The sequence below is a fragment of the Rutidosis leptorrhynchoides genome, chromosome 3 (genome assembly GCF_046630445.1).
Source record: "Rutidosis leptorrhynchoides isolate AG116_Rl617_1_P2 chromosome 3, CSIRO_AGI_Rlap_v1, whole genome shotgun sequence".
NCBI lineage: Eukaryota > Viridiplantae > Streptophyta > Magnoliopsida > Asterales > Asteraceae > Rutidosis > Rutidosis leptorrhynchoides.
The window spans coordinates 58,638,582-58,710,670 of NC_092335.1; the positions used below are offsets into that span (position 1 = coordinate 58,638,582).

General features: G+C 35.8%; 1 protein-coding gene across 3 annotated transcripts; it reads left to right on the forward strand.

Moving 5' to 3' along the window:
- Nucleotides 1-37,045: 37,045 nt before the first annotated feature.
- On the forward strand, nt 37,046-41,959 carry LOC139896173 (vacuolar fusion protein MON1 homolog). Of its 3 annotated transcripts, none has more exons than XM_071878763.1 (14): nt 37,046-37,578; nt 38,273-38,355; nt 38,452-38,523; nt 38,642-38,690; nt 38,807-38,908; nt 39,002-39,123; nt 39,273-39,405; nt 39,503-39,594; nt 39,703-39,784; nt 39,909-39,973; nt 40,061-40,360; nt 41,064-41,155; nt 41,238-41,302; nt 41,535-41,959. In XM_071878763.1, the coding sequence occupies exons 1-14, from the start codon at nt 37,183-37,185 to the stop codon at nt 41,628-41,630; spliced, it is 1,749 nt and encodes a 582-aa protein (XP_071734864.1). In that variant the 5' UTR covers nt 37,046-37,182; the 3' UTR covers nt 41,631-41,959. The 3 variants fall into 3 exon arrangements, with proteins under 3 accessions (XP_071734864.1, XP_071734866.1, XP_071734867.1); XM_071878765.1 differs by having other exon boundaries at nt 38,642-38,681; XM_071878766.1 differs by having other exon boundaries at nt 38,276-38,355; nt 38,642-38,681.
- The last annotated feature ends 30,130 nt before the right edge of the window (nt 41,960-72,089 follow it).

Genomic DNA, 72,089 nt, shown 5'->3' on the forward strand with positions numbered 1-72,089 from the left:
ATATTTGTGAATCAAATCTAGTGTTTATCATCTCCGTTACGTCTACGTACTTTCCTACAATATTGAATCTCAATATTTATACGTAAGCACTCAAATTTTATCTTTTATATATTAATTGTGTATCCATGTCTAGTGCTCGAGTATATATATATTTATATATGCTTGTATGCTAAATTTCGTCGTTAAACAGTTATAATGAATCGCGAATTAAATACATATATTACTGGTAAAAAGTATATGATATACATGTTTTTGGAAAGCTGGCGAAAAATCAATAACTTTTCATTTAGATATCGAATAATTTCGATGAACGGATTAAAGGATATGATCAACTGAATTATGATTGACGTTAATTGAAATTGCTTTTGAATCTACAATTAAGATTTAAACAACTCGTTTACGAGATTGATAATTTAGATTTTTGAATATTACCAACCGAGTAAATGAATCCTTATATAAGGTACGTCTCGTTTTGTTAAACAACTGTCAAAATTGACTTTTTGAAACGACATTGGATAACTTTTGTATGTCGATCTCGAGCATTAGGATTGTGATACACTATGACCTGACCTAGCTTGATAGACATTTATTGACCAACATATGTTCTCTAGGTTGAGATCTACGATTATTTGGTAATCCGAGTTTCGATCACATTTTGGTGAACGACTTTATATGCTGCTAAGGTGAGTTTCATTTGCTCCCTTTTTAATTGGTTTTGCAATATATATTTTTGGGCTGAGAATACATGCACTTTATTTTAAACGCAATGGATACAAGTACATACTAAATTCTATACTGAGTTTGAACCGAAAATCCCTTAGCTTTGGTAACTAGTAACTGCCAGTTATAAGAACTGGTGGGCGCGAGTAGTAGTATATGGATCCATAGGGCTTGATATCCCCGTCCGAGCTAAAGCACTAGCCTTTTAACGGATGTATGCTATTTGAGAAGCGTACACGTTGATTTGAGTGTATTATTAAGATGATTATACAAAGGGTACAAATTATATATATACGTTAAAGTTTAGTTACCAGGGTGCTCAATTTCGTAGATATTTTGATAAACGTTTCTGGATGAAACAACTAAAATCTTGTGATCCACCTTTATATACAGATTATACGAAACATTAAAACTATGAACTCACCAACCTTTGTGTTGACACTTGTTAGCATGTTTATTCTCAGGTTCCCTAGAAGTCTTCCGCTGTTTGATTATATGTTACACAAGCTATGTGCATGGATTCTTACATGGCATATTTTTTCAAGAAAACGTTGCATTCACCAAATCATCACCATGTATCTTATTTTGACTGCATTGTCAACGGAAGTACTATTGTAAACTATTATTTATGGTGATTGTCTATATATATAAATCATCAGATGTCGAAAACCTTTGATTTAAATACACTTATGGTGTGCCTTTTCAAAAGAATGCAATGTTTACAAAACGTATCATATAGAGGTCAAATGCCTCGCAATGAAATCGATGAATGACGTGTTCGTCCATATGGATTTGGAGCGATCGTCACAGAGAGTGTGGAGAGAGAAAGTGAGGTATGACGGTGGCACGTTAGGGCATAGAAATTGCGACATTGGAAGACTTCGGAATGGATTTATGGGGCTCTTTGGAAGCCGTTTAACATCCTTCATGTTCTTCAATTACCCCGAGAGCTGGAAGATGACGGATCTGTGGAAAGTTTTCAAGCCATATGGTGACTTGCGTGATATTTACATGGCCGGAAAAAGATTAAAGAGTGGCCAAAGATTCGCGTTTGCTAGGTTTCATGGTGTGAATGATGCGGACAGATTGCTAAAATCACTTGAAAATATTAAGTTTGAGGATTATTCAATCCACATATTCAGAGCTGCTGAGAGAGAACGTATGGCAAATAGAGAAAGGGCAGGTGCCCATGGGGGTACTACGCAAGAATGGAAAAATCCTGTTCATGGTAATACTGCTCAGGCTAATCAATTCAAATACAAGAAAGGTATCTTTGCTACCCAGGGTGTGACTACAGGGAGAATCTTAATAAGTCGAAGAAGGAGGATCTAAGGTACACCCTAAACATCTTGAAACAAGATCTGAGATTCCAACTCAAGAAGACAAAGGTTGTGACAAAAGATGATAATCCAATTGCAAGTGATTGTAAACGTGAGGTGTCGGTCACGAACGGCAATTATAACCACAATCTTTTTGGGTATTCCATCGTCATGGAACTCAAACATATAGACATACTCAATCAACTGGATGAGCTATGTCGTCTGGAAGGAATGGGTAATTTTTCGTTAAAATATCTTGGGGGGCTCAATGTTCTTATGATATGTGAAGACAAAAAAGCTGCTGAACAATTAATCAACTATAACAATCATGTCATTCGTAATTAGTGCAATGAGGTATATGCCTTAGATAAATACTACTGGAGTCCAGGCCGATTAGTCTGGATCAAGGTGATGGGTGTCCCTGTCACATGTTGGAATGAGGAGGTGTTCTCTGAAGTTGGTAGAAAGTGGGGTGAAGTCTTGGCTCTAGAAAACTGTAAAATCAATCCTGGAACACAGAACTTGCTTTTTGGAAACATGTTAATAAAAACAAAAGATCTTTTCCATATTGATGGAACTGTTAGTTTGTGTTGCGATAATAGTCTTATTCATGTTAATGTTAAGGAAGATCCAAATAGGGAAATCAAATTTGAAACAGTCAAGAGTACTGAAGATGTCCAGGTAGATGATCATGATCCAGCATCCATCCATGATGATGATGAAGATAATAATCATGAAAATATGGAAGAGAAGAATAATGAAAAATCTGAACCAGATGATGATGACGATGAGTTTATTGACGATACATTTGATTTCTTAGAGGAAGAAGAGGTAGATGAAGAGTTAGTTTTAGAAACCCTTCCTAAGAATGTTGTGACGCCCCGTACTAAATCATCATGTACGGACCATCATCAACAGGATCATTACAAGGTTAAGTACTATATGCGTTTTCAAAACAGAGTTTGCATTCATTAATAAAAGTGACGTCATAACAAACGTCGAATGTTTTACAATCCAAAAGTAAGCTTCACTAAGTAGAAGCATTAAATAAGTGTACGTGACCACAAAGGTCGTTACATAACATAGTTCCAAAAGTATATAAGTTTGAATGCAAGATAAGTAGTCATGCGATAACAACTCTAAGCAGCGGGTTCTACAGCACGACTAGTATGATAGCGGAAGCGACTTCAAGCACCTGAGAAATACACGCTTAAAAAGGTCAACACAAAGGTTGGTGAGCTATAGTTTAAGTTTAACAGTAATGTAAGTAGGCCACGAGATTTCGGTGCTACAACGAGCGTTTCAAAAGTATGTAAAAGTATATGCTTAACCGCGGGCACCCGGCAACTAACTTAACGTTTATGTACCCCCTGAAAGTGCACTTGGCAAGTGCGTATAACCTCGAAGTATTAAACACTCGTTAAATGCTAGCGCGACTAGCCCGAGTGGGGATGTCAAACCCTATGGATCCATATCTAAGATTCGCGTTCACGGTTCAAAAACCAATGACTAAACGTTACCGAGCTAAAGGGAATGTTTCTGCCGTTATATAACCCACACATATATAAAGTTTAAGTACTCGTGCCTATTATGTAAAACATAAAATGCGCATGTATTCTCAGTTCCCAAAATAAGTTAAAGTAAAAAGGGAAAGCTATAACTCACAATGATAAGTAGCGGTAAAATAGTAGTAATGTAGAGTCGGGAAAGTGTGCAAGTAATCGGTCCAAAAGTCCTCAACCTAAGTCAAATAGTACTAAGTCAGTAGCTTGTCTTAAAAGGTTTATAAGTATGTAAATAAGGTCATAAGGGTCATCATCAAACATCATCAAACGAAAGGTATAAGTATGTTTTGTTCATAAAGGAAGTTTTAAAACGAAGGCTGACTTCGGTCAGTCACCACGGTCTCTATACCTACTGAAATAAGGTGAGACCAGTGGCCATGGCTCCGTATATGAGTCCCTTAAGTGTGGTAAAAATCTCAGAAGCAAACTCGTCTTAGTTTGACCGTGGCGACGGTTTAAGTGCGAGTAGGTCAGAATTTTCTGCACAACGTTAGAGGACCTAGTGACGATCGGAGGGCCATAAATCCTAAACCGTAACTTGTATTAAGACGAGTCCTAAACGAAAAATTATCTACTAGAACAGAGCTAACTGAATATCACAGTTACAGTATCCCATCTGTTTAGGTCTGACTCAGAAAACAGTAAACAGAAAACAGAAACAGAAAACTAGAAAAGTAAATGGACTTAGTGACGCTCGGAGGGCCATAGACTCTAAACCGTAACTCGTATGAAGACGAGTCTTATATGAAAAGTTATCTACTCAAAAAGTTCTATCCAAAAATCAAGGTTAGATCAGCCCAGACCTACTGTTCTGTTACGGATTCAGCTGATCAGAAAGTTTGGACAGAACAGTAAGTTTAAGTGAGTTCCGGTGGTCTTGGTGCTTGATGCTCATCATGGTTCTCATCCTTGGTGCATATAGCTTCAAGTGTACAACTCATGGATGTGTTTACATCATCTTAACCAAGCCTTGACCATCATAACTCAAATGCAAGTCTATGTAAAGTCATTAAGTTAAATCATAAGTACTAGCACTTGAATCTTTACTTTAGTGAAACCATAAGTTACAAAACTTTGATTATCAACTAGTAAAGTGTAATTAGGGTGCAAGAATGAAAGTGATAAACTAAATAAACAAGTAACAAGTTCATGAGTTTCATACTTTTAAAGATTCAAGCCTAGGTCTTGATCTTTAGAAAGTAAACTTTTAAGTTTACTAACATGAATGCATGTATGATTTTTAGAACTTATGAACTTTAAATCTTTGAAACACTAATTGTAGAACCATAAACTATAGAGTTTAGATCCTTGCATGTTCTTGAATAACAAGATAATATGAAGAACAAACTAGGAAGTTTGGTTCTTACAACAAGTAAGTAAACATTAACTAAGAACATGTAGCAAAATAACAACAATGAACAAGTAACTAGTCAACAACATAAAACAAGTGATGATGATGATTATGTATGTGTGTGTGTTCAGTTTTTAGAGAGAAAAAGGAAGAAGAAAGAAGTCTTGTAACTTACCAAGTAGAGAGAAAAATGAGAGAAAGCGAAGTAGCAAAGTGAAGTGTGTGTAAGAGTGAGATAAATGCAAGTAATAAGTAATAAAGGAAAATTTGAAATGGAACCCCCACCACTACTCAAGGTGGACGGTTTTGGGGCTCCCCATGGGGTGGTCAACTTGCTTTATTCTTGTATTGGGGTGTGGTGTGAGTGTTGAATGGTAAAGGTGGAATATATGGGGGAAAGAGTTAGCATGCATGCAAGTATTTGTTTTTAGTTTAGCTAATTATTCCAAGGTTTAAATTAATAAGTTACTAGTCTAAGGTTGGGCAAATTAAGTCCATTAAGATGTAAGGTGGGCTTATAAGTCCATAACCATGAGTCTATAACATTTAACAAGCCCAAGTTCAAATAATTCACAAATTAATCCATCTAAAGCCCAAGTAATTAACTAATAACCATGGTTAATCAAAATGATTAGTAAAACTAATCATGAATGTAAATAATATTCTAAAAATATTATTCGTGTAATGTACGCGTGTCACAAAGACGTTTCGGGCATTAAAGAATCAAGTACGGTTAATCATGGAAACAAGTAAATGTAACAACATACATTCGTTTAATCACAAGTATTAATAATAAACATTATTAATTAAGGATGGAAAAACCAGGGTCGTTACATTACCCACCTGTTAAAGAAAATTTCGTCCCAAAATTTTAAGCTGAGGGAGATGGAGGAGCTGGGAAAAGGTGAGGATACTTCTGTCTCATTTGATCCTCTCGTTCCCAAGTAAACTCAGGTCCTCGCTTGGCATTCCATCGAACTCGGACAATCGGAATCCTATTGTGTTTCAACTCCTTGACTTCACGTTCCATAATTTCAACAGGCTCTTCCACAAAGTGAAGTTTGTCGTCAATAGTAAGTTCCTCCAATGGTATGATCAGTTCAGGTGGAGCAAGACACTTCTTCAAGTTTGATACGTGGAAGGTAGGATGAACTGAGCTCAATTGTGTTGGAAGGTCAAGACGATAAGCAACGGGTCCAACACGCTCCAAAATTTCAAAAGGACCAATGTACCGCGGGTTTAACTTTCCGCGCTTTCCAAAACGAATCACACCCTTCCAAGGTGCAACCTTCAACATAACGCGGTCACCAACGTTGAATTCAAAGTCTTTACGTTTACTATCAGCATAACTCTTTTGGCGATCACGAGCTACCTTGAGTCTGTTTTGAATTTGGGCAATCTTCTCTGATGTTTCGTGGACTATCTCGGGCCCGGTGAGTTGCACTTCACCTAGCTCGGCCCAACAAAGAGGAGAACGGCACTTGCGGCCATACAATGCTTCAAAAGGTGCAGCTTTAATGCTCGAGTGGTAACTGTTGTTGTAAGAGAATTCGGCGAGTGGCAAATGCCTTTCCCAGGCCTTTCCAAAATCAATAACACATGCACGTAGCATGTCCTCCAAGGTTTGAATTGTTCGTTCACTTTGCCCGTCAGTCTGAGGGTGATATGCAGTGCTCATGTCGAGACGAGTTCCCATGGCTTCTTGTAAAGAACGCCAAAATCTAGAAGCAAATCGAGGATCGCGATCGGAGATGATCGATAAGGGTATACCGTGTCGTGATACAACCTCTTTAATATAAAGTTGAGCAAGTCTCTCCATTGTATCGGTTTCTTTCATTGCTAAGAAATGTGCAGTCTTGGTAAGACGGTCAACAATAACCCAAATGGTATCGTATCCGCCCACTGTCTTTGGCAGTTTGGTGATAAAGTCCATAGTTATCATCTCCCACTTCCATTGTGGGATTTCCGGCTGTTGAAGTAACCCAGAAGGTTTTTGATGCTCGGCTTTAACCTTTGAGCAAGTCAAACACTTACTAACATAAGCTGCAACGTCTTTCTTGAGATTCGGCCACCAATATTGTTCTTTAATATCATGGTACATCTTGCCCGCTCCGGGATGAATCGAATATCTTGACTTGTGAGCTTCATCCAATATGAGGCTCCGTAAGTCTCCATAGCGTGGTACCCAAATTCTTCCGGCATAACATCGGAGTCCGGATTCTCTAACCTCGAATTTAGAGACGAGAATGTTCAAATATTCATATCGTAAGTGCTTCTCTATGAGAGCCTGTTCTTGGGCTGCTCGGATTTGGTTCTGGAGATTGGAATGAATCGTGATGTTCAATGCTCGAACGCGAAGAGGTGCCAATCTCTCCTTTCGGCTTAAGGCGTCAGCAACAACGTTGGCCTTACCCAGATGATAGCGAAGTTCACACTTGTAATCATTTAGCGTCTCAATCCACCTTCATTGTCTCATATTCAAATGTTTCTGATCGAATATATGCTGGAGACTCTTGTGATCGGTGAAGATAGTGCATTTAGTTTCATAAAGGTAGTGCCTCCACAATTTGAGCGCGAAGACCACTGCTCCAAGTTCAAGATCGTGTGTAGTATAGTTTCGTTCGTGGATCTTAAGTTGACGAGAAGCATAGGCGATGACCTTCGTGCGTTGCATAAGCACACAACCATAACCAGTTTTCGAGGCGTCGCAGTAAACAACAAAATCGTCATTACCCTCAGGAAGTGATAGGATAGGCGCGGTGGTTAACTTCCGTTTCAAGAATTGAAACACTTTCTCTTGCTCGTCTCCCCAAACAAATTTCTTTCCTTTGTGAGTGAGTGCGGTTAGCGGACGTGAAATCAGAGAGAAACCTTCGATAAACCTTCGGTAATAACCGGCAAGACCCAAAAATTGGCGGATGTGGGTCGGAGTAGTGGGGGTCTCCCACTTGCTGATAGCTTCGATCTTGGCGGGATCAACTTTGATGCCCTGGTCACTCACAACATGACCCAAAAACTGAACTTCCTTCAACCAGAATTCACACTTGGAAAACTTTGCGTAAAGTTGCTCACGTCTCAAAAGTTCAAGTACTAATCGGAGATGATGCTCGTGTTTTTCTTCGCTCTTAGAGTAGATGAGGATATCATCTATGAAGACTATAACAAATTTGTCCAAGTACGGCTTGCAAACACGATTCATAAGGTCCATAAATACAGCAGGTGCATTGGTCAGACCGAATGGCATTACAAGAAACTCATAATGTCCGTAGCGGGTTCTAAATGCAGTTTTCATCACGTCACTTTCCTTCACCCTCAACTGGTGATAGCCGGATCGTAAATCGATCTTTGAGTAAACACACGATCCTTGCAGTTGGTCAAAAAGATCGTCAATTCGTGGGAGAGGATATCGATTCTTGATTGTTAATTTGTTGAGCTCACGGTAGTCGATACACATTCGGAAGGATCCATCCTTCTTCTTTACAAACAACACAGGCGCGCCCCACGGCGAAGAACTCGGTTGAATAAACCCTCGATCAAGTAACTCTTGTAGCTGGCTTTGCAATTCTTGCATCTCGGAAGGTGCAAGTCTATAGGGTGCGCGAGCTACAGGTGCAGCTCCTGGCACTAAGTCGATTTGAAATTCTACTGCCCTCGGTGGCGGTAATCCCGGCAATTCTTCGGGAAAGACATCGGGAAATTCGTTCACAATACGCACATCTTCCACTTTCTTCTCCTCGGTTTCTACGGTTTTCACATGAGCTAGGACAGCAAGGCGTCCTTTCTTCATTACTTTCTGTGCTTTAATGCAACTGATGAGGTTCAATTGAGAGCTACATCTCTCTCCATAAATGATCAATGGCTCGCCATCTCCTTGCGGTATACGAAGAGCTTTGTCTCCACAAATAATCTCGGCTCTTATCTTAGTCAACCAATCCATGCCAACAATAACATCAAAACTTCCCAACTTAATGGGTATCAAGTCTATCTCAAAGTCTACACCGGCTATGTTGATAATAGCCCCTCGGCCAATTTGGTCAACTTTTTCAAGTTTTCCGTTGGCTACCTCGACAAGCATACTTTCCTTTAAAGGAACTAACGACCAATCTAACTTATCACAAAAATGTCTACACACATAGCTCCTATCGGCACCAGTATCAAATAGGACAGAAGCTAAAAGATGGTTGATTTCGAATATACCTGTCACCAAGTCGGGGTTGTCACGTGCGTCCCTTGCATTAACATTGAAGGCTCTAGCACGTGGTGGTCCGCCATCTTTACGCTTGTTTGGGCACTCGTTTCTGAAATGGCCCATCTTCCCGCATTCATAACACTTCTTAGGCCCATTGTGGTTGTGGTTTGGCTTCACATTCAATGTAGTAATCTTGCAATCCTTGCCAACATGCCCGGTCCGTTGGCACTTCTCGCAAACAACATTACAATACCCGGTGTGGTGCTTGTATCACCTCTTGCATTGTGGTAGGGTTCCCTTGTAGTTCGGGTTAGAGCTTGTGCCGGGGTTGGTGTTGTTGTTTTGCCTGAAACCTTCATGTCGCTTCGCCGGGTTTTGATCATAGTTTCTACCTCGGTTGTTGTTGTTGTGGTTGTTGTCCCATTTCCTCTTCTCGCCACTACCAGTTTCAAACTTAGCCTTCTCCGGCTCGTCAAGGATGATTTGATTCAAGAGAGTATGCGCCATGCGCATTGCTTCGGGAACACTTGGTGGCTTGGATGAGGTAACATTGCCCTTGATGGACTTAGGAAGTCCCGAGAAGTATTTTTCCAAGTGCTTAAATTCGGGGGTGACCATGGTCGGGCACATAAGAGCCAACTCCAAAAACCTACGATTGTAACTGTTAAGGTCGTTCCCTACGGTCATCAATTGCATAAATTCAATTTCCATCTTTTGGATTTCGGTCCTCGGACAGTATTCCTCGATCATAGCAGATTTAAATTCTTCCCAAGGAGTAGCATACGCCTCATCAATTCCTTGCGCTTGGGCCATGGTATTCCACCAGGTAAGCGCGCCATCGGAAAGCGTGCAAGATGCAAATTTCGTTTTGTTAGCCTCAGAGCAATTGCTAACCCTGAATACCGATTCTAACTTTTCGAACCATCTTGTGAGACCGACTGGTCCCTCAGTGCCACTGAAGTAGTGCGGCTTACAGCTTTGGAATTCCTTATATGTACACCCAATTTGGACGGGTGGAACAACCGGTGGTGGTGGTGGTGGAGCTTGGGGTTGCCTTTCAGCTAGAGTAGCAGCAACACGCTCGTTAATCATTTCTTCAATTTGTGCTGCGGTAGGGGTTGATCTCCCGTTGGCCATGATGTTCTAAACAAACATTTTTGACTCAAGTCAAAATCCAGTATGCAAATAATAATAATATAGTGTATAACAATCAACATGAAAACAGCACAACACATGTTGATTAAGTAACGCAAGCAGATATAAGTACCACAAACCATGATAATGTAAATAGAACACTTGTGCAAAAAGTAAACAACACAAATTTCCATTCATTAAAGATAATAAGTTCCATACATTACAATAAGTTCGTACGATACATAAGTGAAATATGAAATTCCAAAAGAGATTACAATACAGAATCTAATACAAAGTCCTACGGTGATGGTGGGTGCAAGATGTCCAAAACCTGAGCCAACTGCTCCTCAAGCTCAGTAACTCGGGCCTGAAGAATCTCAATCTCCCGCCTCAGTCCCTCATTAGAGGAAGATGGTGGGGCAGGTGGTGCTGGCGGTGCAGGTGGTGCTGGTGGTGCTGAAGTAGATGGTCCGGCTCTGGGTGGAGATGGTAATATCAATGGGTCAGCAGGGTACGGCACCAGCCGTTTACGAGCAGTAATCCTCTGACGCCGACCAAAAGCGTCAGTGATAGTACGACCCGGAATAATGCCAGCGAAGCGATACCGCTTCTTCGGCGGGGTAGAGGGTGCCTGAATCGGTCTGTCAGCGGGATCCTCCTCATCACTGGAGTCATCAGATGAGGTGTCGTCTGAAGGAGCATCGGTGGAAGACCCGTCGTCTGAATCATGTGGTGATGACACGGGTGGCTCAACTGGATATCCGAAGGCGGCCAACATCTGTCGGTGTCGGCCTGGCGTAATCACGGCTAGGTATCCGTCGGGAGTGCGTCGGCAGGGAGTGCGCCAGTGATTACGAAAAGGACCTTCCCCGAACTCCGCGGGGATCTCCATACCACCAATGCGAGCCAGTTACCTCGGGGGTCTGGAAGAAGACGCTGGGGCAGGTGCACTAGAGCTAGCTCCGGAAGTGGAAGCGCCGAGATCGCCAGTGGGTGTCGGGGCCGGAATATCGGCAGCAGCAGCAGCAGGTGTAGCAGTAGGTGGGACAACGGGGTCTGAGCCTGTACTGCCCGGAATGCCAGCAGGTGGAACGTCCGACATCTGAACAAGGAAAAATAAATTTTTCCATGTCAGTAAGTCATAAAGCACGCAAATAATTGGCCAATAGTTTAAATCATGTATAACAGTAACTAGCATGGCAATAACAGCAAATCGTATGAAAGTAGCATGCAATCGAAAGCAAATAATAGCATGCAGTAGTGAAAACATGTAGTAACATACAGCATATAGCAGTAAAGGTAAGCAGCAACATGTAGTAAACACAGCGGAAACAAGTAAACTAGCAAGTTGTAGATTAGTCCTATTAGTGAATCCTACTCGGGTCGGTCTTAGACTCACTAATGCATCCTAATTCCCTACAACCTGGCTCTGATACCAAATGTGACGCCCCGTACTAAATCATCATGTACGGACCATCATCAACAGGATCATTACAAGGTTAAGTACTATATGCGTTTTCAAAACAGAGTTTGCATTCATTAATAAAAGTGACGTCATAACAAACGTCGAATGTTTTACAATCCAAAAGTAAGCTTCACTAAGTAGAAGCATTAAATAAGTGTACGTGACCACAAAGGTCGTTACATAACATAGTTCCAAAAGTATATAAGTTTGAATGCAAGATAAGTAGTCATGCGATAACAACTCTAAGCAGCGGGTTCTACAGCACGACTAGTATGATAGCGGAAGCGACTTCAAGCACCTGAGAAATACACGCTTAAAAAGGTCAACACAAAGGTTGGTGAGCTATAGTTTAAGTTTAACAGTAATGTAAGTAGGCCACGAGATTTCGGTGCTATAACGAGCGTTTCAAAAGTATGTAAAAGTATATGCTTAACCGCGGGCACCCGGCAACTAACTTAACGTTTATGTACCCCCTGAAAGTGCACTTGGCAAGTGCGTATAACCTCGAAGTATTAAACACTCGTTAAATGCTAGCGCGACTAGCCCGAGTGGGGATGTCAAACCCTATGGATCCATATCTAAGATTCGCGTTCACGGTTCAAAAACCAATGACTAAACGTTACCGAGCTAAAGGGAATGTTTCTGCCGTTATATAACCCACACATATATAAAGTTTAAGTACTCGTGCCTATTATGTAAAACATAAAATGCGCATGTATTCTCAGTTCCCAAAATAAGTTAAAGTAAAAAGGGAAAGCTATAACTCACAATGATAAGTAGCGGTAAAATAGTAGTAATGTAGAGTCGGGAAAGTGTGCAAGTAATCGGTCCAAAAGTCCTCAACCTAAGTCAAATAGTACTAAGTCAGTAGCTTGTCTTAAAAGGTTTATAAGTATGTAAATAAGGTCATAAGGGTCATCATCAAACATCATCAAACGAAAGGTATAAGTATGTTTTGTTCATAAAGGAAGTTTTAAAACGAAGGCTGACTTCGGTCAGTCACCACGGTCTCTATACCTACTGAAATAAGGTGAGACCAGTGGCCATGGATCCATATATGAGTCCCTTAAGTGTGGTAAAAATTTCAGAAGCAAACTCTTCATAGTTTGACCGTGGCGACGGTTTAAGTGCGAGTAGGTCAGAATTTTCTGCACAACGTTAGAGGACCTAGTGACGATCGGAGGGCCATAAATCCTAAACCGTAACTCGTATTAAGATGAGTCCTAAACGAAAAATTATCTACTCGAACAGAGATAACTGAATATCACAGTTACAGTAGCCCAGCTGTTTAGGTCTGACTCAGAAAACAGTAAACAGAAACAGAAAACTAGAAAAGTAAATGGACTTAGTGACGCTCGGAGGGCCATAGACTCTAAACCGTAACTCTTATGAAGACGAGTCTTATATGAAAAGTTATCTACTCGAAAAGTTCTATCCAAAAATCAAGGTTAGATCAGCCCAGACCTACTGGTCTGTTACGGATTCAGCTGATCAGAAAGTTTGGACAGAACAGTAAGTTTAAGTGAGTTCCGGTGGTCTTGGTGCTTGATGCTCATCATGGTTCTCATCCTTGGTGCATATAGCTTCAAGTGTACAACTCATGGATGTGTTTACATCATCTTAACCAAGCCTTGACCATCATAACTCAAATGCAAGTCTATGTAAAGTCATTAAGTTAAATCATAAGTACTAGCACTTGAATCTTTACTTTAGTGAAACCATAAGTTACAAAACTTTGATTATCAACTAGTAAAGTGTAATTAGGGTGCAAGAATGAAAGTGATAAACTAAATAAACAAGTAACAAGTTCATGAGTTTCATACTTTTAAAGATTCAAGCCTAGGTCTTGATCTTTAGAAAGTAAACTTTTAAGTTTACTAACATGAATGCATGTATGATTTTTAGAACTTATGAACTTTAAATCTTTGAAACACTAATTGTAGAACCATAAACTATAGAGTTTAGATCCTTGCATGTTCTTGAATAACAAGATAATATGAAGAACAAACTAGGAAGTTTGGTTCTTACAACAAGTAAGTAAACATTAACTAAGAACATGTAGCAAAATAACAACAATGAACAAGTAACTAGTCAACAACATAAAACAAGTGATGATGATTGATGTCGAACGAGGTGTATATAAAATAGTTTATAATTTTACTAGGAAAAACTATTAAATACGATACAATTTTACACAAGATATTTATTTATTTATAGAATGGATATACTTAAACCTTGCTACAACACTTATAGGCAGTGTACCTAATCGTAGAGTAGTGTAGTTTTTAGTAAGTCTGGTTCGTTCCACAGGGAAATCTTTAAACAAAGCTCAACGCTATATTAGTTAACTTTTATAAAAATACAAATATATATATAGGTAATATTATTATTATAAAGGGGGGGTTTTTTACCGTTTAATGACCGGTTTGTCGATTTTAAAACTTTAGTCGCAGTTAAAACCTAATGTAAAATATAAAATAAATACAAGACTTTAAATTAAAGCGTAAAGTAAATAACGATAATAAAATTGCGAATAAAAATGCGATAAAATTAAATTGCGATAATTAAAAAGTACGATAATTAAAAGTGCGATAAAATGAAATAACAATAAATAAAAGTGCGATAATTAGAAGTGCAATTAAATATAAAATAAAGGAAATTAAATATGAAATAAAAGAATTATGCTTATTTAAACTTCCGTAATCATGATGTTTGACGTGTTGATTTTAGTTTTATGCCCATGGGTTAATTGTCCTTTGTCCTGGATTATTCAATATGTCCGTCTGGTTTTTGTCCATAACAGTCCATCAGTCATAAATATAAATTGCAAGTGTCCTTGTCAAATTATTATTATACCCGAAGATAAATATTCCAACTAATTGGGGATTCGAATTGTAACAAGGTTTTAATACTTTGTTTAATGAATACACCAGGTTATCGACTGCGTGTAAACCAAGGTTTTACTACTTTGTTAACAATTACACCAATTACCCTTGAATGTAATTTCACCCCTGTTTTAATTATTCTAGTGGCTATTAATCCATTCCCGTGTCCGGTTAAATGAACGATTATTCGTACATATAAATACCCCGCCCATCGTGTCCGATCGAGTGTATATGGTAATTTATAGGGACGCCCAATTGTAAATCTTTATATTAACATTAACAAACTTTCATTTAGTTAAACAAATATAAAGCCCATTAATAGCCCATAGTCTAGTTTCCACAAGTGTCGTTCTTTTGTTCAAACCCCAATTATGGTACAAAGCCCAATTACCCAATTTTAGTAATTAGCCCAACATCATGATTACTTCGTTTTAAATAAGCATAATAATAACTTAGCTACGAGACATTAATATAAAAAGGTTGAACATAACTTACAATGATTAAAAATAGCGTAGCGTTACACGGACAGAATTTCGACTTACACCCTTACAACATTTGCTAACATACCCTTATTATTAGAATTATAATTAAAATTAAAATATAAATTATAAATATAAATATATATTACTCGTATATATTGAGAGAGAGATAAAAAAAAAGATGTAAAATTCGATCAGAATTCGGTTGGCTTTATAGCCAGAAGTGAAATTTGGGGCTCCGCGACTCGCGGCAAAATGGCCTTAAAACTCCGCGAGTCGCGGAGAGGTATTTTCATTTCACACCCTTGGAGTTTCTGGCTGCCGACGGTTTTAATAATATATATATATAATATATATATAATTAATATAATTAATTATATATTATATTATATTTATATACATAGTTAACTTGTAATTTTTAGTCCGTTGCGTCGAGCGTTAAGAGTTGACTCTGGTCCCGGTTCCGGTTTTTCGAACGTCCTTGCGTACAATTTAATATCTTGTACTTTGCGTTTTGAATCTTGTACTCTTGTGATTTCGAGACGTTTCTTATCAATAATTGGAACCTTTTTGATTGTCTTTTGTTCTTTTGAGCTTTTTGGTCGTTTGCGTCTTCAAATCGTCGAATCTGTCTTTTGTCTTCACCTTTTATTATTTAAACGAATATCACTTGTAAATAGAACAATTGCAACTAAAAGCTTGTCTTTCTTGAGGAATAATGCTATGAAATATATGTTCGTTTTTAGCATTATCAAATATTCCCACACTTGAGCGTTGCTTGTCCTCAAGCAATATTGTCTTGAAATACTAGAATCACTTCTTTATTCTTCACACTTTGTATATCAGTGATTTCTATACGGCGGTATAAACAATGGTAGTAACGATATGGTTTACAGTCCCACATGACTATAAAAATTTAGATCCATTAAGGAAATTGGATCTTTATGAAAACATTTGATCTTTTGAAAATTAAATCTAGTTTTTTATCCTAGATAAGTTTTCCGGAATAACCCTTTACCGGTGTTTGCAAAATATTTTTGTGGGTTTGGTGGGTTTCAGATTTGAAAATTTTAGCTCAAAACTTGCGGTTTTGTGTCACCCACTTGCTAACCTTGTATTTGGAAAGCAACACGTCCAGTTTACTTGTTCCGTATATTACCTTTCGGCAAACTACCGTCCGGTTGTAAAGGAAAGCGTTGAACAAGCAACTGTTAAGGCAATGTCCCGTGACATGCTTTTGATTATGGTTTATAACGTGTCGGACGCAATTACTATCCTTGGTAGGAGCAATAGTAAAACTCACCCTTATAATTTTTCGGTCTGGCACAAGGTCCTGTTTTTGACCATGCTATGCAACCACCGTTCTTACGGTTGACACCTGATTTAGTTCAGGTGACCTAATGAATTCCAGGTGAATTCCTAGGATTTTACGTTCAATGGTAATGAACGTATTGAAAATAGGGTTTTCAGAAAACAAATCGGTTTGTATTTTTGATCAAAATATTTTCTCGTTCAAGCTCGAGTTTAGATATCATCGAATTCCATGAGTTTGAATTCTCAATCTTTAAGGTCAATCTCAAGGATTGAGTGATATCAGTCTTAAAAGCTGATTTTTAATCTTTAAGGAGATTATCCTTTCTGGGGATCTGATTCATTAGTCTTATCCAGCTAATTTGCATGGTGCCTCCCCATTGTACGAGATAAATCCTTCTCATGGTTAGGATAAATCTGACCACTTGGCGACCCTGTTTAATGCTGAGGTCCGTGAATTTCCTGCTGATTTTAGTGATGACTTTTCTAGATTTTTCGTCAACCTACAGCTGGTCTGAACGACAACTTCATGACCTAAATCAAGAAGCGCGTGTCTTTTTCGGAAGACTTTACTTCCTTTTAATGATGGAATTGATTCATCGTGTAGATCCATCTCTTCTTTTCTTTCATTGGGTAAAACAGTTTAGTTTAGTTCAAAGCAAAAGTATTTTCAGTTATTTGTTACAAATATATGTGGCATATGTTTAAAATAACTTGGTAAATTTTCCCACACTTGGCTTTTTATTTTTCTTTTTATCGTCCTCTATTCCATTTTAAATGAATTTTGACGTTTTAGTTTGTTTCTCAATTTATGTCCTTTTTGAGGTAACAATAATTTCGGTGTTAAAACCTAGTTTTATCGTTCATAAATATGTATAAACATGTTTTTGAATTCATTTAATTGAAAATTTTGAAAAATTTTACTAGAATTGGGTAGTCAGTATATAAGACCAGGGCTGTTCTTTATTATCAGAGAGCACTAGATTCTAATACAACTACTGCTTTACTAGTATTTTTAATGGTAACCAAGTGTTTAATATAAAAATTTTAAAATCCGAAAGAATTTAATCCCTTCCCACACTTAAGATCTTGCAATGCCCTCATTTGCAAGAAATCAGTAACAATTTAAATTATTGAGGGTGATTTGTGTGAAAATGATTAAATTTTTACCAAAGTTTCCAAATATATTGGCGTTTGTTTGCTGAATGATAAATGGTGCACGTCATTTGTTCATTCCGTCTTGTTGTTATTTCATATATATTTTGCATCATTGTCGTCAAAATTACTTGCTTTTGCTGAACTTAATGCCAGTCTTTGAAAATGCGTTGTTTTACCCTGTTGTGTACATAAGATAAACTGCAAACATATATACATATTTTTGAAGTTTGGTTTATTACCCCACATTCAAAAATTATTAAAATCTAAGAATAAAAGTTAGATAATTATAAAAATGATTACAATATTAACAAAAGTATTAAACATATCAAAAATTACATATTACAAAATAATAAAAATAAAAAGTAAACTAAGGATGATATTGGTACCAATAGGGGTTCCACGCATAACCATAAGTGCTATAGAATGCTTCGGCAGGGTCATACGTAGGATATGGTGGCTGCATCTCTATCGACCAAGGAGGGAAGACGGGCTTCGGTGTAGGAATATAGTTTCTACCTATATGTTGGCAATGCGCTATGATCTGGTTCTGATGAACTTGCCAATCTTCAAATGCTCTCTGTCTAGCATTTTCGTATTCCTGAGAAGCTATAAACCTATGCATTTCTTGCCCCCCTCCTACATTACCTTGTTCCTGGTTTCTCTCTACCTGTGGATGTCTACCATTGTATCGTACTGCGGCGTTGTTTCGCCGCTTCAAAACTTTCGCACCATGGTACACATTTAAACCTATAGTGTCGCGGGGTTCCGGCTCTTCTACTAATAATCCCCCCCGACTTATATCCACACCGAGATATTCACCAATCAAAGTAATAAAAATACCACCCCCTATTATGCTATGTGGACGCATCCCTCGAACCATAGCTGATAAATAATAACCCACACAATATGGTATACTTACAGCGCTGTGTGGGTCTCGAATACACATATGGTAAAACAAATCTTGTTCATTTACCTTTTCTTTGTTTTTACCCCTTTGTGTAATCGAGTTAGCTAAAAACCTATGTATTACTCTTAATTCGGCTCTATCTATATCCAAATAAGAGTAGTTTCCCCCTTTAAAACGGTGATGGCTTGTCATTTGACTCCACACACCGTGTGTATCAAAATTTTCATCTATTTTCCTACCGTTTAGTATCAATCCTCTACAATCGGCAGACGCTAATTCCTCAGGCGTATATATACGTAAAGCCTGAGCCATGTCCAGTAAAGACATGTGGCGCATCGAACCGCCTAACAAAAATCTAATAAAAGAACGATCGGTTAAACTGGCTACCCGATCATTCAACTCTATACTACATAACAACTCTTCACACCATACTTTATATACAGGTCTGCGTATGGTGAATAAACATATCCAGTCATTAAAAGAAGAATTACCATACCTCTGTACCAGTAATTCCCTAATTGGCCCGGCCAATTCTACAGCTTCCAAGGGTCCCCATTCTATGACCCTCGGTACCTCAACAACCTTGGAATGAAGAGTATGCAAACCCCGTTGATATTTTGGATAATCTATCCAAAGTCTGTCAAATCGCAGGTTCGGGTGCAACTGTTCCAAGTGCATATCTGAAAAGTTCATGACTGGATGAGGTACATCCTGCTTGTAGTAGTTATCTACCTCCTGTTGTTCCAAGTTCTCAGCAGGAGCATGGCGGGCTTGGGATGAAGATTCACCCCTTTCATTCTGTTTTCTTGAGTAATTCTTAGATAAGATCCTCCTCAACATGATTGTAGTGAAAAATTTGAAGATTAACGGTGAAAAATCGAGTTTTTGGGATGATTTTCGTGGGTTTTCTCGGGTTTTTTCGAGCTGTATTTGGGTGTTTATGTGTGTGTGTGAGTTATCTGATCGAGCAGCTAGTTTTATTTTTTTTTCTGTAATTTTGTCCCTCCGCGAGTCGCGGAGGTTTGCACTTAAAACTCCGCGAGTCGCGGAGTTTACCTTTTTTTTTTTTTTTTTTTTTTTTTTTTTTTTATAATCTTTAACTTCTTAAAACAATTAAGAAATTAATTTTAAAATTTTGTTTCCCTTGTTATTTAGGACGAGGTTGTTTCGGATCGATGTCCTAGTCCGTCCCTCGACAAAATTTTAAAATTTGTCTTTTTGTAGCGATTGTTTTAAAAGCTAAGATTTTTGGGTTTTTTAATGTTTTTGGCATACTTTAAATCAATAAGATTAAAAATAATGATAATAAAAGTTCTCGTCCCTCCCTCGGGTAAAGCAATTTCGGTTCAAAGACCTAGTCTTCAACTTACGACGAATTTTAAAATCATATTTTTAACTTAATGAGATAAAGTAAATTTTTGTTTTTAAATTCACACAACATAAATATAAAATTCAAAATTAATATTAAAAATTCAAAATTCACACCAAACTTAAAATTTGAAATGCATAAAATTAAAATTTCATATTTTAAAAATTAAAAATTCACACCAAACTTAATTTAAAAATTCATAAATTCATACCAAACTTATTTTAAAAATTCATAAATTCATACCAAACTTAATTTAAAAATTCATAAATTCATACCAAACTTATATTAATTTTTCAAATATTTACAATTTTAAAAATATTGTTTTTACAAAGTTTACAATATTAATTTAAGATTTAAATATTAATTTTAAAAACATGGTAAAAATAAATTAAAAATCTTTTTGTCTTTTTATTCCACTTTAATCAATCAAATATTATCAAAAATATGCGCCCCTCTTTTCGGTAAAGTAATTTCGGTTCCAAGACCTAATTTAACTCATGACGAATTTTTGAAATATTTTGGATTGATTGATTAAAGATATTTATACCTTAAGAATAAACGTTAAATTTCGCAGTGATGTAATAAATTTTTGAACGATATCAATAATTTCGGTCGCCAAACCTAATTTTATTTAATACCAATTTAATACTTTTTAGCGAACAAATTAGCGTTTATTATCAAAAGGTTAAAAATAAAAATAAAAATAAAAACTATACAGACATACCTGTGAAATAGATTTCTTAGTTATATGATCTATTATATTCATAAGATAGTCGGTTTAATTGGTTTTCCATGGCTGCATAGGCGTAACCTCGAGCATTCATTGTCTTTTCTTCTAAACATATGAACGGTCCGTCTCTGCATAAAGTAACAAATTCGGTATTTGAATAGGTTTGATTATTTGAACATTTACCTCCATGTGACCATTTTCCGCATTTGTGACATTTTTCTAGGTGTCGTGCTCTTCTTTTCGCTGCGGATTTTGATTTTCCTTTACCAAATTGTAACTTATTATCTTCGCATCTGGATCCTTTTCTAACTCCGTCCATTCTTTCTCTGATTACTGATACTAATTCACTCGGTAGTATGTCATTATTACGTTTAGTGATCAAAGCGTGTAGCATTAGACCATGGTTTAGTTCACAGGCAGTCTTCATTTTGTAAAAACCTAAAAAAAATAAAAATTCAGAATGGGGGGAGAAGACTAGTTCTTTAGGGTCTGCTAGGGAAAGACCATACGTGTTCCATTTTCGAGAATTACACGAAAACAGACAATCTAACTCTAACAGAAATATATATTATCCTTTAAAGACTTGATTCTCCCCATACTTAGTTAGCTGTGGTATTGAAATTGTGATTAACTTCGTTGTCGACTTCCATCGGACCCTGTATGTAATGTTTAACTCTGTGACCATTAACTTTAAATTCAATCCCATTTGAATTTATTAATTCTATCGTTCCGTATGGGAAAACTCTTTTGACTATGAATGGTCCAGACCATCTTGATTTCAATTTTCCAGGAAATAGCTTGAATCGTGAATTGAAAAGAAGAACTCTGTCTCCTTCTTTAAATTCTTTTGAACTTCTGATTCTTTTATCATGCCATTTCTTCGTTCTTTCTTTATAGATTAACGAATTCTCGTATGCTTCATGTCTTAATTCTTCTAATTCGTTTAGTTGACTTAATCGTAGACGTCCGGCTTCATGTAAATCAAGATTACATGTCTTCAAAGCCCAAAATGCTTTGTGTTCAATTTCTACTGGAAGATGACATGCTTTTCCATAAACAAGTCTAAAAGGTGTGGTTCCAATTGGAGTTTTGTAGGCTGTTCTAAAAGCCCAGAGTGCATCCTCCAATTTAATGGACCATTCCTTTGGATTTGATCCTACGGTTTTCTCAAGAATACGTTTTAAAGCTCGGTTTGTATTTTCAACTTGTCCACTTGTTTGTGGATGATATGCTGTGGAGATTTTATGAGTTACTCCATATCTTTTAAGAACTTTCTCAAGTTGATTATTACAGAAATGAGTACCCCGATCACTTATTAAAGCTTTCGGTGTTCCAAACCTTGCAAAAAGACGTTTTAAAAAGTTGACTACAACTCGTGCATCGTTAGTTGGCAGAGCTTGTGCTTCCGCCCATTTAGATACATAATCAATGGCTACGAGTATATATAGATTATTATGAGATTTTGGAAATGGACCCATAAAGTCAATACCCCAAATGTCAAATACTTCACATACTTGGATGACATTTTGTGGCATTTCATCACGTTGACTTATTTTTCCGGCCCTTTGACATGCATCACAGGATTTGCAAAGAAGGTGTGCGTCTTTGTAAATTGTAGGCCAATAGAATCCAGCTTCATAAACTTTTCTTGCTGTTAGTTGAGGCCCATAATGCCCTCCTGTTGGTCCTGTGTGACAATGGTTTAAAATTTTACTAGCTTCATCTCCAAATACACATCGGCGTATTATTCCATCGGGACAACTTTTAAACAAATGTGGATCTTCCCAGAAATAGTGTTTTATATCACTGAAGAATTTCTTTCGTCTTTGGTACGATAATCCTTTTTCAAGGAATCCACAAACTAAGTAGTTTGCATAGTCTGCAAACCATGGGATTTCTTTATAATCTATCTTCAATAGATATTCATCAGGAAAGTTGTCTTGTATGGCCGATTCATTCAGAACTTCTAATTCGGGATTTTCAAGACGAGAAAGATGATCAGCGGCGAGATTTTCTGCTCCTTTTTTATCTCGGATTTCAATATCAAACTCTTGTAAGAGTAAGATCCAACGGATTAATCTTGGTTTAGCATCTTGTTTTGAAAATAGGTATCTAAGAGCAGAATGGTCGGTATAGACCACCGTTTTTGCTAGAACGAGATATGATCGAAATTTGTCAAAAGCAAAGACAATAGCAAGGAGTTCTTTTTCAGTAGTTGTATAGTTCGTTTGTGCTCCTTGTAATGTCTTACTAGCATAATATATAGGTTGAAATCGTTTTTCAATCCTTTGTCCTAAAACGGCTCCCATTGCAAAATCACTTGCATCGCACATTAGTTCAAATGGTAGATTCCAATTTGGTGTTATCATGATCGGCGCATTAGTGAGTTTTTCTTTAAGTATATTAAAAGATTTGATACATTCATCTGAAAAGATGAATGGCGCATCCTTTTCTAGGAGTTTATTCATAGGAGTGGCAATTTTAGAAAAATCTTTTATGAAACGTCGGTAAAAACCGGCATGCCCTAGAAAACTCCTAACTCCTCTAACATTGGTGGGATGTGGAAGTTTAGCAATTACATCTACTTTAGCTCTATCCACTTCAATTCCTTCTTTTGAAATTTTATGTCCAAGAACGATGCCTTCTTTAACCATGAAATGGCATTTCTCCCAATTAAGTACTAGATTTGATTTTTCGCATCTAATTAGCATTCGTTCCAGATTAACTAGACATGATTTAAATGTATCACCGAAGACTGAAAAGTCATCCATGAATACTTCCATGCATTCTTCTATCATGTCGTGAAAAATCGCCATCATACACCTTTGAAAGGTTGCAGGGGCGTTACAAAGTCCAAATGGCATTCTTTTGTAAGCAAAAGTACCATAAGGGCACGTGAATGTGGTTTTCTCTTGGTCTTCGGGTGCTATTGGAATTTGAAAATATCCGGAAAATCCATCTAGAAAACAATAGTAACTATTTCCGGCTAATCTTTCCAACATTTGATCTATGAAAGGTAAGGGAAAGTGATCTTTTCTGGTGGCGTCATTTAATTTTCTATAATCAATACATACACGCCATCCTGTTACAGTCCTAGTAGGAATAAGCTCATTTTTCTCATTTGTAATGACAGTCATGCCACCCTTCTTAGGCACGCATTGAACTGGGCTTACCCATGGACTATCAGAAATTGGATAAATTAAACCTGCATCTAGCAGTTTAATAATCTCTTTCTTAACTACGTCTTGCATGTTAGGATTTAGTCTTCGTTGGCGTTGCACATACGTTTTATGACCTTCTTCCATAAGGATTTTATGTGTGCAATACGAAGGACTTATTCCTTTAATATCATGAATCTTCCATGCAATGGCTGGTTTATGAGCTTTCAACACAGAAATGAGTTGTGATTTCTCATTTTCAGTAAGAGAAGACGATATTATTACAGGTAATTCAGATTCACCATGTAAATAAGCGTATTCCAAATGGTTTGGAAGTGGCTTTAACTCTAATTTCGGAGGTTCTTCTATCGATGATTTATATCGATATCTGTCTTCTTCTTTTAGCATTTGAATTTCTTCTGTTGTTGGTTCATATCCATTAGCTATAAGTGTAGCTAACATTTCAGCTTCATCAATTGGTTCATTACCTTCTCCTAAAGAACATTCTCCTGTTCCTTGTAATTCTGGAAATTCTTTTAATAATTCTGCATGTGCATCTATAGTTTGAATATAATAACATGTATCATCTGCAGATATTGGTTGTTGCATTGCTCTATCAACTGAAAAGGTAACACTCTCATCCTTTATACTTAGGGTCAGTTTCTTACCGAACACGTCTATCATTGCTTTAGCCGTGTTTAAGAATGGTCTTCCTAATATGAGAGGAACTTGAGAATCTTCTTCCATGTCCAAAACAACAAAATCTACTGGAAATACTAAAGTACCAACTTTAACTAGCATGTTCTCCATTATCCCTCTAGGATATTTTATTGATCTATCGGCTAGTTGTATGCTTATTCTGGTTGGTTTCAATTCTCCAAGGTCTAGTTTAGCGTATAGTGAATATGGCATTAGATTTATACTAGCACCTAAGTCTGCCAATGCTTCTATTGAACTAAGGCTACCCAGAAAACATGGAATTGTGAAACTTCCTGGATCAGATAGTTTTTCTGGTATCTTATTCAACAGCACTGCTGAACAATTAGCATTCATAGTAACAGCCGAGAGTTCTTCCATTTTCTTTCTATTTGTGATTAGATCTTTCAAGAATTTAGCATACCTTGGCATTCCTGAAATCACATCAATGAAAGGAAGATTTACATTTATCTGTTTAAACATATCCAAGAATTTGGATTGCTCGGCTTCAAGTTTTTCTTTCTTCATTTTACTCGGATAAGGAAGTGGTGGTTGGTATGGTTTAACATAAGGTTTAGCCTTAACTGTGTTATCTTTATTAACCTTTTCAACTACCGGTTCTTTTTCCTTATCTTGATCAGGTTGTGGTTCTTGTGGAGTAGGAATAGTTTCATCAGAAGTTACAGGTATTTCAGGTGTTTTAAGTGTTGTACCACTTCTTGTGGTAATAGCTTTAGCTGTTTCATTCCGGGGGTTAGCGTTTGTATCACTTGGTAGACTTCCCGGTTTTCTTTCACCTATTAACCTTGCTAGGTTGCTCACTTCTTGTTCCAGATTTTGAATAGAAGCTTGTTGATTTCTAAATGCTTGAGCATTTTGTTCATTTGTTTGTTTTTGAGATGTGAAAAACTGCGTTTGAGTTTCAACTAGCTTCGTCATCATATCTTCTAAATTCGGCTTTTTATCATCGGTTTGTTGTGGTGGTTTGTTTTGAAAATTCGGTCTTTGCTGATTGTAAGTATTATTGGATACTTGTTGATTGCTAGGACCTTGTTGGTTGTTGTATGGAATATTTCGGTTATAATTCTGGTTTTGATTGTAAATCGGTCTTGGCGGTTGATAATTATTCTGATAATTATTTCCAGGCCTTTGGTTTATGTATGAAATATTCTCTCTTTGTTCCATTGTTAATTCAATACTGAGACAATCTTTTGTCAAATGTGGTCCTCCACACTGCTCACAACTAATTCGTATAGCATGAATATCTTTAGTCATCTTTTCCATTCGTCTCTCGAAAGCATCTATCTTTGCGGAAATGGAATCTAAGTCATGGCTAGAATCGGCTCTAGCTGCTTTAGATGATCTAATGATATCTTTTTCTTGGTGCCACTCATGCGAGTGGGAAGCAGTATTATCTATAATTTTGTAAGCATCAGTTTCGGTTTTCTTCATAATAGAACCACCAGCTGCTATATCTATGTCTTTTCTTGTAGTGATGTCGCATCCTTGGTAAAATATTTGTACTATTTGACAGGTGTCTAAACCATGTTGCGGACATCCTCTTAGTAACTTTCCATATCTTGTCCACGCCTCATATAGAGTTTCATTTGGTTTCTGTGTGAACGTAACAATTTCTGCTTGAAGTCTTACGGCTTTAGATGCAGGAAAGAATTGTTTAAGAAATTTGTCAATTAAAACATCCCATGTATCAATCGCCCCTTCAGGTAATGATTCCAACCAATCTTTGGCTTCTCCCTTTAAAGTCCAGGGAAATAACATGAGATATATCTGTTCATCCTCCACTTCTCGTATTTTAAATAGTGTGCAGATCCTATTAAAGGTACGTAGATGTTCATTTGGATCTTCCTTCGGCGCACCACTAAATTGGCATTGATTAGTCACCATGTGTAGAATTTGTCCTTTGATTTCATAATCTGGCGCATTAATGTCTGGATGAGTAATTGCGTGACCTTGGCCAGTGCGTTTAGCTCTCATTCGGTCTTCCATACTTAAAGGTTCCAGATTCTCCATATTTGAATTTGTTGACTCGGTATCACTAGATGGTTCTGATTTAATAGTTCGTTCCTCAACAATCTCTGTTTGAATGATTGGTGGTTCCGGAGGAAAGTTTAATGGTTCAGGATCTATGAACCGTTCCTGAATATTTTCTGGATTCTCAATTGTGAGGTTTGTTTCAAAAAATGGATTATCGGAAATTTGAACTGAAGTACTTGGTCGACTGGATGACGATTCTAAAGAAAAATCAACGGCGGTTATATTTGTTAAACGATGTCTTGATCGAGTTACAGGTGGTGAACGTACAAAAGGTGATGAACGTCTTGCTCGGTGCATTCACAGAATATCCTATTAGTTTTTAAAAGGAAAGAAAAATTATAATAAGTTATCCAATTAATAGACTTTTCTGATTTTGCCCACGTTTCGAATAGCCAAAAGATGCAGCAGAGGGGCAGGATTCGTTTGGTCTCAATATAATTGAGGACTGTTTGGCTCCAATAACCCGGTCCACGTACAAATCCAACTATTACTACGAACCAGAAAATTTTGATGTCTATCAATTTAACCACTTAAAATAAATTTTCGTAATTTTAAGAAATTTAGATAAGAAGTAGAAAAAAAAATTCTATGTCCTAAAACTAGAATAGCGAGAAATAAGAGAGAAAAAGATTGCGCGTCGAAAAATGTCGAAAAAGAAAAAATGGTTGAAAAATAAAAGGTGACGGAAAAATAAAAGAAACTTATCAAAACTTAAAAATACTTAACTAATTTAACCTTATTACTACAACTAACTTAAAATTATAATCGCAAATTGAAATTACTAATTGGAATGATAATTGATACATAGTAAAAGGTCTAAAAATATTAAAGCTTACAGGGAAAAACTAAATCCCAAATGGAAATAACTTAAAAAGAAACTAAAACTTAAAAAGACGTCGCAAAATTCTAAAGCACCTAAATCTTAATCTAAAGAAAAAGCACTTAAGGAATTCTACGGCAAAGCCTAAAAATCTAGGAGTAAAAATAACTATAGTAAAAACTAAGTTTAAAATTAAATATGAGCTAAAAAATACAAATATTACGCTACAACGATTAAAAAGGTACAAAATATAAAAATATACAAAAAGTTGTAAAAGGTACAATTTTTATAAAAATATTATTTTTATATTATTTATTTAATAAAACTACTAATTTTACAATTTTAATAAAACTAATTAAACAAAATACATAAATATAAAGTAAAAAGTAAAAATAAAACTAAAATTAATAATAATAATAATAATAATTAAGTTAAATAATAATAATAATAATTAAAACCCCGTAATCAATGCTTGATTAGGGTTTTGTCCGTGTGTCAGAAACCCTCCGCGAGTCGCGGCAATTAAAGAGGAAAACCCCGCGAGTCGCGGGGTTCAGAAAAACAGTTGACAGGTTTCACTTTTTACGCGTTTTTCTTTATTTTTTTTTTTTTTTTATTTTCTTTTTTCTGTTTTTAGTTTAAATAAACGATTTTTAATAAAATTTATATTTTTATAAATTAAAATAAAGATAAAGAAACTTATAAAACTTAAATATTTAACAAAATCCTAAAAATACTTATATTTTTGTTTTTCTTTTTATATTTTTGAATAATTAAAACGTAATTTTTTTACAAAAACGACTTTTAATAAAAGTAGATAAAAATCTTTTTTTTTTTTTTTTTTATATTAGCGTTGCGCTTCCGGCTTTTAAGAGTTGTCCCCGGCAGCGGCGCCAAAAATACTTGATGTCGAACGAGGTGTATATAAAATAGTTTATAATTTTACTAGGAAAAACTATTAAATACGATACAATTTTACACAAGATATTTATTTATTTATAGAATGGATATACTTAAACCTTGCTACAACACTTATAGGCAGTGTACCTAATCGTAGAGTAGTGTAGTTTTTAGTAAGTCCGGTTCGTTCCACAGGGAAATCTTTAAACAAAGCTCAACGCTATATTAGTTAACTTTTATAAAAATACAAATATATATATAGGTAATATTATTATTATAAAGGGGGGGTTTTTTACCGTTTAATGACCGGTTTGTCGATTTTAAAACTTTAGTCGCAGTTAAAACCTAATGTAAAATATAAAATAAATACAAGACTTTAAATTAAAGCGTAAAGTAAATAACGATAATAAAATTGCGAATAAAAATGCGATAAAATTAAATTGCGATAATTAAAAAGTACGATAATTAAAAGTGCGATAAAATGAAATAACAATAAATAAAAGTGCGATAATTAGAAGTGCAATTAAATATAAAATAAAGGAAATTAAATATGAAATAAAAGAATTATGCTTATTTAAACTTCCGTAATCATGATGTTTGACGTGTTGATTTTAGTTTTATGCCCATGGGTTAATTGTCCTTTGTCCTGGATTATTCAATATGTCCGTCTGGTTTTTGTCCATAACAGTCCATCAGTCATAAATATAAATTGCAAGTGTCCTTGTCAAATTATTATTATACCCGAAGATAAATATTCCAACTAATTGGGGATTCGAATTGTAACAAGGTTTTAATACTTTGTTTAATGAATACACCAGGTTATCGACTGCGTGTAAACCAAGGTTTTACTACTTTGTTAACAATTACACCAATTACCCTTGAATGTAATTTCACCCCTGTTTTAATTATTCTAGTGGCTATTAATCCATTCCCGTGTCCGGTTAAATGAACGATTATTCGTACATATAAATACCCCGCCCATCGTGTCCGATCGAGTGTATATGGTAATTTATAGGGACGCCCAATTGTAAATCTTTATATTAACATTAACAAACTTTCATTTAGTTAAACAAATATAAAGCCCATTAATAGCCCATAGTCTAGTTTCCACAAGTGTCGTTCTTTTGTTCAAACCCCAATTATGGTACAAAGCCCAATTACCCAATTTTAGTAATTAGCCCAACATCATGATTACTTCGTTTTAAATAAGCATAATAATAACTTAGCTACGAGACATTAATATAAAAAGGTTGAACATAACTTACAATGATTAAAAATAGCGTAGCGTTACACGGACAGAATTTCGACTTACACCCTTACAACATTTGCTAACATACCCTTATTATTAGAATTATAATTAAAATTAAAATATAAATTATAAATATAAATATATATTACTCGTATATATTGAGAGAGAGATAAAAAAAAAGATGTAAAATTCGATCAGAATTCGGTTGGCTTTATAGCCAGAAGTGAAATTTGGGGCTCCGCGACTCGCGGCAAAATGGCCTTAAAACTCCGCGAGTCGCGGAGAGGTATTTTCATTTCACACCCTTGGAGTTTCTGGCTGCCGACGGTTTTAATAATATATATATATAATATATATATAATTAATATAATTAATTATATATTATATTATATTTATATACATAGTTAACTTGTAATTTTTAGTCCGTTGCGTCGAGCGTTAAGAGTTGACTCTGGTCCCGGTTCCGGTTTTTCGAACGTCCTTGCGTACAATTTAATATCTTGTACTTTGCGTTTTGAATCTTGTACTCTTGTGATTTCGAGACGTTTCTTATCAATAATTGGAACCTTTTTGATTGTCTTTTGTTCTTTTGAGCTTTTTGGTCGTTTGCGTCTTCAAATCGTCGAATCTGTCTTTTGTCTTCACCTTTTATTATTTAAACGAATATCACTTGTAAATAGAACAATTGCAACTAAAAGCTTGTCTTTCTTGAGGAATAATGCTATGAAATATATGTTCGTTTTTAGCATTATCAATGATGATTATGTATGTGTGTGTGTTCGGTTTTTAGAGAGAAAAAGGAAGAAGAAAGAAGTCTTGTAACTTACCAAGTAGAGAGAAAAATGAGAGAAAGCGAAGTAGCAAAGTGAAGTGTGTGTAAGAGTGAGATAAATGCAAGTAATAAGTAATAAGGGAAAATTTGAAATGGAACCCCCACCACTACTCAAGGTGGACGGTTTTGGGGCTCCCCATGGGGTGGTCAACTTGCTTTATTCTTGTATTGGGGTGTGGTGTGAGTGTTGAATGGTAAAGGTGGAATATATGGGGGAAAGAGTTAGCATGCATGCAAGTATTTGTTTTTAGTTTAGCTAATTATTCCAAGGTTTAAATTAATAAGTTACTAGTCTAAGGTTGGGCAAATTAAGTCCATTAAGATGTAAGGTGGGCTTATAAGTCCATAACCATGAGTCTATAACATTTAACAAGTCCAAGTTCAAATAATTCACAAATTAATCCATCTAAAGCCCAAGTAATTAACTAATAACCATGGTTAATCAAAATGATTAGTAAAACTAATCATGAATGTAAATAATATTCTAAAAATATTATTCGTGTAATGTACGCGTGTCACAAAGACGTTTCGGGCATTAAAGAATCAAGTACGGTTAATCATGGAAACAAGTAAATGTAACAACATACATTCGTTTAATCACAAGTATTAATAATAAACATTATTAATTAAGGATGGAAAAACCAGGGTCGTTACAAATGTGGTTGAAGGTAATGGTGATTCCGGCGATGGTGAGTCAGGTGACGGTACCGAAAATACTGTCAGGAAGGAAGTTAATCTACAAGACGAAGAATCAGAATGCATTGGAATTGGGACAACGTTTGAAAAAGGTAATGATGATTCTGCTTTGAAAGATGATAATGAGGATGGTCCCAATAAAGTGATTGACTGCTTTGTAACGAATTTGTCTGCTAAATTGGGGAATGCTTTAACTTCATACGATGAAGGGTTTAAAAATCGTGTATTGAATGATCCACTTGAGGCAAATCAGGATGGTAGTGGCACACCAATAAATGTTAATTCTACCCCTAATCAGATCAAATGTAATCTGGGCCAGGAAATAAATAAATACCACAGTACATCACAAGCCCAATTAAATGTTGGATCATAATTTTCTCATGCTGACTCCATGGTTGGGCCTGAATTGGATTTACCCAATTCGAATCAAAACAGTGATATACAAGGTAAAAGGCAGAACTCAAAACAACTAAAGATAAAATCGAATAATGAGAATAAAAGGGGACGAAAGATTAGGGTTGATCGAAAAAAGAAGGGGACAAAAGATTGGTGTTTCTCGAAGATTAGAAGATGGAAAACCTCATCGAGAATCTTACACGCAAAGAATGTTTCCAGAGATCCTGAAAAATCGAATTTAAATTCAAAGTGTTCATCATGCGATGAAGGGAACAACAGGAGGAATTCGTCGAGTTCTAGTTCTGTTGACACTCACACGCAAAGTAATCTCGAAAATAGAATCAGTAACATAAAATCAAAATCAGTTGGTGATGGGAGTAACAGGAAGATTTCGAGAAAAACATCCAATAAGGACTCAGTATCGACTGATTATGCCATCTCATCAAGTACTGGTGAATGTCCTAATGTACATGAAATTGGATGTAGGCTCGGCCTGAAATGGAAGGCCAACCAGCCCTTGTAAGTAATCCCTTTGGCCTATCGTTAATTTCTGTTTATTTATGAAGATTGTGTCTCTCAATATTAGAACGTTCGGGGTGGGTAGAGATAGTAAATTTCGGGAGGTTAAAAAACTTTGTCGTGACATACAACCTAATATCATTTCTTTTCAAGAAACAAAACTTCATCGTGTTGTAGACAGTTGGGTCGCTTCTTTATGGGGGTCTGTTGATTGTAACTATTGTCAAAAGGAAATGATAGGAAAATCGGGGGGTCAATTGGTTATTTGGGATACAAATCATATTGATGTGGCCGATACTTTTAACTGTGAATTCTTTATTGGCATACGAGGGACGTGGAAAAGCTCGGGAAATAAGTTCACGTTTATCAATGTTTATGGGCCTCATAACGACATTGATAAACAAAGGATGTGGGATAGTCTTTCGGGTATGCTAACTAGAGACGAAAATGGTGCAATTGTGTTATGTGGTGATTTTAATGAAGTTCGGGATCAAAGTGAAAGATTGAATTATGAATTCGTTGCAAGCAGAGCTAATAAATTTAATGACTTTATCAATAACAATGAACTTATTGACCTTCCCTTGGGAGGCCGTAAGTTCACCCGTGTTAGTGATGATGGGGTTAAACATAGCAAATTGGATCGTTTCTTGATAACTGAAGAATTCTACCTTATGTGGAAGAATCTGTCAGTTGTAGCTTTAGAAAGAAATTTATCAGACCATGTTCCTATCCTACTCAAAGATGATGAGAAAAACTATGGCCCAAAACCAATTAAAATCTTTGATGACTGGCTAAAGGTTGAAGGCATTGATAAAATTGTTTCGGAGTCATGGAATGAAGAAATTACCTGTGGTTCTAGATTAGATTGTCACTTTCGCAAATAAATTGAAAAGGTTGAAGCTGCTTTTAAAAGAAAAATGCTCACATGAATTCTCACAGTTAGATGGTGAAATTGAAAGTTCGAAACAAATTGCACTAAGCTTAGAAGCCAAAGCTGAGGATCAAGTTTTATCAGAGAATGAAAGAGAACTTTGGAAAGTATCGAGAAAAAATTGGTTAGATAAAGAAAAAATTAAGACAAGCATGCTCAAACAAAAAGCAAGAGTTCGATGGATCCTTGAAGGCGATGAAAACTCCAAATATTTTCATTCTCTGATTCGGAAAAAATATAGTAGGAACAACATTAGAGGTCTATCGATAAACGGCATTTGAAATGAGGAGCCACAGGATATTAAAGAAGCGGCATTTCAACACTTCTCTCATATCTTTAATTGCAACAATGGGGTGAGACCGAGCATGGAAGATTTTATTTACCCAACTTTGACTCAAGAAAATGTCACTGATCTTGAAAGTCCTATCAAAGAAAAAGAAATTTTCGAAGCCATTAATGATTGTGGAAGTTCGAAGGCACCGGGTCCGGATGGTTTTAACCTACATTTTTTCAAGAAGTTTTGGGATATAATTAAATCGGACCTTATTGCGGCCATCTCTTGGTTTTGGGAAACCGGGGAAATTTCGCGGGGTTGTAATGCATCTTTCATCACGCTAGTTCCTAAAAAAGCGGATCCCTTGGGTTTAGGAGATTTTCAACCTATTAGCTTAATAAATAGCTATTACAAAATCATCGCGAAGATCCTCTCCAATAGACTAAAAAAGGTTATCCCTTATCTCGTGGGTGTGGAACAATCGGCCTTTTTGAAAGGTAGATACATATTAGATGGTGCTTTAATTGCAAATGAAACGCTCGAGTTCTTAAAATCTTCAAAAAAGAAAGGTCTAATCTTCAAGGTAGATTTTGAAAAGGCGTTCGATAGCCTAAATTGGGAATTTTTGATGGAAATAATGAGATGTATGGGGTTTAGGGAAAAATGGAGGAATTGGATTTTGGCTTGTCTCAAATCGGCTTCTATATCGGTGCTTATTAATGGTTCTCTGACTCGAGAATTCTCATTGGGAAAAAGGGGTCCGTCAAGGCGACCCCTTATCCCCCTTTCTCTTCATTCTCGCCGCGGAAGGTCTAAATATTTTAACAAAAGTTGCGGTTGAAAAGGGTATTTTCAAAGGTGTTGAAGTGGGAAATGACAAGGTTCTTATTTCACATCTTCAATATGCGGACGACACCATATTTTTTGGGGAGTGGAACAAAGCTAATGCTCTTAATCTAATCGGTATCCTCAAATGTTTTGAACTAACTTCCGGGCTTAAAGTTAATCTTGAAAAAAGTTGTTTATATGGTGTTGGTACAAATGCGGTTGAAGTAGAATCTTTTGCTACAATGATGGGATGTAAAGCCGGGAAATTTCCGTTTACATATCTTGGTCTTCCAATTGGTATTAAAATGAGTAGCTTAAATGCGTGGCAACCAATAATAGAAAAGTTTAAAAATAGGCTATCTAATTGGAGAATGCGTTCGATGTCGTTTGGTGGAAGATTGGTTCTCATAAAATCGGTTCTTAATAGTCTTCCTTTGTATTATTTCTCGCTTTTTCGTGCCCCGTCGAGTGTGATCAAAACTCTTGAGAGTTTGAGACGTTCTTTCTTTTGGGGCGGGGGTGAGTCGGGTTCCAAAATGTCTTGGGTCAAATGGGATCATATCATTTCTCCTTATTGGGCGGGGGGGGTCTTAATATTGGGAGTCTTAATTCCAAAAATCTTGCTTTATTGGGTAAATGGTGGTGGAGGTTTAAAACCGAAACCGAGTCGTTGTGGGTAAAACTAATTAAAAGCATTTATGGAATTGACGGTGGCCTAAGGTTGGGCAGTGAGTATTCTCATTTCCCGACACTAGGTGTGTGGAATAATATCGTTCGTGCAGGAAAAGTTATTGAAGACCTTCATGTCCCATTCAAAGATTCATTTGTAAAGGTTGTGGGTGAGGGCAATTATACATCGTTTTGGAAGGAGTGTTGGCTAGGAGATCGCTGTTTCAAATCAAAGTTTCCAAGGTTATTTAGGCTTGAGGCAAACCCTGATGTATTGGTCAAAGATCGTGTGCTGGGGGCTGTTTCTGTCACAATAAATGCTGTTACAGGTCATGCTGCGGATGCTGCTCAAGATGCTGTTAATGTTGCTGCTGCAGGTGCTTTTATCGGTTCAGATTATGCAAATGTGGATGCTGTTACAGGTGATGCTGCAGTTACTGCCCAAGAAGCTGTTAATGTTACTGCTACAGGTGATGTTCTCGGCTCAATGTCTGCAGCTGCTGCTTCGGCCTTCAAATGGGAGTGGACAAGGACTCCCACAGGACGTACAGATTCTGAATTGCAGGTTCTTTCAGGCCTGCTACGTTCGGTTATTTTAGTTCGTGGACGTCCAGATTCTTGGAGGTGGTCTCTTGCAAATAACGGTAAATTCTCGGTCAAGAAATTAACGGGTTTTATAAATGAAAAAATCTTCGCAGATACCAACGTTGGTAGAGATCAAACAATGCATAATTCTTTGGTTCCAAAAAAGATACATGTTTTTACTTGGCGTGCTATGCAAAAACGACTTCCGACTAGGATCGAGTTAGATAAACGTGGATTTGACTTGCATAGTGTTCGATGTCCTTTGTGTGATGACGACGTTGAATCGGTTGATCATGTCTTTATATTTTGCTCTAAAGTTCAAGAGATTTGGTCTCGTATTTTCAAATGGTGGAATTTAGGGAACTTCTCATCTTTCAACATTCGTGAGCTTCTTCGGGACAATTTGTCTCAAATTCAATCAAGTGTTGGTGCAATGATTTGGCAAGCGGTTACTTGGATTAGTACATATTATATTTGGAAAAATCTGAATCACAAGGTGTTTCGGAATAAAAGTTGGAACGCCCCGGTTGCCCTAAGTGAAATCCAAGTTGCTTCTTTTGATTGGATTTCGAGAAGAGTAAAGGGGCCAAAAATCGATTGGAATATTTAGTTGTCGAACCCAAATGTATATTTAGTTTAAATTGTGTTTAGTTGCAATCTTTGCATCTTTCTCGTGTATTTTTAGGGTACTTGCTAGCTTGAGCCTTTATGGCTGCCTAGCCTCTTTGTTACGTTTTTTTGTCTCTAATATATTGTTGCTTTTCGAAAGAAAAAAAAAACTGCATTGGACCAACCATACCCTAAGTCCAAACCAAAAATATAATACATCCATAATTTAACAAAAGATTAAAAATATCGTGACTTACATCCAAAATTAAAATTGACGTATGCAAGATTACTAGTTACTCAAAAATACAATAGATCCTAAATTATAATACATCCAAATTCCATTGCACATCGTGAGTTACCCCCAATTTTGCGTATCACGGTTGAAGAATTTTGAACCAGACCCAAGGTATCTCTAAAGATCCAAAATTTAACTTCACTCCTCAACTGCAATTGCATATCGCTGTCTCATTTGTTTCTTTCACATAAACAAAATCTAACGATTCAGATCTAGATCTAGAGAGAGAAGTGAGATGCGAGTTACATTCGTACAATACCGACACGAGAGAAGCGAAGGCAGAGATGAAGAATGAAAGTCCATTGTAGAAGGCGATAGTTTTAATGATAGTTTTAGGTCTACAGTTTTAACTTTTTACTAAGAAAGACTCATTTTATTCCTTTACATCCCATTAGTATGCCTGTATGAGTTATAAGTATAATATAAAATATAAATAATTATTAACAAAGTATTAAATTCGGATATCCGAATTATTTGAAAAGTGCTATCCGAAATCCGAATCCGAAAAATCGGATATCCGATTTTTCGGATATTTTCAGATCGGATTTTCGAATTATTCGAATTGCGGGTTCGGATTTGGATATTATGAACACCCCTAATATTGAGTGGTGTCAATCTCGTTTACAAATTGAGTTTTTATTTTAACATTTTTTTTTATTATGTTTAAAGTTCTGAGTGGTTATTTTATGGCTCATTTTATAAATTCAACGTATATATGTGGTGTGTTATGCAACTACATGTAGATGAACGCATGACTGGTTAGATTCCGCTCTTAAAAAAAAAACGTACATATGCATAAATTGTACATTATACTCTTAAATACATGTGTGGTGGGTTTAGAGAAAATTAGGTGGATTTATCATTACTCTGAAGATTTAACACCATTTTTCCAAAAATCAGTTAATTAGTTAATTATTTGGGTGGGTATGTTTACCGACCCGTTACCCGAGATCGGTGAAATCGTCTGGCCGGTCGAGTGGGTGGATGCTGATGTATTCTCCCCAATCTCCTCTTCAAAAACCCTAATTGTTCCATATTTGGAACCCTAACATCCAAATTTGGAATATAATTCATTAATTAGTCTTTCCATGACGTCAAATGCAAGCTATTCTTCATTATCTGACGAAGAAGAACAACAACAACAATCCGCAGGAGAAAAAACTGACATCGATTCAATCGACTGCTCTCTCGACGCTATCGAAACTCAATTGTCATCGATCGCATTAAACTCTGCACTTAACGACGAAGAAACGCCGTCAGTCGGTAATGAACATTACGAATCAGTTACGGAAATCGTCGATCGATCATCAGAGGAAATTGAAAGTGAAAGGCTATGCAGCAGTAGTAATGGTGGTGACGTCAGCGCTTCTGGAGCTGACGATAACCAAATTATTAGGAATGACAATCATTCCGATGGTAATGAGGGTGTCGTTTTGGATTCTCTTCAATCACAGTGGATTCCTGGTAAACGACATGTGAATGAGGTGAGTTTAAGCATGCAAAGTATCAGATAATTGGTAGTACTTATTAATATTATGTTGAATAATACATCTGGTGATCATTTCGAACACATTATAGTAGCTGAATTGAATATACCTGATGCATAAGTGAGAGGGTAGATTTCAGACTCTTCGCACGTTTAAGACCACTAAATGCTATCGTAGTATCGTGTGAATTTATTGAAGTTATTGTAGCTAAGATTTATAGTGTGACAGTGAGGATATGCATACCAGAAGTCGTAGAAGTGAAACAAATAACGTAAGGCCGCAGGATATTGTTAAATCCGGATAAACCGAAACTCGCAGATTCCTTTGTGAAGATATATATGAGTGCAATTAGTAGTCTTCCAAAAAAACTTTTTCTGATGTGTGTTTAATGGCAGAAAGATTAATTTTGTAATGGGAAAAGGAGAGCAAAGGAAGGTCAGATTTGAGTTGAAGTTTTGTATAATTTATGTTTGCTACTACATATAAAGTTTGAATGGTTTATGTGTATAGTTCTTTGGCCTTTAGGTGTAAAAAGAATGTGGTATTTATCACGTAAACAAGCAGGGCATTTGTGTGTTAAAGGCTGCGGAACTTCATAGTATATAGTTTCTTGATTTTTTTACTGTTATACATTGTTTGATGTCTTTAGTACTTTTTTACTTGTAATAAACTCTTAATTATTGATGATTAGCAGGATGATACTTCCACGTCTTGGAGAGAGAGGAAAAAACACTTTTTTATTTTGAGTCACTCTGGAAAACCAATTTTTTCAAGGTAGGTATCTGTGAACTTTTGTTTATGATGTTTATTTATCGTTCTCTTTCAAATGTGTGAATTTCTATGTAGCTCTGACTTTGGATTAACTCTCAGGTATGGGGATGAGCACAAACTAGCTGGATTTTCAGCAACTCTACAAGCCATTATCTCCTTTGTTGAAGACGGGTGAATATATTAGCATCCAGTACTCCATTACATATTTGGCTGCTTATTTGTTTACTTATGTTTTATGATGAATTGAAATAATAGTCTCCAATAGTTTGTTTTATTGATCTCTTTTCAGGGGAGATCGGATTAAATTGGTTAGGGCAGGAAAACACCAGGTCAGAAATGTCTGAACACAATACATCTCCCTCTGCAACATCTTCTAAAAATAAATTTGGATCAAATAGTCGGTTTGAGTGCCTAAACTGAATTAGTATGTCACCTTGAATCTTGTGCTCCACAGGTGGTTTTTCTTGTGAAGGAACAAATATATTTAGTTTGCATAAGCTGTACAGAAGAGCCTTATGAATCACTAAAGGGGCAACTGGAACATCTTTATGGTCAGGTACCAATGTATGTTTCTTTTCATCTCATTTTTCATTATAATTGCTTGAAATTTGATAACCGTTCTTATGATGTATTATTACATTGGACGCAGATGATGCTTATTCTTACCAAGTCTGTAAATAGATGTTTTGAGAAGAATTCTAAGTTTGACATGACACCTTTACTTGGAGGAACAGACGCTGTTTTCTCCTCTCTTTTTCACTCCTTCAGTTGGTTTGTTTTACATCACTTTTAACTACTTGTTTATTCATGTTACTAATTTATTACTACTAGCTTTTAAGACATTTCCTGAACAACAAATTGATGGTATTAAAAGTCAAAAACCAGGATAAATATGATTTTCTGCAAACCTTTTGATTCAGGAACCCTGCCACTTTTCTCCATGCATACACATGTCTTCCTCTTCCATATGCAACAAGGCAAGCTGCTTGTGCGATACTGCAGGATGTTGCTGATTCAGGTGTCCTCTTTACAATGCTGATGTGTAAATACAAGGTTTTTTCATCCGTTTACCTTAAATCCTTCTTATATGTTTTTTGTTATTCTGGTTATAAATCTCCAATCTCATTCACTAATGGAATCTAAAATGAAGGTTGTCAGTCTGGTAGGTGCTCAGAAGGTATCACTTCATGCGGATGATATGTTGCTTCTTGCTAACTTTATCATGTCATCTGAATCCTTTAGGCAAGTGCATTAAAGAATTTAAATTTGTCTTTTTTTCAAATTTTGTACGAATATAAAAGATATATGTGAAATTTGTATGCTGTGACATTTCAACATTTCTTGATGCAGGACATCTGAATCATTTTCTCCTATATGTTTGCCAAGATACAACTCCATGGCCTTTCTACATGCTTATGTTCATTACTTTGACGTGAGTAAAATACTACTTTGCAAGTGTTTGTAGTTGATTATAAGCTAAATTCCTATATGTGTAGAATTTTGTGCTACCAAGTGGTGCTGACATATTCATAATTCCTACATTGTGCATGTGTCAGGTTGATACATATCTTGTTTTGTTGACATCAAGATCAGATGCCTTTTTTTATCTAAAAGATTGCCGGTAGGTAGGATACTGCTTTTGATTACAGCTCTTCTTAACACTATTCTTAAAGGGTTTATCCGTTTATATTATTTATTATTTTGATAGGATACGTATTGAAAATGTGTTGTTGAAGTCTAATGTGCTAAGTGAAGTTCAAAGATCCTTATTGAAAGGTGGCATGCGTGTTGAGAATTTACCTGTCCACCCATCAACTCATTCTGGGTCATTATTTAATTTGAATGATTCCAAACGAGTAACTGGGACTCAAGAGAGACTAGATGAAACAGTATTGGGTATCGGTGGTCCAGCTGGACTTTGGCACTTTATATATCGCAATATGTATCTAGATCAGTATGTATCTTCCGAGTTCTCATCTCCAATCAGTGGTAACAAACAGCAAAAAAGGTAATAATACAACTTCATCATGCATAACTTATTTCTTATCTCTATGATTAACTGGTGTGGATATAAATACACACAAAGCCTTGAAAGAGTTTGGATTGACTTAGATGCAAGAAAAAATTTCGATTTGAGCTTTGTAAATTGGACTTTTGTTGATGCTTAGGTCCTGTTTGGTAGAGAGCTTTTTGGAGTTTGTAACTTTAAAATTCAAAAAATTAAGCTCCTAATTAGTAAAAGCTTTGGTTGGATGTTAAAGCTTTTAGCTGTCAAACCTTCTAAGAAGCTTCTAAATACAACTTTAGAGAAACAAGCATTTGAAAATTAGCTATGTTAAATTACTCAATTGCCCTCACATAAATATTGGGAAGTATGAATTTACTGGATTGGATCTTTACTCCTGTTTTGTTTATTCAAATAAATAAAATAATAATAATAATAATAATAATAATAGTAGTAGTAATCTTCTGTTTAGAAATACAAACTTCTGTATCTCTACTCTCGTATATAACTATGATTCCATTCATTGCAAATAGCATCTTTATAAACTTCGTAGTAACTGTTAATTGTATACAAAATTATTGTATTTGAAAAAAATCAAATCATGTCATTTGCTATTGATACCGACTTGAATAAGAGGGATATCGCCTCTTTTCATATGTATATTATAGGATATAGGATATGTCGTTAATGGATTTTTTGTTTACAGATTGTATAGGGAATATCAGAAGCTTTATGCTTCCATGCATGATAAAGAAACTGGACCGCACAAAACCCAGTTCAAAAGGAATGATAATTATGGTAAAGTTTATTAACACCGTAAAACTAATGAAAAGTTTCTTATAGGCCATTAATCAATCTTCTCTGGTTTCTTGAATTACAGTTTTATTATGCTGGGTCAATATGGATTTTGAGCTTTATGCTGCTTTTGATCCGCTTGCAGACAAGGTTAGGCTCATTATTTACTTCATTGGTGTTCTTATCATAAAAAATTAGTTACTGGCACTCGATTCATGTAACTTTGTTTTGGGTTGGACTGATTATTAAGAGAATGTCTAAATAATACATCATTTTGAATGAATAAGTAATTAGTATTTTTACTAGCATTGTTGTCTGACAATGACATTTAATAATATATGTGATAAATTGTTGATGCTTGTTAGAATCTTTAAATTTGCAGTCTCTGGCAATAAGGGTATGCAATCGTGTGTGCCAATGGGTGAAAGATGTGGAGAATGAAATATTTTTGCTAGGAGGAAGCCCTTTTGCCTGGTGATCATGTATGTTATGTTTCTTTCTGTCTTTATTTGTAAACCGCGTTATTGGCACCAAGAGCGTCACTAGTTCAACAGGTTTATGCAAACCAAGTTTAACGACTCCCCCACATAAACCAAATAAATCTTCTCTTGCGGAAGGCAAGCATGGCCCACTCACAAAAATGTATCAGGCACGTCTATTTTGATACGTACTCTAGCTTTTTCCTTACAGTCAAATCTTCCACTTCTTTATTACCTACTCTCTGTAATCTAGATGACTTGATTCTGTATACTTGTAGTAGAACCAAACATAACATTCGATTTTTTTTGCTATATAATATCTTGAATATCATCTAATGTACCTTAATTAGCAATAACTTGAGTGGCTATTGGGTCGATCATCTTCTCTCGTATAATAGAAATAGCATCCCCTATTTTCAACTGGGAACAATAGGGTTCAATGGTTCAATGTGATTGGAAGTTTGTATTTTTTTCTTCGTGTATTTAGAACCTATATTGGATCTTAGCTACTTTATTAATTACTACCATATGAATTTGATGCTGCAAACTGAAATTGTTGGCGAACATAAACATATAGCCTATGCAAAACAAGTGCTACATTTGGGTTCAGGAAATAATATATGGAGCGTTTGAGCTGATATGGAATATGGGTTATAATTCCTTATGCTCAGACTCTAATGTATGCCTAGATTTAAGTACGTATTTTTTGCCTAACGATCATTATCATTAGTCCTCAGTATAAACATAAACTAGTTACACATGCCTAGACTTAATATAAACCTTGAATTAACGAAGCTTTAAGAATCAAATGAAGATATAGAAAACCCAACTGCTGAGAATAGCTGGGTTCCTCACATTAGTTACCACCCCAAGTGTTCTTGTAATAATACGTTTTATTCTCTGTTGTCTCGTGCTTTTGTTGTGCTATTATAAGGTAACGTAATTTACTTATTTTACATGATTATTAGTCTTGTAGTCTTTTATTAAACTATTATTCTCTTTATTCTTTAACTTTGCTATTGGGTTTCAAACGAGGTAAGAAAAGATAACATCCTAACAAACACTTTTAGAACAATTTAGTGTCAGTATACCTGTTAAACACAAACATATTAGACCATGAATAACGCAACTTTTGTGCCCTTATACACGCCTATGTGGCTTGACAAACGCCCCAACAAACGCTTGTAGGGGTATTTGTCAAAAATTTTTTGGGTGTTTGTCAAAGACAAACAGAGAAAATAAGGAGCGTTTTTTGATTTTTGATTTTAATTCTTTTCCTATTATTTAACCACTTTTTAAACACAAACTCCAATTATATATTGTCACATCACCCACAACCTTCTCTACTACAACCCTCATACTTAACACGTCACATGCATATTCCATATCAACCTTCCCTACTACAACCTTATCTATACTGTTAGTGTATTCATTGTTAGATCTACTTATTTACCATGTATTTTACCCTTGAACATCATGGTTCGTACCAATTTGTATCAGTTTCAATAGATGTCATGTGCTAAACTAATGAAACTGAAATTATTCAGTTAAAAGAAGCTTTCAAAAAATTTAGGTTCACAATAGTCTTCTTATTTTACCAAATCTAAAACATCATGTTGGTTGTTGAGGTAGCAGATGCAAATTAAATGTGGCAAAGAGATGTTAATTTGGTCAAAAAGAATTGAGGCATCAGAAAGCACTTGATCGTCAATCAGATTGGGCCTAATTTGTTACAAAACTCCAAAGAGTAGTTGGCCAGTATGCATCATTGTCATTAATCATGCTTTTTCCACATCAAAACACCACCAACTCCAGAACAATACACAAGTTTTACATCACAAAATACAACTTGCCAAACATTATTGTACTACATTTTGGTTACTTGTCTTTGGTAATAAAACCCAACTCATACAAATTTGAATGAAACAAATCCATACATGAAAAGTCTCCATCTCTATCACACTGAAGTACTACTGATAAACTGACTTCTCCAGAGTATAAATGTAATACCTAAAGGTACAATACACATGCAATGGGTCCCTTTAATTAACATTGTTTTGTCGAATTGACCATTCAGACATTAAATTTCATTCAGAAAACCTGTTTCATAGTTTCACTGAAACAAGAACATGACCAACAAGTACCATGATTGAGCCTTGAGATTGCTCAATCTGGAAAATAGTTAGTTTCTAGTCATTAACTAATGCCCCTTAACTCCCTTTTGTCTCACTTTATTTACTTGCTTTGATTTATAGAATGCCATTAATAAATTTCGGTAGGTATCGTTTAGTGTTCACAAAATATACTTGTAGCACGGATGAAATATTCTAGGTAACATGTTCTTTGGTAATTTGTGATGTGAATCACCTACATTTACATATATGATCATTTGTTTCAAAGTTAAAGTACTCATTTTAGAACGAAATTAACTCGTCTTTACGATTGGTCATATCTAACTTCTTAAATGAACAGATGGCATTATGTTAATTCCATAATGTAAATGTATTGTCTAGTGATCTAGCCATGTAGGTGATACTAGATGAAGAGTGTTTTGGAGAAAAAAAGGTGATCTTTTTGTAAAAGACAGATCTTTATTGGGTACTAAAATGGTTAAAGTTGAAATGTTGTTGCTATGTAGATGGATACCTTATGCAACAAAATTTGTAGCAAAATTGACCAATGAGGTTTGGAAAAAAAGAAGATTATCCTTGTGTGAAAAGATTCCACTCAAAGATCTTGCTTCGACAACACCTCCCCAACAACCAAAAATATTAATAAAAGTGTTAGTGGCATCTTTTTAACTATTTGGAGATAAAAGCTTTATGGTGAAAAAAGAAGGGGAAAACAAGGCATGCAACAAATTGGTGGAATGAAACTTTAGAATCATGTCTAAAGTAGCCAATGGTATTATCCTTCAAATTTCAAGTGTGATATGCAAGCAAAGGTTTGAGTAAGAATAACACATAGTGTGTGTGTGTGTGTAAAAGCTAAACATACAAACATAGTAAGATTATTATGTCTTCTCTATAGTTCTTCAAAATTAATACAATGGTGTCACTATGTATACATAATGTTGGCAATAAATAAACTTGGCATCTAGAGCACCTAAACCTTTTCAAAGGGTTTTTTGTGACAACTTCTAATCAACAATTAACTTCTAATCAACAATTTTCTCTAATCAAAAATCTATACACTCCAAAATAAAAACCCTTTTAAAAGGACTTTTTAGTGGAAGCCACTAACACTAATATATTAAAATGTGAGCAAAAGCTCATTTTTGACAAACCCTTTAACAAATTAAACTTTAACTTCAATAAGATCGAGTCATTCAAAGAGTTTTATTGCCCAACATAACTTTATATTAAAGGTGTTTTGAGACAAATAACTATTCACCTGAAAGACTAGTGAGGTAACATTAACTTTTTAATTTATTTTAGTCAATAGAGATCTTAAAATTTGTTTACATATAAAATAAAAATATATAATACGGAGTAGTTATTAACTAAAAATGTAGGTTAGCCCATAATCTAAGGACCAAACTTGTACTTTCGACGTGGACAAGATAATAATTTGTGATGACAAATGTAGAAGAGATGAGATTTGTGTGGGGCTACATCTCCACTTGAATCACACCAACCCATCACAGTATCACACACAGCAAATTGCTCATGTCACCATTTTTTTTGCCAACACATATACGCAAGACGTGGGCCCGTTTTGGCCCAGTAACAGGGCCCATGAGGTCCACATGGACAGAGATTGGGAGAGGGTCCCACATACTAAAGAAGAAGTGCCAATTTATTCCCTGTACTAGGACAGAACAAGCATTACTCTTCAATCTTCAATTCCTCATCATAGAAGTGAGATAGTCACAATTAATACCTAAACTTTATACTACTCCGTAGTATTAGTTTTGTTAACAAATGGAGTACATTTTTTTTTTTTGCCGAAAAAATATAAAATTATATAAAAAGACACTTTTCATCAAAAAGAATGAAAAGGTCGAGATTACAAGAATACATGAAAGAACTAAGCAACTTGAAAGCTTGCTCGCTTGCTTGCCTACGCTAAAACTTCTAGACCAAATTGAAAGAAAAGAACAAAGCAACTAGATTGTATGAAAGCTTTCTTGTCTACACAAATGATTCTAAGCTAAATTGATATATCAGACACATATAATCAAACCACAAGAGGATGCTCATCTACAAACATCATGAAAACAAATGGAGTACATGGCAGAAAGGAAAAAAGGAAAATAAATTAGAAGGAGAGTAGAGACAAAGTGGATGGATTTTGAATCATCCCTATCAACAGTAACACTCTTTAAAGTTAAAAAGAGAAATAAATTTGTAAAAATACAAATATTAAATCCATTTTGACTTTTTTTATTTATCATCATGCCCCCATTGATTGCAATCCTTTTGTCTATTTAGAATTCACTTTTGTTTTTTTTGTTGGTCTTTTTTTCTTCTTCCTTAATTAACGATTACTATTAAAATTAAGAAATCTTTCATCAATAAATGAAAGATCCTAAGAACAGATACAAACTAACGACGTCCATTAAGGCTCGAAATGAGTAAACAAAGTAGAAACCTAAAAACATGCTAACTCAATTCGAGCCAAAACGAGAACGTCCATGGACCATAAACGCATCCAAACGCACGAGCAAACCTAACAATATCACATCACAACATAAAACTAACTAATGATCCAAACGACAACCATAGGACAACTAACTAAATGAAAACCAACTAGGAAGCAGCACCTTTACCATTCTTAATATCCGGTCGAGACGTCATCCCCTCGACTTTGTCAATATTATGACCAATAAATCATCATATTTTTATTTTCTAAAATAACAATAACGATTATTATGAAAAGAGTGAATCTTCATTGAAGAAAAACTAACTCGATCTGAATCTATCCGAAATCAAACTACCAAACTAACCAATCAAACAAAGAACATGTATCTAAACTACAAATAAAGACCTAAACCTACACAACAAATCATCGTATATGCTAAATAAATATACAATGAATCATTACCATTGTTGCTAAAAAGCTTAAAATGCTGATACACATACGCGTACATAATATACAATGAATCATTACCATTGACAACACTATTTTACCTTCGTTACATCCAGGTACAAGGTGGAATAAAACTCTTCCAAAGAAAGTTAATATCTTCTTATGGAGATTGGCAATTGATAGGCTTCCAACAAGACTTAATCTTGTTAGTCGAGGTGTGGACATCGGTAATATTGGGTGTTCTATATGCAATCATGGGGTGGAAGATAATCATCATATATTTTTTTCGTGCTTGTTGGCTAAGGAAATTTGGAGAAAAGTTAGTTTGTGGACAAGTGTCGATATCAACAGATTCGCCTCTTGGTCAGAATGGTTATCATGGTATGATCAATGGGAGGAGAATATTTCTAACAAAAACCGAATGTACACGATTGTTGCTGCCACGGTATGGGTCATTTGGCGATTTCGAAATGGAGTAATTTTTTTGGAGAATCCAATGCGGAAACATGAAATATTTGATTCTATTAGAAATTATTCTTATACTTGGTTGTTTAGTAGAAGTAAAAAACAAATGTCTTGGAACAATTGGCTTGTAAAGCCATTGTAATTGTTGTTGCTTTTTTGCTTCTAGTTTCTTGCTAGAAACCTTAATAATAATAACAATTGCCGTTCAAAAAAAAACATAATAAATTTAAATAATAGATTAATAGGTGGCGTCCCGGTCCCGAGAATTTGAATGCCCTGGACGAAACGAAAAAAAGGCCCTTAGACCCTAATGAATAATATAAGCTAATTAAAAAAATGACAAATATATCAATCGTTAAAGATATTTTAAAGATTATTAATGTTACTTTATTCAATAAATGAAACACACCAACTATACATATACAACATAATTTATGCTACTTGATATTGATCTTCAATGCTCTGCCACAGCCCCTTTTTATCTGTTGTCCACTTGACAAGTGATAAGTTAATGTGTTTTATCTCACATTAGTGAAAAATCAAACAAGAATACACTATAAACTAATAACTTGGGCCATGATAAATAAAAAATAAAAACTAAATTTATTCATTTGGGCTTAACTTATCTACACTTTTAAAAGTCTTGGGCAGTTGGGCTTGGTAATTTTTGTGACCAATAAATAATATTGGGCCCCTAAAATTATTGGGCCCGGGGCGAATGTACACCTTGTACCCCCTCCGGGCCGGCCTTGGGCGTCATTAAATGGTGAAATTGTTGGAAATATGTTCTCGGGTTGGCTAACAGTTTGAGCGTGGTACATATATTCCGAAGGTATGCCCATGGCATTAAATAATATAAAGTCCATTTATCCTTTTCAGTCACACACAAAGGTCAATCGTTAATTGTTTGATATACCTTCTAATCGGAAATTAATTTATTAATCATTTGTTAATGGTTTAGTAAATTAAATAAGTTTTAAGATTAGTTTAATTAATTAGTTAATTCATTAACTAGTAATTAATTAATTAATATGTAAGTTACAACTAGCTAATGTGTCATGCATGCAAACTAGCTAATAACATGTGTAACTTGCATGCATGCAAATGTCGTCTTTAAAAGGAAGAATAGCATGAAATCTCAATATAGAACTCTCCTACTCTTTCCTCTCTTCTTGATCACTAAAATAACTAGTTCTATAAAGTGTGTTTTGGTGATTTAGAAAGTAAGAAGAAAGGATTCATTAAAGTAGAAGGTATAGATCGAACAAGGTTGGAACTTTGGGTGCCTACCGTTTAGAGGAACTCTTCTTTGGGTTCTCAACTCCGATCTTCAAAAGGCTACAAAGGTTGTAATCTAAACCTATCTTGTTCATTATATTTTGTTTGCTAAAAGTTTTGTACATGGGTCCTTGGTAGAGTATGATTTTGTAATATTTTTAAAATGCTTCCGCTCGCTTTGTGTTTGTATCAAACTCCAACAGTGGTATCAGATCCATCTTGTACAAGTTTGAGCAAACTTTTTCTTGTGATATTTAGTTTTGATGGATGTGTTGTGCATAATTTTGGAGATGGTTATGCATAACAAACATGCAAAACATATATCAAGATTTATGTTTTTATGTTTTCTAAATGCTAATTTGAATCTTGGATTTTGGCAAAATGTTAAATGGGTTAATCTTTTTCTTAAAAGTTTTTTCAGTAAGAACAGTCTGACTTCCTTGGACTGTTTCGGGGCTTTAAGCTCAGTATTTTCGTATGAGGCCAATTGTATTTGAAAGCTAACTGAAAGAACTTAAATTTTAAAAAAAATCGTCGAAAACGGATTAGAAGAGAGTAAGATATGACCATTTAAAGTTGGATGTTGAATCTGCCAAAATCGTTTCGAAAATTGGAAAAGTAACTTGCATGTTGACTAAAAGAGATTCAGAGTTTGGGAAAATAAAGTGCATAATTTCATTTCATGTTTTTCATGAAATAAGAAAATGTAATTTGTTTATTATAGACTTTTGGATGCAAATCTCCAACATGTTTTAATTCACTTAATATGTTTGTTTGGATGGTTTTGTCATGAAAACTATACTTACAAAATATGAAGTGGGTTTACATACATATGTTATGTAAACAAGGATTGATTATTATTATAAGTGTTATTAAATGTTGTTTAAATCAATCCTTATCGAAACATGTTATATGCAAATGGACGGTTGGCACTCCATTTGTTATGTGTGGTTGTTTTATGTATTCGGTAGTATATGCCTCTATTCGACCCTTGTGTGAATGTTTGGTTGTGTTGTTTAATTTATTATTTATTCGGGATGAATGTAATAATTTATTAAACAACTTGCATGGCTGATATAGCCAAAGCAGACGGTTTTGTTCGTGTGGTTTTGTTAGGTCGCAGGGCGTCAAATTTGGTATAGCACAGAGAAGTTGTTGTTTAATTTATATTTTGCGGGGCCTAAATTTACTTTTAACTTTCTAATGTAGAAGGTGTAAGTTAACCTAGGGTCGTGCTTTTGAATGGTTTAACGAATTAAAGATCAAGTGGATAATCGTCTTTTATTTAAATTACCTGAATAAAAGATAGTAGTTGGTTTAAGCTAAAATCCTAATTGCGGAAAAGTAAATAAAGTGGGAGGATGTCCGGAGTGTGCAGATCAGGGAAATGTTGACCAAGATATCAGTTTGGGTTAGGAAAAGGTAATTATGTTGATATTAAAGCTTATGATTGAAATGGTGTAGATCTGGTTGGATGAGCCAATTACACAGACCTAATTATCTCTAAACTCTCAGAGTTCTCGTTGAGCAGTGAAAAGTATGTCACGTGGTTGTATAATTGAAACGTGACAATACCTCGGAGGTTACCCTTAGTAAAGCACTAGGTTTATTAGTGAGTTGGGTTCTAATCCTAACCCTCATTATCAGTTTGGTTAACTGAATAACAACGTGCCGTGTTGATTGAACACTGATCACAAACGGAAGGAGTCCGTCGGGTTAAGTTGACAAAACCTTAAATAAAAACTAACAACCATTTTATCATACTAATGAGATCAAACCAAGACAAACATTATACAGCATTAAAGTTGATACACTGAAAGTAAAGCAGATAGAAACCTAACAGGTACCTAGACAGTTGGTATGACTTAATCCTAGGGCAACAATCAAACAAGAACATGCAATAGGTTTGGATCATACAGTCAGGGCACTAGCTAGATCTTAACATCTCCTAAGAGGTCTCTTTGGAACAGTCAATAGGTATACTAGGTCATTCATGTCTCAATTCCTAGGTTCCGTGTCCTAAAAGCGCATTAAATGCATCTCGGGAACTCCGGCCATACCGAGTTCATAGAATCTTCATATACAGTATAACCAGATGTCTTAATCCTATGAAGTAGCTAAGTTCATATAGGTGGACAAGTCCTGATCACAACCTAGGTTGGTCAATCCTTAAGATGCTAGCATACAAATCTATCAGACTTCCTAGTTCAGCATAATAATAATAATCGTACTAATTTTACATTATCACGCTAACCCAAACTTCTATCATGGTAATATCGGAACGCATTATTAAACATAAAAGGTAAGGATACATGTTTAATACAAAAGACAAGCGTTTCGAATAAAAACCTGAAAAGGCCGAAGAAATCTGCCCGAGATCGCAGGGACTCGCCGGGATATCCTCCGGAAAATAAAAGCTAAGCTAGCTACTACTAAAAACTAACCTAAAACTTGAAAATATAAAATGAATTGTAAATTGAGTATGTGTTGAAATGGATGGAGAAGGCCCTTTAAATAGACTTGATTTTTGCCTGCAAACGGCTGGCAGGCCGTTTGCCAAGCCAGGTCGTTTGCTTGGGCCATTTGGCAGGCCGTATCTGAGCCAGGCAAGCTGTTTGGCAGGCCGTTTGGCTTGCCTGGTCAGCTTGATTTCCTGGATCGTAACTCGTTTTCTTGTCTTTCACCGTTTTCGCTCTAGATTCTTCGTTTTAACTCCGTTTTACTTGATTCTTTTTGCATCGCCTTTGTAATTACTTAATCTACAAAATCAACCGACAAAGCGATTATTTTTGCGATAAAGGTTTGGAACTTTATGGGTTTTGGGGCCCAATATCGGGGGTAAAAACGTGACTTTTTGGCCGATATCAAATACCTCACACTTAGCTTTGCTTGTCCTCAAGCAAATAACGAGAATATAAGGATCTTTCTAATAGATTCTCCCTCGCCTATCCTCAGATCTTTTATTATGCCTTCATCAGAAGTCGTCACATCTTTCGAAAGTATTAGAAAAAGTTTCGAACTTCGATGGTTTTAGTCGCTAGGTTTCAATCGCGTCCATAGTGAAAAGGCGTACTTTTCAACTCTCAGATGTAGAGTATACATGACCAGGCTTCTTACTAGCGGATCACTCATATCACTCAAGTGTTTAGGGTGCCCTATTCTAGTTGTATTGTCGCTCAGAAGCCAGTCGTGTAACAGTTCTCATCATAGGCTTGGTAAAGCATCGATATCTCCACCGATTAAGTAAGGACGACACTGATCTTCTTCCTAGGCATTCTTTCAAGAGGAAGACGGGTTATAGAGTTTGGAAATTTTACGGATGGGTGAAAGGTATCCAGATCTTTTAATTTTCAGAGAGAATTAATAGATTTTGATTCTTCAGAGTATCATTTTTTGGATAGAGAACGGCTTAAATTCCGTAAGAGTTTTCCTTGGAAGATGCGGATTTTGCTAAGACTTTGTCTAGAATTTTCTCGGCTCCTCCGGTGATTCTCCTCTGGGAAACTTCTCGGGTTTTCTTGCCTTTATTAGAGACTTTGCTCTTTCATTCATCATCATTCATTTTTTTTTAGCATACCCTTTCTTCATAACTTTTGTCTTTCGTTCCTGGTGCCCAGAGAGGAAGTGATATTTCACCGAAAATAGGTCTTTGACCTATCAAAAACAATCAGGGGTTCGGAATCTTTTCAACAAGTGCTTTTGAAGCGAATTTTGATCGATCTATCTCTTCATCAATCTATGGATCTTTTTGATAAATGGAAAGGGAATGAAGGTGAATGGGTAGTGTATTTTGAGAGTGAATTTGGGGTGAATATTTCTGATTCATCAACTCTTTGTGTGAGTTGGTTGGGGTTAAATTACGTGGAGTGGAAACGGAAACGGATGGCTCTTTGTCTTCTCTATTCAGAATGATTTCGGAAGGAGTATCGCACCTACACCACGTATGGCGCTTACTAACCATTGGCCTTGAAACGAATGTCAGAACCAAGTTCTAACTTGAACCGTACACCGGCACGCTCGTCAATTGAATTGACAAAGTACTGTAGATTTGATGGATCGTACAGATACTTTGGGTCCAAAAGTCCTCACTTTTTGGGAGTAGGGGTCGTACTTGGTCATGCGTAGCCTTTAACATATTTTGTCGAAAGAAATCGTTTGACGTAAACCATGAGTTTTTAGCTTAATCGTTCAGTTCTAGTAAATGTTTCGAAAACTGATTTCTAGCAATTTTATAGAATCTTTCAGGTAAAACGAGGTAATAATTTTTTCGAAATTACCTATATATTCCTTGCTAGTTACTTTTAGACAAAAGAATTTTTCAAAACTTTGGCGTTTTCACGGTTACTTGTCCTTAAACCTTTACCCAATACCCGACACTTAGAGGAACATTGTCCCCAATGTTCTCTGAAATAGAATATTTTAATATTTTATAAATTAAGGAAGTGCCTCTAGAATCTCTGAGTTTGGTGCGGGGATGACCCCACACTTAGAGATTTTAGTGCGTGATAATTGAAAGAGATTTGAGGAAAGATTACTTCCCTACGGTTGTGCTTTCTATGGTCAGGGTCTCCTAATGCTAGAAAGAACCAGTCTCTTGATAAAATTCTGCATGAAGAACAAAAGAGAAAGGCAGCATTTTCACTATATATATATTTTTTTTCATACATTGCTTTAAAAAGATAAAATTAAAAATTAAATAAAGTAAAGTAGTCTACGGAATACTATCCTGGCCAATGTGCTGAGTGGTGTCTGTGAAGTATCCAAAGAGATCATCATCATCCTCAAGGGTCGGCAAATACTCTAATAGTTGCCCTACATCCAGTGCGGGGATTAGAAGCGTGTCTAGACAAAGGTCTGATGGCAACTCCAGATGTGATAAGCTCAGAAATGGCTCTTCCTCGGGGATGTTCCCGGTAATATCAAAAACCTGAGCCATGAGTGGCTCTACTGAGATGGGTACTGTCACTAAGTGGCAGCCCTCTGGTGGCTCATGAATAGGGACCGTCTCCACGACTGGGGGAGGTGAAATGGCTAGCACAGGTGGCGTAGTGGGAGCAGTGTGAGTCGGAACGGCGGCTATGGTGACTGAACGAACTCTGGAGTGGAGTTCCTGGGGGTAGCTTGTCGTGTCGGAGGGACACGGCGTGCTAGCCTGTATGACGAAGGGCCCAGAGTACTCTTGGGCATTCCTTCACGATGAAGGTACACTCTGAAAGCTCGGTAAAGTCTCTGCTGGTCTCTAAGTACTGCCCAAGTAACATCTGGATCGTTCAAGCTGGCTCCATAATGAATCACAGTCTGTGGCTCACGTGTCTCTGGTAACTCTGGAAACTCAGCTGGTCTCGATGCTAGACATCGGGAGCGTCGTACTGGAGGAGCTGGTGGTGCTGTACTAGTGTCCTCCTCAACACTCTCAAGGATCATACGTCTTGGACCTAACTGTCATCTGGATGGCTTAAACTGATCAGCACTGCTTCCTGAAGAGTAAACTCGGGGAGTCCTTCTCCTGTGAACTGGAATACAATAAGAAGCTCCTGAACTTGGCATTTTTGCCTGAATACATTCTAGGGCTGTAAACGAGCCGAGCCGAGCCCGAGCTTGGTAGTGTTCGAGCTCGGATCGTTTGATTTTCAGAAAGCTCGAGCTCGGCTCGATTCGAGCCTTAGATTTTTAGCTCGAGCTCGGCTCGTTATTTCTGGTAAAAGTTCGAGCTCGGATCGACAATAGCTCGTTTTCCTTGGAAAAAAAGTTGTAATATGTTTTAACTTTGATTAAACTCGGCTCCAAAATCTCGAGCTCGTTAAATTATATGTTTAGGTAAGCCCGGATCAGATGGTTTCCTTTGTTTGGAAGAAACTTAAAATATTATATAGGGGGATGTTTTAATTAAATGAATGGAATCAAGAGCTATTGAGATCTTTGTATCCAAACATGAACGAAATAAATCATTAACTGGAAAAATGAACCAGCAAAATTGGGAAATGAATACAGGAAGTTGGGAGAAGGTATATACTTTAATGTGAAATTTGGGAAACCAAAATGATGACTCAACGCTAATTGGTCTGCACATTGAGTGATAATGTTCAAATTCTCATCATCGTTTTAAGTTATAGGGATTAACTGATATTATTATTATTATTGTTGTTGTTATTGTTACTATTATATATATATATATATATATATATATATATATATATATATATATATATATATATATATATATATATATATATATATATATATATATATATATATATAATGAAAGCTTGTTTAGGCTCGCGAGCTTAATCGAGCTCGACATATCAAGCTCGAGCTCGAGCTCGTTTATTAAACGAGCCCAAATTTATGTTCGAACTCGGGCTCGAGCTCGTTTAGGCTCGGCTCGAACCGTGTTTTTAACGAGCCGAGCTCGAGTAGCTCACGAGTAGTTCGGCTCATTTACAGCCCTAATACATTCAACAAACTTGTAAGTACTAAGCGCAAGTATGACGCTTAGGGTTAGTGCACAGAAATAGTATATTTGTAGACTGAAAATAATTTGAAAATAAAATAAATTAAAAAGGATAAGCAAGGGGTGCCTCCCAAGAGCGCTTTGTTTATCAAGTCGTTAGAGCTCGACTTTTCCTGCCAGATCTTCAGAATGGATCAAAGGAGAAAAGGTGATCCTCCTTGTTGTGGTCTTCTAGATAAGCCTTTAAACGGTGGCCGTTGACCTTGAAATTGCCAGTGGGTCCTTCCAATTCCACGGCTCCATGTGGAAAAGCGTGAATAACTTTGTATGGGCCACTCCATCTTGATCTAAATTTTCTGGCGAACTTTTTGAATCTGGAATTAAAGAGTAGAACTTTATCTCCAGGAGCGAACTTTGTAGGAATCAGTTTTGCATCATGCATAAGCTTCCTTCGTTCCTTGTAGATATATGACGTCTCGTAAGCTTGGTATCTTAATTCAGCTAGTTCATTCATTTGCATTTTTCGATGTCTAGCGGTTATTGAAGGATCGAGGTTACAGGTTTTCAGTGCCCAGAGAGCTTTATACTTTAGTTCCAGCGGAAGATGACAAGCTTTTCCATAGATCATTCGGTAGGGTGTAGTTCCTAGGGGATTCTTGTAGGCAGTCTGGAATGCCCACAGAGCAACATCTAGTTTCTTGGCCCATTTATTCCCATGATGGCTGACGGTGCGTTCTAGAATTCTCTTGAGTGCTCTGTTAGTGACCTCTGCTTGTCCGTTTGTCTGCGAATGATAGGCAGTGGACATTTTGTGGGTAACTCCGTGACGGTTAAAGCTAAGGGGTATAAAATACTATTAAATTTTACAAGGAAATACTATTAAATACGATACAATTTTACTCAAGATATTTATTTATTTATTGAATGATATACTTAAACCTTGCTACAACACTTATAGGCAGTGTACCTAATCGTACAGTAGTGTAGTTTTTAGTAAGTCCGGTTCGTTCCACAGGGAAAATCTTTTTCACAAAGCTTAACGCTATATTAGCTTAAATTTATAAAAATACAAATATATATATATAAGTAATATTATTATTATAAAGGGGGGTTTTTACCGTTTAATGACCGGTTTGTCGATTTTAAAACTTTAGTCGCAGTTAAAAAAAATGTAAAATATTAAATAAATAAAAGACTTAATTTAAAGCGTAAAGTAAATAACGATAATGAAATTGCGATAAATAAAAGTGCGATAAAATAAACTTGCGATAATTAAAAAGTACGATAATTAAAAGTGCAATTAAATACAATAACAATAAATAAAAGTGCGATAATTAGAAGTGTAAATAAATATAAAATAAAGGAAATTAAATATGAAATAAAAGAATTATGCTTATTTAAATTTCCGTAATCATGATGTTTGACGTGTTGATTTTAGTTTTATGCCCATGGGTTAATTGTCCTTTGTCCTGGATTATTTAATATGTCCGTCTGGTTTTTGTCCATAACAGTCCATCAGTCATAAATATAAAGTGTGAGTGTACTCGTCAAATTATCCTTATACCCGAAGTCAAATATTCCAACTAATTGGGGACTTAAACTGTAACAAGATTTTAATACTTTGTTTAATAATTACACCAGGATGTCGACTGAGTGTAACCCAAGATTTTAATACTTTGTTATCAATTATGACAAGTGTCCTTGTACATAATTTCACCCCTGTTTTAATAATTCTAGTGGCTATTAATCCATTCCCGTGTCCGGTTAAATGAACGATTATTCGTACATATAAATACCCCACCCATCGTGTCCGATCGAGTGTAAATGGTTATTTATAGGGACGCCCAATTGTAAATCTTTATATTAACATTAACAAACTATCATTTAGTTAAACAAATATAAAGCCCATTAATAGCCCATAGTCTAATTTCCACAAGTGTCGTTCTTTTGTCCAAACCCCAATTATGGTACAAAGCCCAATTACCCAATTTTAATATTTTTAGCCCAACATCATGATTACTTCGTTTTAAATAAGCATAATGATAACTTAGCTACGAGACATTAAATTAAAAAGGTTGAACATAACTTACAATGATTAAAAATAGCGTAGCGTTACACGAACAGAATTTCGACTTACACCCTTACAACATTCGCTAACACACCCTTATTATTAGAAATTAAAATTAAAATTAAAATTAAAATATATTACGTATATATTGAGAGAGAGATTAAAGGATATATATTGATATTTTTACTCGTCGAACTGCGTTGCTTTTATAGGCTGTTTCAAAATTCGGGGCTCCGCGAGTCGCGGCCCATTTGGTCTTCGAACTCCGCAAGTCGCGGAGTTCCATTTTACAGCTCACTCAACTTTGGCTCTTTGTTTGCCGACGATTATATAAATAAATATAATATATAAATAATTTTAGTAATTATTTAAATATTATATTATATTTATGTGCATAGTTGACTTGTAATTTTTAGTCCGTTGCGTCGAGCGTTGAGAGTTGACTCTGGTCCAGGTTCTGGATTTTCGAACGTCCTTGCGAATAATTTAATATCTTGTACTTTGCGTTTTGAATCTTGTACTCTTGTAATTTTGAGACGTTTCTTATCAATAATTGGAACCTCATTGATTGTATTTTGTACTTTTGAGCTTTTTGGTCGTTTGCGTCTTCAATTCGTCGAATCTATCTTTTGTCTTCACCTTTTATTATTTAAACGAATATCACTTGTAAATAGAACAATTGTAACTAAAAGCTTGTCTTTCTTGAGGAATAATGCTATGAAATATATGTTCGTTTTTAGCATTATCAAATATTCCCACACTTGAGCGTTGCTTGTCCTCAAGCAATATAGTCTTGAAATACTAGAATCACTTCTTTATTTTTCACACTTTGTACATTAGTGATTTCTTTACGGCGGTATAAACAATGGTAGTAACGATGTGGTTTACAGTCCCACATGACTATAAAAATTTAGATCCTTTAAAAAATTGGATCTTTATGAAAACATTTGATCTTTTGAAAATTAAATCTAGTTTTTACCCTAGATAAGTTTTTCGGAATAACCCTTCACCGGTGTTTGCAAATTATTTTTGTGGGTTTGGTGGGTTTCAGATTTGAAAACTTTAGCTCAAAACTTGTGGTTTTGTGTCACCCACTTGCTAACCTTGTATTGGGAAAGCAACACGTCCAGTATACTTGCTCCGAATATTACCTTTCGATAAACTACCGTCCGGTTGTAAAGGAAAGCGTTGAACAAGCAACTGTTAATGCAATGTCCCCTGACATGCTTTTAATTATGGTCTATAACGTGTCGGACGCAATTACCATCCTTTGTAGGAGCAATAGTAAAGCTCACCCTTATAATTTTCCGGTCTGGCACAAGGTCCTGTCTTTGACCATGCTATGCAACCACCGTTCTTATGGTTGACACCCGATTTGGTTCAGGTGACCTAATGAATTTCAGGTGAATTCCTAGGATTTTACGTTCAATGGTAATGAACGCATTGAAAATGGGTTTTCAGAAAACAAATCGGTTTGTAATTTTGATCAAAATATTTTCTCGTTCAAGCTCGAGTTTAGATATCATTGAATTCCATGAGTTTGTAATTCTCAATCTTTAAGGTCAATCTCTAGGATTGAGTAATATCAGTCTTAAAAACTGATTTTTAATCTTTAAGGAGATTATCCTTTCTGGGGATCTGATTCATTAGTCTTATCCAGCTAATTTGCACGGTGCCCCCCCCATTTTACGAGATAAATCCTTCTCATGGTTAGGATAAATCTGACCACTTGGCGACCCTATTTTATGCTGAGGTCCGTGGATTTCCTGCTGATTTTAGTGATGACTTTTCTAGGTTTTTGGTCAACCTACAGCTGGTCTGGACGACAACTTCCTGACCTAAATCAAGAAGCGCGTTTCTTTTTCGGAAGACTTTACTTCCTTTTAATGATGGAATTGATTCATCGTGTAGATCCATCTTTCTTACAGTAAATCGGGTAAAACTTTTTAGTTTAGTCCAAAGCAAAAGTATTTTCAGTTATTTGTACAAAAATATGTGACATATGTTTTGAATAACTTGGAGAATTTTCCCACACTTGGCTTTTATTTTTCCTTTTTGTTCTCCTCTATTCCATTCTTAAATGAATTCTAACATTTTGGTTTGTTTCTCAATTTATGTCCTTTCCGAGGTAACAATAATTTCGGTGTTAACACCTAGTTTTATCGTTCATAAATATGTATAAACATGATTTTGAGTTCATTTAGTTGAAAATTTTGAAAAATTTTACTAGAATTAGGTAGTCAGTATATAAGACTAGGGCTGTTCTTTATTATCAGAGAGCACTAGATTCTAATACAACTACTGCTTTACTAGTATTTTTAATGGTAACCAAGTGTTTAAGATAAAAAATTTTAAAAATCCGAAAGAATTTAACCCCTTCCCACACTTAAGATCTTGCAATGCCCTCATTTGCAAGAAATCAGTAACAATTTAAATTATTGAGGGTGATTAGCGTAGAAATGATTAAATTTTACCAAAGTTTCCAAACATATTTGTGTTTGTGTTGAATGATAAATGGTGCACATCATTTGTTCATTCCGTCTTGTTGTTATTTCACATATATTTTGCATCTTGTCGTCAAAATTAGTTGCTTTTGCTGAACTTAATGCCAGTCTTTGAAAATGCGTTGTTTTACCCTGCTGTGTACATAAGATAAACTGCAAACATATATACATATTTTTGAAGTTTGGTATATTACCCCACATTCAAAAATTATTAAAATCTAATAATAAAAGTTAGAAAATTATAAAAACTATTACAATATTAACATAAGTATTAAATGTATTACAAATAATAAAATAAATAAAACTAAGTAGACTAGGGATGATACTGATACCAGTAGGGGTTCCATGCATAACCGTATGTGTTATAGAATGCTTCGGCTGGGTTATACGTAGGATACGGTGGTTGCATCTCTATAGACCAGGGAGGAAATATGGGCGTTGGAGTAGGAATATAGTTTCTACCTATATGTTGGCAATAAGCTATGATTTGGTTTTGATGAACTTGCCAATCTTCAAATGCTCTATGTCTAGCATTTTCATACTCTTGTGAAGCTATAAACCTTTGCATTTCTGTCATTTCATTTCCCCCTCCCACATTACCTGGCTGTTGGTTTCTCTCAACCTGTGGATGTCTACCATGGTATTGTACTGCGGCGTTATTTCGCCTCTTCAAAACCTTCGCACCATGGTATACATTTAAACCTATTGTATCGCGGGGTTCTGGTTCTTCGACTAATAATCCCCCCCGACTTATATCCACACCGAGATATTCAGCAATCAAAGTAATAAATATACCACCTCCTATTATGCTATGTGGTCTCATCCCCCTAACCATAGCTGATAAATAATAACCCACACAATAAGGTATACTTACAGCGCTTTGTGGGTCTCGAATACACATGTGGTAAAATAAATCCTGTTCATTTACCTTTTCCTTGTTCTTACCTCATTGTGTAATCGAATTGGCTAAAAACCTATGAATTACTCTTAACTCTGCTCTATCTATATCCAAATAAGAGTAATTTCCCCCTTTGAATCGGTGATGGCTAGTCATTTGACTCCATACACCATGCGTATCAAAATTTTCATCAATTTTCCTACCATTTAATATCAACCCTCTACAATCGGCAGATGCTAACTCCTCAGGCGTATATATACGTAAAGCCTGAGCCATGTCTAGTAAAGACATATGGCGCATCGAATCTCCTAACAAAAATCTAATAAAAGATCGATCGGTTAAACTAACTACCCGATCATTTATTTCTATACTACACAATAATTCTTCACACCATACTTTATATACAGGTCTACGCATGTTGAATAAACGTACCCAATCGTTAAAAGTAGAATTACCATACCTCTGTGTAAGTAATTCCCTAATTGGCCCAGCCAATTCTACAGCTTCTAATTGAAATGTCCCGTTCTTATTGATTAAAAACGTTCCATATTAATTGATTTCGTTGCGAGGTTTTGACCTCTATATGAGACGTTTTTCAAAGACTGCATTCATTTTAAAACAAACCATAACCTTTATTTCATCAATAAAGGTTTAAAAAGCTTTACGTAGATTATCAAATAATGATAATCTAAAATATCCTGTTTACACACGACCATTACATAATGGTTTACAATACAAATATGTTACAACAAAATAAGTTTCTTGAATGCAGTTTTTACACAATATCATACAAGCATGGACTCCAAATCTCGTCCTTATTTAAGTATGCGACAGCGGAAGCTCTTAATAATCACCTGAGAATAAACATGCTTAAAACGTCAACAAAAATGTTGGTGAGTTATAGGTTTAACCTATATATATCAAATTGTAACAATAGACCACAAGATTTCATATTTCAATACACATCCCATACATAGAGATAAAAATCATTCATATGGTGAACACCTGGTAACCGACATTAACAAGATGCATATATAAGAATATCCCCATCATTCCGGGACACCCTTCGGATATGATATAAATTTCGAAGTACTAAAGCATCCGGTACTTTGGATGGGGCTTGTTTGGCCCGATAGATCTATCTTTAGGATTCGCGTCAATTAGGGTGTCTGTTCCCTAATTCTTAGATTACCAGACTTAATAAAAAGGGGCATATTCAATTTCGATAATTCAACCATAGAATGTAGTTTCACGTACTTGTGTCTATTTTGTAAATCATTTATAAAACCTGCATGTATTCTCATCCCAAAAATATTAGATTTTAAAAGTGAGACTATAACTCACTTTCACAGATTTTTACTTCGTCGGGAAGTAAGACTTGGCCACTGGTTGATTCACGAACCTATAACAATATATACATATATATCAAAGTATGTTCAAAATATATTTACAACACTTTTAATATATTTTGATGTTTTAAGTTTATTAAGTCAGCTGTCCTCGTTAGTAACCTACAACTAGTTGTCCACAGTTAGATGTACAGAAATAAATCGATAAATATTATCTTGAATCAATCCACGACCCAGTGTATACGTATCTCAGTATTGATCACAACTCAAACTATATATATTTTGGAATCAACCTCAACCCTGTATAGCTAACTCCAACATTCACATATAGAGTGTCTATGGTTGTTCCGAAATATATATAGATGTGTCGACATGATAGGTCAAAACATTGTATACGTGTCTATGGTATCTCAAGATTACATAATATACAATACAAGTTGATTAAGTTATGGTTGGAATAGATTTGTTACCAATTTTCACGTAGCTAAAATGAGAAAAATTATCCAATCTTGTTTTACCCATAACTTCTTCATTTTAAATCCGTTTTGAGTGAATCAAATTGCTATGGTTTCATATTGAACTCTATTTTATGAATCTAAACAGAAAAAGTATAGGTTTGTAGTCGTAAAAATAAGTTACAAGTTGTTTTTGTAAAGGTAGTCATTTCAGTCGAAAGAACGACGTCTAGATGACCATTTTAGAAAACATACTTCCACTTTGAGTTTAACCATAATTTTTGGATATAGTTTTATGTTCATAATAAAAATCATTTTCTCAGAATAACAACTTTTAAATCAAAGTTTATCATAGTTTTTAATTAACTAACCCAAAACAGTCCGCGGTGTTACTACGACGGCGTAAATCCGGTTTTACGGTGTTTTTTCGTGTTTCCAGGTTTTAAATCATTAAGTTAGCATATCATATAGATATAGAACATGTGTTTAGTTGATTTTAAAAGTCAAGTTAGAAGGATTAACTTTTGTTTGCGAACAAGTTTAGAATTAACTAAACTATGTTCTAGTGATTACAAGTTTAAACCTTCGAATAAGATAGCTTTATATGTATGAATCGAATGATGTTATGAACATCATTACTACCTTAAGTTCCTTGGATAAACCTACTGGAAAAGAGAAAAATGGATCTAGCTTCAACGGATCCTTGGATGGCTCGAAGTTCTTGAAGTAGAATCATGACACGAAAACAAGTTCAAGTAAGATCATCACTTGAAATAAGATTGTTATAGTTATAAAAATTGAACCAAAGTTTGAATATGATTATTACCTTGTATTAGAATGATAACCTACTGTAAGAAACAAAGATTTCTTGAGGTTGGATGATCACCTTACAAGATTGGAAGTGAGCTAGCAAACTTGAAAGTGTTCTTGATTTTATGTAACTAGAACTTGTAGAATATATGAAGAACACTTAGAACTTGAAGATAGAACTTGAGAGAGATCAATTAGATGAAGAAAATTGAAGAATGAAAGTGTTTGTAGGTGTTTTTGGTTGTTGGTGTATGGATTAGATATAAAGGATATGTAATTTTGTTTTCATGTAAATAAGTCATGAATGATTACTCATATTTTTGTAAGTTTATGAGATATTTCATGCTAGTTGCCAAATGATGGTTCCCACATGTGTTAGGTGACTCACATGGGCTGCTAAGAGCTGATCATTGGAGTGTATATACCAATAGTACATACATCTAAAAGCTGTGTATTGTACGAGTACGAATACGGGTGCATACGAGTAGAATTGTTGATGAAACTGAACGAGGATGTAATTGTAAGCATTTTTGTTAAGTAGAAGTATTTTGATAAGTGTCTTGAAGTCTTTCAAAAGTGTATGAATACATATTAAAACACTACATGTATATACATTTTAACTGAGTCGTTAAGTCATCGTTAGTCGTTACATGTAAATGTTGTTTTGAAACCTTTAGGTTAACGATCTTGTTAAATGTTGTTAACCCAATGTTTATAATATCAAAAGAGATTTTAAATTATTATATTATCATGATATTATGATGTACGAATATCTCTTAATATGATATATATACATTAAATGTCGTTACAACGATAATCGTTACGTATATGTCTCGTTTCAAAATCAGTAAGTTAGTAGTCTTGTTTTTACATATGTAGTTCATTGTTAATATACTTAATAATAAGTTTACTTATCATAATATCATGTTAACTATATATATAACCATATATATGTCATCATATAGTTTTTACAAGTTTTAACGTTCGTGAATCACCGGTCAACTTGGGTGGTCAATTGTCTATATGAAACCTATTTCAATTAATCAAGTCTTAACAAGTTTGATTGCTTAACATGTTGGAAACATTTAATCATGTAAATATCAATCTCAATTAATATATATAAACATGGAAAAGTTCGGGTCACTACAGTACCTACCCGTTAAATAAATTTCGTCCCGAAATTTTAAGCTGTTGAAGGTGTTGACGAATCTTCTGGAAATAGATGCGGGTATTTCTTCTTCATCTGATCTTCACGCTCCCAGGTGAAATCGGGTCCTCTACGAGCATTCCATCGAACATTAACAATTGGTATCTTGTTTTGCTTAAGTCTTTTAACCTCACGATCCATTATTTCGACGGGTTCTTCGATGAATTGAAGTTTTTCGTTGATTTGGATTTCATCTAACGGAATAGTGAGATCTTCTTTAGCAAAACATTTCTTCAAATTCGAGACGTGGAAAGTGTTATGTACTGCCGCGAGTTGTTGAGGTAACTCAAGTCGGTAAGCTACTGGTCCGACACGATCAATAATCTTGAATGGTCCAATATACCTTGGATTTAATTTCCCTCGTTTACCAAATCGAACAACGCATTTCCAAGGTGCAACTTTAAGCATGACCATCTCTCCAATTTCAAATTCTATATCTTTTCTTTTAATGTCAGCGTAGCTCTTTTGTCGACTTTGGGCGGTTTTCAACCGTTGTTGAATTTGGATGATCTTCTCGGTAGTTTCTTGTATAATCTCCGGACCCGTAATCTGTCTATCCCCCACTTCACTCCAACAAATCGGAGACCTGCACTTTCTACCATAAAGTGCTTCAAACGGCGCCATCTTAATGCTTGAATGGTAGCTGTTGTTGTAGGAAAATTCTGCTAACGGTAGATGTCGATCCCAACTGTTTCCGAAATCAATAACACATGCTCGTAGCATGTCTTCAAGCGTTTGTATCGTCCTTTCGCTCTGCCCATCAGTTTGTGGATGATAGGCAGTACTCATGTCTAGACGAGTTCCTAATGCTTGCTGTAATGTTTGCCAGAATCTTGAAATAAATCTGCCATCCCTATCAGAGATAATAGAGATTGGTATTCCATGTCTGGAGACGACTTCCTTCAAATACAGTCGTGCTAACTTCTCCATCTTGTCATCTTCTCTTATTGGTAGGAAGTGTGCGGATTTGGTGAGACGATCAACTATTACCCAAATAGTATCAAAACCACTTGCAGTCCTTGGCAATTTAGTGATGAAATCCATGGTAATGTTTTCCCATTTCCATTCCGGGATTTCGGGTTGTTGAAGTAGACCTGATGGTTTCTGATGCTCAGCTTTGACCTTAGAACACGTCAAACATTCTCCTACGTATTTAGCAACATCGGCTTTCATACCCGGCCACCAAAAATGTTTCTTGAGATCCTTGTACATCTTCCCCGTTCCAGGATGTATTGAGTATCTGGTTTTATGAGCTTCTCTAAGTACCATTTCTCTCATATCTCCAAATTTTGGTACCCAAATCCTTTCAGCCCTATACCGGGTTCCGTCTTCCCGAATATTAAGATGCTTCTCCGATCCTTTGGGTATTTCATCCTTTAAATTTCCCTCTTTTAAAACACCTTGTTGCGCCTCCTTTATTTGAGTAGTAAGGTTATTATGAATCATTATATTCATAGATTTTACTCGAATGGGTTCTCTGTCCTTCCTGCTCAAGGCACCGGCTACCACATTTGCCTTCCCCGGGTGGTAACGAATCTCAAATTCGTAATCATTCAATAATTCAATCCACCTACGCTGCCTCATATTCAGTTGTTTCTGATTAAATATGTGTTGAAGACTTTTGTGGTCGGTATATATAATACTTTTGACCCCATATAAGTAGTGCCTCCAAGTCTTTAATGCAAAAACAACCGCTCCTAATTCCAAATCATGCGTCGTATAATTTTGTTCGTGAATCTTCAATTGTCTAGACGCATAAGCAATCACCTTCGTTCGTTGCATTAATACACAACCGAGACCTTGCTTTGATGCATCACAATAAATCACAAAATCATCATTCCCTTCAGGCAATGACAATATAGGTGCCGTAGTTAGCTTTTTCTTCAATAACTGAAACGCTTTCTCTTGTTCATCATTCCATTCAAATTTATTCCCTTTATGCGTTAATGCAGTCAAGGGTTTTGCTATTCTGGAAAAGTCTTGGATGAACCTTCTGTAGTAACCAGCTAGTCCTAAAAACTGGCGTATGTGTTTCGGAGTTTTCGGGGTTTCCCACTTTTCAACAGTTTCTATCTTTGCCGGATCCACCTTAATACCTTCTTTGTTCACTATGTGACCGAGGAATTAAACTTCTTCCAACCAAAATGCACACTTTGAAAACTTAGCGTACAATTCTTCCTTCCTCAATACTTCTAACACCTTTCTCAAATGTTCACCGTGTTCTTGGTCATTCTTTGAGTAAATAAGTATGTCATCAATGAAAACAATGACAAACTTGTCAAGGTATGGTCCACACACTCGGTTCATAAGGTCCATGAACACAGCTGGTGCATTAGTTAAACCAAATGGCATGACCATAAACTCGTAATGACCGTAACGTGTTCTGAAAGCAGTCTTTAGAATATCATCTTCTTTCACCCGCATTTGATGATACCCGGAACGTAAGTCAATCTTTGAATAAACAGACGAGCCTTGTAGTTGATCAAATAAGTCGTCGATTCTCGGTAGTGGGTAGCGGTTCTTGATGGTAAGTTTGTTCAACTCTCGGTAGTCGATACATAACCTGAATGTACCATCTTTCTTCTTGACAAACAAAACAGGAGCTCCCCACGGTGATGTGCTTGGTCGAATGAAACCACGCTCTAAAAGTTCTTGTAATTGGCTTTGCAGTTCTTTCATCTCGCTGGGTGCGAGTCTGTAAGGAGCACGAGCTATTGGTGCAGCTCCTGGTACAAGATCTATTTGAAATTCAACGGATCGATGTGGGGGTAATCCCGGTAATTCTTTCGGAAATACATCGGGAAATTATTTTGCAATGGGAACATCATTGATGCTCTTTTCTTCAGTTTGTACTTTCTCGACGTGTGCTAGAACAGCATAGCAACCTTTTCTTATTAGTTTTTGTGCCTTCAAATTACTAATAAGATGTAGCTTCGTGTTGCCCTTTTCTCCGTACACCATTAAGGGTTTTCCTTTTTCTCGTATAATGCGAATTGCATTTTTGTAACAAACGATCTCTGCTTTCACTTCTTTCAACCAGTCCATACCGATTATCACATCAGAACTCCCTAACTCTACTGGTATCAAATCAATCTTAAATGTTTCGCTAACTAGTTTAATTTCTCGATTCCGACATATATTATCTGCTGAAATTAATTTACCATTTGCTAATTCGAGTAAAAATTTACTATCCAAAGGCGTCAATGGACAACTTAATTTAGCACAAAAATCTCTACTCATATAGCTTCTATCCGCACCCGAATCAAATAAAACGTAAGCAGATTTATTGTCAATAAGAAACGTACCCGTAACAAGCTCCGGGTCTTCCTGTGCCTCTGCCGCATTAATATTGAAAACTCTTCCGCGGCCTTGTCCATTCGTGTTCTCCTGGTTCGGGAAATTTCTAATAATGTGGCCCGGTTTTCCACATTTATAACAAACTACATTGGCATAACTTGCTCCGACACTACTTGCTCCGCCATTACTCGTTCCGACACCATTTGTTCCTTTCGTTCTATTAACCCCTGGTCCGTAGACCTCACACTTCGCCGCGCTATGACCATTTCTTTTACACTTGTTGCAAAATTTGGTGCAGAACCCCGAGTGATACTTTTCACACCTTTGGAATAGCTGCTTCTGATTGTTGTTATTGTTGTTGTTGTTGCGGTTATTATTGTTGTTGGGATGATTGTTGTAGTTGTTGTTGTTGTTGTTATTGTTGTTGTTGTTGTTGGGCCGTTTGTTGTAGTTGCGATTGATGTTGCGATTGTTGGGATAATTGTTGCGATTATTGTTGTAATTGCTGCTGTTGTTGTATTGGTGATTCTTATCACCGTTTTCCTCCCACTTTCTTTTGACTTGCTTCACATTGGCCTCTTCAGCAGTCTGTTCTTTAATTCTTTCTTCAATCTGGTTCACTAGTTTGTGAGCCATTCTACATGCCTGTTGTATGGAGGCGGGCTCGTGTGAACTTATATCTTCTTGGATTCTTTCCGGTAATCCTTTCACAAACGCGTCGATATTCTCTTCATCATCTTCGAATGCTCCCGGACACAATAGGCACAATTCTGTGAATCGTCTTTCGTACGTGGTAATATCAAATCCTTGGGTTCGTAACCCTCTAAGTTCTGTCTTGAGCTTATTGACCTCGGTTCTGGGACGGTACTTCTCGTTCATCAAGTGCTTGAATGCTGACCACGGTAGTGCGTACGCATCATCTTGTCCCACTTGCTCTAGATAGGTATTCCACCATGTTAACGCAGAACCTGTGAAGGTATGTGTAGCGTACTTCACTTTGTCCTCTTCAGTACACTTACTTATGGCAAACACCAATTCGACCTTCTCGGTCCACCGTTTCAATCCGATCGGTCCTTCGGTTCCATCAAATTCCAAAGGTTTGCAGGCAGTGAATTCTTTGTAGGTGCATCCTACACGATTTCCTGTACTGCTAGATCCAAGGTTATTGTTGGTATGTAGCGCAGCCTGTACTGCGGCTATGTTTGAAGCTAGAAAAGTAAGGAATTCCTCTTCATTCATATTCACTGTGTGTCGAGTAGTCGGTGCCATTTCCTTCAAAATAGTCAAATGGAACAAGTTAATCATACAGAATATTAAGAGTAGTTAATAGTATTTCGTAGCATAGTATGAACTCATTTATAAAAGCTTTTTCTTCATATTAGCGTTTTATAAGTTTAAATTCGGGTAGTACCTACCCGTTAAGTTCATACTTGTAGCTAATATACAATTAAACTACTACAATTCTATATGAAAAACTGATTATAATAATATTTCGCGTTCAAACTTTTACACAATATTTTACAAACTTACAATACCGCTTATTTTACATATAGCATGAAATATAGCACACAATAAATTTGATACAAGATAGTTGTGAAGATAATTCTAGCTAGTATACAAGTCGTTCAGCAAAGGCAATAAAGACACGTAATTCATACGTCCAGAAACAAGTCATGTATTCTGGTTTTACTAGGACTACTTCCCATCCTTGGTCTTGTGGAACATAACCGTTATGGCCGTTGATAAGACAGCGTGTTGTAACGTCGTCAAAGGGACGAGGGTTACGTAATGTCCAACAGTCCCGTAACAATCTAAAAACCTCATTTCTTACCCCAATTACCGACTCCGTCACTTGTGGGAACGTTTTGTTTAATAGTTGTAGCCCGATGTTCTTGTTCTCACTTTGGTGAGAACAAGAACATTACTAATCCGTAAGCAAAACATGCTTCTTTATGTTGCATGTTAGCCGCTTTTTCTAAATCACGAAGTCCAATATTCGGATATATTGAGTCAAAATAATTTCTTAACCCATTGCGTAAAATAGCATTTGGGTTCCCCGCAATATATGCGTCAAAGTAAACACATCGTAACTTATGGATTTCCCAATGTGATATCCCCCATCTTTCGAACGAAAGCCTTTTATAAACCAAGGCATTCTTGGAACGTTCTTCGAATGTCTTACAAACTGATCTCGCCTTAAATAGTTGTGCCGAAGAATTCTGACCGACTCTAGACAAGATTTCATCAATCATGTCTCCGGGTAGGTCTCTTAAAATATTGGGTTGTCTATCCATTTTGTGTTTTTATACTGTAAAATAGACAAGAGTTAGATTCATAAAAAAAATATTTATTAATACTAGCAATTTTTACATATATCATAAAGCATAAGCACACTATATTACATATATTACACCACACGAATACAACTATCTTATTCCGACTCGCTTGTTTCTTCTTCTTCGATTTTGGTTCGTTTTGCCAAGTTTCTAGGGATATATGATGTTCCCCTAATACGAGCCGTCGTTATCCACATTGGTTTAGAAAAACCTGGTGGTTTAGAGGTTCCCGGGTCATTGTTACAACTTAAGGACTTCGGGGGTTGACGATACATATAAAGTTCATCGGGGTTGGAATTAGATTTCTCAATTTTTATGCCCTTTCCCTTATTATTTTCTTTTGCCTTTTTAAATTCAGTTGGGGTAATTTCTATAACATCATCGGAATTCTCGTCGGAATCCGATTCATCGGAGAATTGGTAATCCTCCCAATATTTTACTTCCTTGGCAGAAACACCATTGACCATAATTAACCTTGGTCGGTTGGTTGAGGATTTTCTTTTACTTAACCGTTTTATTATTTCCCCCACCGGTTCTATTTCTTCATCCGGTTTCGATTCTTCTTCCGGTTTCGATTTTTCTTCCGGTTCCGACTCTTCTTCCAGTTCCTCTTCGGGAACTTGTGAATCAGTCCACGAATCATTCCAATTTACATTTGACTCTTCATTATTATTAGGTGAGTCAATGGGACTTGTTCTAGAGGTAGACATCTATCACATAATATCAAACGCGTTAAGAGATTAATATATCACATAATATTCACATGTTAAAAATATATAGTTTCCAACAAAATTTGTTAAGCAATCATTTTTCAAGTAAACACGGTCGAAGTCCAGACTCACTAATGCATCCTAATAAACTAGATAAGATACACTAATGCAAAATTCTGGTTCTCTAAGACCAATGCTCGGATACCAACTGAAATGTCCCGTTCTTATTGATTAAAAACGTTCCATATTAATTGATTTCGTTGCGAGGTTTTGACCTCTATATGAGACGTTTTTCAAAGACTGCATTCATTTTAAAACAAACCATAACCTTTATTTCATCAATAAAGGTTTAAAAAGCTTTACGTAGATTATCAAATAATGATAATCTAAAATATCCTGTTTACACACGACCATTACATAATGGTTTACAATACAAATATGTTACAACAAAATAATTTCTTGAATGCAGTTTTTACACAATATCATACAAGCATGGACTCCAAATCTCGTCCTTATTTAAGTATGCGACAGCGGAAGCTCTTAATAATCACCTGAGAATAAACATGCTTAAAACGTCAACAAAAATGTTGGTGAGTTATAGGTTTAACCTATATATATCAAATTGTAACAATAGACCACAAGATTTCATATTTCAATACACATCCCATACATAGAGATAAAAATCATTCATATGGTGAACACCTGGTAACCGACATTAACAAGATGCATATATAAGAATATCCCCATCATTCCGGGACACCCTTCGGATATGATATAAATTTCGAAGTACTAAAGCATCCGGTACTTTGGATGGGGCTTGTTTGGCCCGATAGATCTATCTTTAGGATTCGCGTCAATTAGGGTGTCTGTTCCCTAATTCTTAGATTACCAGACTTAATAAAAAGGGGCATATTCGATTTCGATAATTCAACCATAGAATGTAGTTTCACGTACTTGTGTCTATTTTGTAAATCATTTATAAAACCTGCATGTATTCTCATCCCAAAAATATTAGATTTTAAAAGTGGGACTATAACTCACTTTCACAGATTTTTACTTCGTCGGGAAGTAAGACTTGGCCACTGGTTGATTCACGAACCTATAACAATATATACATATATATCAAAGTATGTTCAAAATATATTTACAACACTTTTAATATATTTTGATGTTTTAAGTTTATTAAGTCAGCTGTCCTCGTTAGTAACCTACAACTAGTTGTCCACAGTTAGATGTACAGAAATAAATCGATAAATATTATCTTGAATCAATCCACGACCCAGTGTATACGTATCTCAGTATTGATCACAACTCAAACTATATATATTTTGGAATCAACCTCAACCCTGTATAGCTAACTCCAACATTCACATATAGAGTGTCTATGGTTGTTCCGAAATATATATAGATGTGTCGACATGATAGGTCGAAACATTGTATACGTGTCTATGGTATCTCAAGATTACATAATATACAATACAAGTTGATTAAGTTATGGTTGGAATAGATTTGTTACCAATTTTCACGTAGCTAAAATGAGAAAAATTATCCAATCTTGTTTTACCCATAACTTCTTCATTTTAAATCCGTTTTGAGTGA

What these genes read in the sequence shown, in the direction of transcription:
- LOC139896173 (XM_071878763.1), top strand. Translation starts at nt 37,183, where the DNA reads ATGACGTCAAATGCAAGCTATTCTTCATTATCTGACGAAGAAGAACAA. An exon ending in GGAAAACCAATTTTTTCAAG is followed by an intron (nt 38,356 to 38,451) that starts GTAGGTATCTGT and finishes ATTAACTCTCAG; the next exon opens with GTATGGGGATGAGCACAAAC. An exon ending in CTTATGTTCATTACTTTGAC is followed by an intron (nt 39,785 to 39,908) that starts GTGAGTAAAATA and finishes TGCATGTGTCAG; the next exon opens with GTTGATACATATCTTGTTTT.